The sequence below is a fragment of the Lutra lutra genome, chromosome 7 (genome assembly GCF_902655055.1).
Source record: "Lutra lutra chromosome 7, mLutLut1.2, whole genome shotgun sequence".
NCBI classification, from domain to species: Eukaryota; Metazoa; Chordata; class Mammalia; order Carnivora; family Mustelidae; genus Lutra; species Lutra lutra.
The window spans coordinates 47,441,774-47,499,922 of record NC_062284.1 but is presented as its reverse complement, the minus strand read 5'-3'; the positions used below and the strand labels follow the sequence as shown (position 1 = coordinate 47,499,922).

Genomic DNA, 58,149 nt, shown 5'->3' with positions numbered 1-58,149 from the left:
AGACCAGGAAGGCCCTGTCACTTGTCACTCCCCCGTGTTCCCATGCTCAGATCACACTGGATGGACAACCTCATTCCCAGTTGTGCACATCCTCACTACCCCTGCACCTTTGCTCGGGCCGTCTTTCATCTGGGAAGTCCATCCTCATCCTCCAGGCTCAGTTCACACCCACCATCTTCCCCTGAGCTCCTCCAGAGCTCCTGCTCTCCCCTAGGGGCCCCCACAGTGCCCTGCTGCACCTTCCCTCATTCTGTACTGAACACCCGGATCTGCAATTGTAATCGTGGGCATCTCCAGCTGGAGGGGCAGCTGGACGGTGGGGCACACAACCCTGATGGGACCTTTCCCCTTCTTCACACCTTGCTTGCAGAACCTCCCTTTTGTTCAACTGATCCCCTTCTACCTGGCCCTGGGAGCGAGGGTGCCTCAGCCCCGGGGAGATGGAGCCTGTTTGGTCTACACTCATCACTTACCTCACTCCCCTCCCCAGTGCTGTTGCTGAGGAGTGATCATGTGATCTAATTCTGGACAAAGAGATGGGAGGGAAAATGGGGGCAGGGGTGAAGCCCCACTCCCCCACCTCAATATGCCATTCCAGGCCAGTTTCCAGCTCTCCCAGCCCCCATCTTCTCATCTATGAAATGGAGATGTTAAGAACAGTAAGATGAGCGTCCTCCTTGGATCCTGGTGAAGGTGATAAGAGGCTAAGGTCCAGAACTGTCTCCCTGCCTCACACACAGCAAATAGTGGGAGCTGTTCTGACTGGTCAGCGGCTCACACGCTGCTATTCTGACACATGGGCTTTCCACTGGCTCCCCCAACACCCAGTGCCACCCTGAGCCCCATCGGGAGAGCCAGCCTCTGTGCCTCACCTCCCTGGCTCAGGGCACTGGCTTGATGCCCCCCACCTCATGCCCACCCTCAAGGCCCAGGACACCTCACTGTGTCTCTGGGTCAGTTCACCCCGATGCCTTTCTGTTGCCACAGCCCGTAGCACACGCTGTGTTTGCTCTAGGGGCCACGTCCCCTCAGCCTGGACTGCCCTTCCCTCCGCTCCTGCTCTACATTCCATTCCCTTCCCCGCAGCTTGGACCATTCCCCCATCCCGTCCTGAGACAGCTCAGGGATGCTCATTTCCATGGTGTGGTCCTTCAGCACTGTACGGGGATCCTAGGGCTGCTGTAACAAATAACCACATGCTTGGAGGCTTACAGCAACAGCTGTTTATTCTAGAGGCCAGAAGTCCAAAATCAAGGTGTCAGCATGGCCACACCCACCCCTTCCTTGTCTCTTCCCGCTCTGTTCGTCCCCACTCATCCCTCAGCATGTCCAGCCTCCCTCCAATCCCTCTGACCTGTCCTGGCTTGTACCTCTCTGTGCCTTGGTGTGTCTTTTCTGTCTCCATGAAGACACTTTCATTCTATGTAGGGCCTGCCCTAATCCCATATGATCTTACCTCAATCCTTAACCTTCATCACATCTACCCTATGTAACCTTCATTACATTTACCCTTACAAAGACCCCATTTTCAATGAATCTGGGGGACACGCTCTTCAACCCTCTGTAAGTGGCAAGATCCAGATCCAGAGAGGAAAGTGGAAGACAGAGCAGTGGCTGTCCCCACCCAGACACAGGGGTTTCTCCTTCTGGAGCCAGCTGTCACCTGTGAGCCAACATTTCAGCCCTTGTAACCACCCAGACCCTGGCAGTAGGTGGTCACTACTAGAATCTGCCGGCAGGTTACATCATGGCCCCGCTTCTGTCTCACCTACAGGCTATTGGTACATTCTGTCTGTCAAAGCGCACACTGTAAATAAAGCTGATTCCATCTGGGGACTGGCGGTACAGTAGAGAGAAGGGGGAAAGAATTAAACAAATAAAGGCAAAACCTTCGTCATCCACCAAACAATGCACAAAAACCAGGGCATTCCTCCGGACCATCGATAAATAATCCAGACCACGAAAATAATCTATTAGACAGCTTGTGTAATGGTAGCATGTGAAAGACTGTGGAACTTTCTAAAATTAATTTTCTTCATTTTGGTTTATTAAAATTGCACTCATCTATCTCCCCTGTTAAATATTTTATTTTTTCATATTAATGGCTGCAATTTCAGCTTGTGCCTGTTTCTGTCATTAACACTGTACAAACTTAATATCATTAGTAGTTTTTCCCTTAATTATGTGACTAGAGAAGAAAAACATCAAAGTTTCCGTGAAATTGGAATAGTATATCTAAATTGCCTCATGTTTATTTTAACATTAACAGTAAATGAAGCTAATGGGCTTTTATATTATTAAAAGCACTCATTTGTGTCCTGCCTGTTCTAATATATAACAAAGCTTTAAAAGATGTTAAATAATTAGTTATTTAATAGGGAAGGGTGGAATAGATCAAACGGAAGGAAAAGTTGAGGGTAACCAACACGCGCGTTTGAGGGGTCTGACCTTTTTTGGGCTTTCAAGAGGGATTCCCTCTCCCCAGGATCCCTACCCCACTGTAAAGTGAGAGCTCTAATTTATAACTACCCTGGAGAGTTAAAGCAACAAAATCTATTGCCCCAGCCCCGAAGAGGACACACGTATGTGGGGGGGCAATAATGTTTGCAATTATTTCTGGGCAATCTCCATTCATAATTCAATACCTGTACAGGGCCCGTGTGAGGCTGGAGCTCAGAGGTCATCCATGGGAGGGAGGACTGCTTTCTCCCTTACAGCCTCCTCACCTCCTAGCAGGATCTCCTTGCCTTCGGGGGCTGCTGATGCATGTAGGCCTTCAGCTCCCTTGGGAGCCCAGTGAGACCTCGGGAAGGACTCTGTCTGTGGGTCTGAAAGAGGTGCCAGACTGTTGTCACTCTCCCACTCAAAAACCTGCAATGGTTCCCATGGCCTGCACGCCAAGGCTGACCTCCTTCTTGGTACTTGAGGCCCTACCTCTCTGACACTAGCTTCTACTCTTCCCAACAACTGTACTCTGTTTCAGCAGCTGGCTTCCTCTCCAGGCCCAGCACAGGCCAAGTTGTCCCATCTCCTCGCCTGTGCTCATGCTGTTGCTGGTACCTAAAGCCACTTTCCCCCTTCCTGTTGCCTCTTCATATTTGAGTCACGCCTTATGGTTCAAATTCCAGATCCTCTATCAGGCCTCTCCTGGTCCCTCTGTATCTTGATTCCCTAGAGCAGGGGCTCTCAAACCTGAGCATGCTCGGAATCCTGGAGAGAGAGGGCTTGCTACCATATGAGCCACTGGGCACCACTCCTTCACAGGTCTAAGTTCCTAGTTGGTTCCATAGGTCTCAATTTCTAACAAGTTCCCAGGGGATGCTAACTGATGCTGCTGGTCCGGGAAGCACACTGGGAAAATTCTCAGAGCATAGACAGTCTCTCCAGACCATTAGGCACTGTTCTTGTACTCGCTGGAAAGGCTCTCTGATAGTGGTGTGTGGCCACTGTTTCCTCAAACAGACAGCAAGTTCCTTGAGGGCAGGGGCACTAGGATACTTCTCCATATCCCTCAAAACACCACCAGCTCAAGGATGGACTCGTGGTATATGGGACAATGATTCCCGATAAACTGACTGATTAGTTGCCATGGAGTTTCATTCAACCATTAGAGAAATCTCCATCATACACGGGAGGAAGCTAAGGCTTTTAGAAATGAGTTGCTGACGGTCACACAGATCTTAAGTGACAAATTTGAACCCAAGTTCACCTCCAGAGCTCAGGCCAATACTTCTTAGTTGAGAGATTTCGGACATGAGGATTTGGAGGACAAGGCACCTGTGTTGGGAGACCAGATGCTTCTGTCACTGCTGTGTAAGGAGCTTGGGCTTCCAAAACAATTCTATCTAGTTGGGGGTGGGGGGGGTGGGGAGGGATTGAGATAATCCCCCCTCCGTGGATTTAGTGATCCTTTAGCCTAGGGAAGACTCACATGGTAAATGAGCTGCCCTCCAGTCAATGGCTGCACTGTGACCTCGATGTTAGGTACAGTCTCAGAATCCTTAATTGATTGGCCCTTCTAATGCAAGATGATATATATTTGCCATTCACAATGTTCTCTGCTACACAGTTGAGAAAACAGGGATTCCAGAGAGGAAATGCAGCGTGGCCAACAGCCAATTAGTGACGTGTATTAGTTATCTCTTGGGCCTAACTAATTAGCCCCAAACTCAGCGGCTTAAAACAAAAACCATTTGTTGACTCATAGTTTCTGTGTGACATGAGCAGCTCATCTGCGCAGTTCTGGGTCACAGTCTCTCGTGAGGCTGCAGTCAGGACGTTGGCAGGAGCTGAGTGTCATCTAAATATCTTGACTAGAACTGGAAGATCTCCTTCCAAGGAAGCCCTTTCACTGAGCTGTTGGCTGAAGGTCTCACTGATTGAGTGCCCTCACAACATGGCGTCCCCCAGAGCAGCGATCCAAGAGCAAACGATGAGGAATTTACAGGGCCTTTTCCATCCTCGTCTCTGAAATCACACGTCATCACTTCCACTTTATTCTACTTGTAAGAAACAAGCCACTAAGTCCAGTCCACATCCAAGGAGAGGTGAATTAGTTTCCATCTCGTGGAGAAAGGAATATCAAAGAAGTTAGGGGCAACACATGCTGGAAAAGGGGCCAGAACTCAGTATCCAATTTTTTTCAGTTGTGAAACAAATCGTGCAAACATACATTAATTCTACACACACAGTGTGAAGGGTAATTATAAAATGAGCCCCTGAGCCGTCACCACCCAGATTACTAGACCAAGAACTTCATCAGCATCCCAGAATGCCTGTGTGCCCCTTGTGATTCCAACTGCTTTCCTCCCAACATGTAACCACTATTCTGACTTCTGTGATTTTTAATTCCTTGCCTTTCTTTATAATTTTACTACCAATTGTGAGTCGCTAAACAATGTAGTTGTTTTTCCTGGGTTTTTTGGAACTTCGTCTCAATTGAATCGTACTGAAAGTATCCTTTGGTGTCTTTCTTCTTTCACTCATCATTATGTGTTGAGTCTCACTCATGTTTTCATGTAACTGGATTTTATTCATTTTTTTGTTGTTGTACAGAAGACTTATCTTTAATAGTTCTTTTTGCCTTAAAGACTATGCTGTTTGACATAAATATAGCTAAACCTGCTTTCTTCTGATACTCGCATGACATGTTTTCTTCCATCCATCTGGATGGATCCTTGCACTTTAGATGTTTTCCTAGTAGTTTTAAATGCAGTCTGATAATCTCCAGTTTTTAACCTGGAACATTTGCTATGCTCACATTTGATATAATTTCTGAAATATCTGGATTTATTCTGCTACATTACTTTGTGCTTTCTATTTCCTCCACCTTACTGTGTTTCTTTTACTCTTTCTTGTATTTTTTGTATTAATGGAATGTTGCTGCTGTTGTTTTTTACCACTCAGAATTGCTCCTTCAATTAGTTCAAAAGCTATGTTCTCTGTTTTTATTCTTTTAATAGTTAACCTGGAAATTACAACAACTTGTATTCAAAAGTCATCAATAGCTAACATTAATTGGTACATTCTCCTGGACTATACAAACATGTTAGAATACTTTAAATCCATCTGACCCCTATATGTTGGTATTTCCATTTGTTAAATTCTATCTTTTTAAAAATCCCAAATAACACTATTAATTAGTTAAAGCTGTTAATTCTGTCCACCTATATAGCTGCTGGCTTCTATGCTTATCATCTGTTGATACATTTTATTCCTCATTCCAGGATAACTATCTTTCTCCCTTTAGTACAACCTTGCCATTCATTGCCTTTGGTAAGGCTCCGCTAAAGGAGATTTTTTTTCTTATTATTTTTTATCTAAAAAAGCTTAATTTTATTTTATCCTTGAAAGATACTTTTACTGACCACAGAATTCTAAGTTGATGGTTATTTTTTTTTAATCGATGATGTGCTAAAATATTCTCCTATCTTCTGGTTCCCATAGTTGCTGTTAAAAGTCAGATGCTAATCTACATTTTTCTTTTGAATAGATTGTAACCTGTTTTCCTTCTTCTCTGGCAATTTAAAAAATATTTTCCTTGTCCTTGGTGTTCTCCATTTTCATTTGGAGGAATCTACATGTGCAGTTTATTTATTTAAACTTCATTTATTTAACCTTTCATTAAGTGTCTCAAAATGATGGATCAATACCTTTCTCTAGGTCTGGAAATTCTTTGCCATTATTTCTTAAATTATTGTCTTGGCCCCATTCTCTTAAGCTTCTCCTTTTGGAACCCTGATTTGATGTAGTTTAGATCTTATCATTTTATCTCCCATATTTCTTAACTTCTCTTTCATAGCCCCCATCTCCTTTTTGTCTTTGCTGCATTCATCCAGTTCTCTGATTCTCCCTTCAGCTGTGTCTAATCTGCTATTACAAAGATTCACTGAATGTTCATTTCAATTAAGTTTTTCTTTTCTAAATGTAATATTCCCTTTTTATAATCTGTTAAATCTCTTTTTTTAAAACATTTTCCTGTTCCCTGCAGATATTATACTTGTCTTTTTACTCTTTTTAAGTAGTAAGCACCATTGTTTTATATTCTGTGTCTGATAAACCCAGTATCTGAAATCTTGCTGATCTGTTTCTGCTGTTGCTTCAGGTTCTCATTCCCAATGCCTTGCTTCCTTGTCTACTTGGTTATTCTTTTGTCTGAGTTGTTCATTTTCCTTAAAAAATTATTTTTTGGGGACGCCTGGGTGGCTCAGTTGGTTGGACTGCTTTCGGCTCAGGTCATGATCCCGGAGTCCTGGGATCGAGTCCCGCATCGGGCTCCCAGCTCCATGGGGAGTCTGCTTCTCCCTCTGACCTTCTCCTCGCTCATGCTCTCTCTCACTGCCTCTCTCTCAAATAAATAAATAAAATATTTAAGAAAATTATTTTTGGTCATTCTTTGAAAACTGGGATGAAAAGATCTGTGTTTACTTCTGCCAGGTAGCTTACTGGCATTACCAGTGGAAGACCACTTTACATTAAGTTCATGGTTACAGTCATTCTGACTATTCAGGTGATAAGTAACTCTTTTTCCCACCTGCCCTCCTCAGAACGAAGGCAACTTTTCTCGCAGTCCCTGGGTGTGGAAGGAATCAGGCAGTTTTTCTTCTCATTCACACATACAGTGAGGGTTTCCCTTTGGAGTTCCACCTTTATGAGGGAGGACATCCTATTAGACTCCCCATCTTTGCTGAGCCCTGGGTTTTAGATTCACTTCCCCAAACCCTTGGCAATGTCAAAACTGAAGCTCGAGTTTGCTGGTTGGGCAAATGCCCGTAAGGGACAAGTAGCATTCTTGTCTTGTCTGCAGCATTCTCAGAGCCCTAACTCTCAATTAGCTTTTGGCCTTACTATCTTGTCAGCTCTTCAATGTCTTTAAGAAGATTTATTTTTCACTTTTTTCAGCATTTCTAGTTGTTTCTACCCTGAGAGTTAACCTAAAGGACCCAAACTGCCATATTGCTGGAAATAGAGTGTGCTCTATGTTTCCTCCACAACCCTGGATTAGCATGTTTTCTCAATTGGGGAAACCAAAACAGGAAGTAGGATGATCCAATCCAGTGGGGGCTGGTGGGGGTGATGGGTGGTGGCTATTGGGCAAAAAGTCCTGCTCAGGATGGTGGGGGTTCCTAGCTCACTAAATGTAAGCCTTGCCCATACACCTGGGCAACTAGTCTGTGTTCTGCAGAGAGCACAGTCCTGATTCTCCTAACCTCCCACTGTTTTGTCAAGGTCCTTGGAGGCTTTTAAGCAGGATGATGATACAGTCAGATGTTACTCCAAGAAAAATCGCTGTGGCTGCTGTGTGGAGTTGGAGACAGTGCAAATTTAGATGGAGTAGTCCAGAGGCTGTTGCAGTGGTTATGGTGAGAGATGATGGGAGCTTGGACGGAGCTCAGGGAAGGGGAAGAAGTGGAAGAGGGACTGATATCAGGGAATCTCAAGCAGACTCCATGATGACTGTGCAGAGCCTGACGTGGGGCTCAACCTCGCAACCCCAAGATCACAACCTGAACTGAAACCGAGAGTCAGTCACTGAACCAACTGCACCACTCAGGCGCCCCAAGAGGTGCATGTCTTCCTAAGTCTCAACTGACATGAATGGCCAGGAGGCAAGTTGATCCCAACGAACCCATCCTGTGACCACACTGAGTTAACTGAGGGATGCAATGCCCCTTCCTTAAATGGGCACACCGGATTGATAACCACAAACACAGTGGGTGGCTGAAGCATCCCACCATCCCCAGGTATGCACAGGGCCCTTCTCCATTTTGATTCCCTCGCATCCACTCATCTTGCTTCCTGGCATAAATACCCATTCCAGGTAAAGATGATTACAAAGAGGGAGCAAGAGGAGGAAAAAATAAATAGAGAGATAATAAAGGTAGGATAAGAAAATTATAAAAAGTCGGGGTACCTGGGTGGCTCACTGGGTTAAAGCCTCTGCCTTTGGCTCAGGTCATGATCCCGGGGTGCTGGGATCGAGCCCCGCATTGGGCTCTCTGCTCGGTGGGGAGCCTGCTTCCCCCTCTCTCTCTGCCTGCCTCTCTGCCTACTTGTGGTCTTTGTCCGTCAAATAAATAAATAAAATCTTCAAAAAAAAAAAAAAGAAAAGAAAATTATAAAAAGTCAAAATTAGAATGAGACTAAGAGGATGAAAAATTTTAAAAACGAATATTAAAAGGAACACAAGAGTTGAAAATAGTGAGTTTAGGGGCGCCTGGGTGGCTCAGTGGGTTAAAGCCTCTGCCTTCGGCTCAGGTCATCATCCCAGGATCCTGGGATCGAGCCCCGCATCGGGCTCTTTGCTCCGCGGGGAGCCTGCTTTCTCCTCTCTCTCTGCCTGCCTCTCTGCCTACTTGTGATCTCTGTCTGTCAAATAAATAAATAAATAAATCTTAAAAAAAAAGAAAATAGTGAGTTTATGGATAATAATTTCAATTGGGTTTTAAAAACTAAGATATCAGAAGCTGGGAAATAAAAAGCTGTCTAAGTGAGGGGGATTCCCTTGGAGCAACTGCAAGAGTGGCTCCAATTCAAACAGTGAGAATGATAATAAATGAATTGCTCAAGTGCAAAAAATGGGAGGACTGGTAAAGGGAGTTCAAAGAGGAATATGGGGAAAGAAAAAAATGAGGTAGATGGCAAGAACCTAAAATGAGAGGAAGATGAAAGATGATTTAAGGATAATAATTAGGTTCAAAAAGATACATCCACCCTTATGTCTATGGCAGCGTTATCCAAAATAGCCAGGACACGGAAGCAGCCCACGTGTCCATCAGCTGATGAGTGGATAAAGAAGCTGTGCTCTCTAGACAATGGAATATTACTCAGCCATCACAAAGAACGAAATCTTGCCATTTGCCTCTCCATGGATGGAATAAGAGTATTAGGCTAAGCAAGCTAAGTCAGTGGGAGAAAGACTACCACCATAGGATTTCACTCCTATGTGGAACTTAAGAAACAAAGAAAAAACAGACTCAAATATGGAGGACAAACTGGTGGTTGCCAGAGGGTTGGTGGGCAGGGGAAGGGCGACATCGGTGAAAGGGACTAAGAGTAAGTACATTTACCACGAAGAGTACTGGGTGATGCATAGAATTGCTGATTCACTATATTTACACCTGAAACTAATATAACACTGTACATTAACGATACTTTAAATTTTAAAAAAGGATAAAATTGGGAAACCAAAAAGGAAAAATCCAATGAATGTAAGGCCTGAGAGCTCCTGGGGAGAATGAGGGGGGCCCCGCCCAGAAGGCTTCTACTCTTTCCGCCTCTCAACCCCCTCAGTTGCAGCACAAAGAGGGAGCATGTGATGGAGAGATGGTTGTGAGAAGGGTCGGGGAGCCCTAGTCTGAGAGGCGAGAGAGCTGGGTCCTGGCTGGGTCTGACTTCATCCCTGCAGGGTCCACACCAGCTCCTTCCCAGCCAGACCTCAGGCTCCTCAGCTATCCAGAGCGTAGAGTCAACTCGATATGTGTGGGGTTCCCTCTGCTCTGATGTTCTGGGTTGGAAGGGGCACCAGCAGGAAGCAGGAGACAGGATCTTTGCTTTATGGCTTCTTAGGGAGAGCACTGAATCTGGAATTTGAAGTTTGATTCTGGGTTTAATTCTCTAAGGCTCCAGAACACAGCAGAAAGCAGAAAATGAGAGGTGTTCAGCAGGCAGCAGGGCTGGGGCAGGGCGGGAGGGTGGCAAGGCGGGGAGTGCTGCCTTCTCCCAAGTGCCCAGGCCACGGCCATCCATGGAGGTCACCCCACCGTTAGGACATCCATCTGTGTGCCGCAGTATGAGCAGTGCCCCCAGGCAGGGCTGCTTCAGCTTCTCACTCTCTGTGTCCCTGGGCACTCAGCTCCTTGAAGGCAGGCCCTTGTCTTATGAAGGTCTGTATCCCACTCCCAGCACAGCCCTTGCTAACACACTATTCTGTGTCTGTATGAGGGATAAAGACAATAAAAACGATAATTCTACCTCTTGCCAATGCTCACTAGGTGCCCTCACTAATGAATGGGCCCATTTAATCCTCACGACAGCCCTAGAAGTAGGAGTATTTTCCCATTTGACAGATGGGTAAACTAAGACCGAGAGCACTGAAATAACTTGCCCCAGGTCACCCAGCTAGGAAGGGGACAACCCGGGGTTTAGACTCAGGTATGCTGGCTCCAAAGTGGTGAGATTCCTCATTCTGCTATGAGGTGAGTGGGAGGGAGCCACCCTGGACCTCAGAGCCCAGATGGTACAGGCATGATTTGGAGAGGAGGTTATGTTGAGCTCCACAGAAGGAGGCAGCCATAGTGTGGCCAGAGCATGGATGCGGCAACCTGACTACATTTGGAGAGCCGGGGCTCCCACGTGCTGGCTCAGCCCTCTGAGGTCCCCTCTTCATGGGAGCTGAAGCAAATGGAATCTTCTACAACAGAACAGAGCAGCCATTTCAGTACAAAACCCAGGGAAGAAACAGCCAAGGGACTGGTGTCCCTGGCAAAGGGAGATGGAAATTTCCCTGTGAGGAAGGAACTTTGAGCCTGGAGGACCGCAGAGCCTCCTAAGGGCCCATGCCCTCTTCCAGTGCATTCTTCTCAACATCTTCCTCCCCAGGGTCTTCTGAGACACGGTCTCCCCACAGCTCCCACCAACTTCGCTGGCTCCGGGCACTCAGGATGTGTCCAAGCTTGCGTCTGTGCCCCCTCTCCCCCATCCAGCCTCTTGCTGGGCCTCCCACTTGCTCCAAGCCGGGTCTGGATCCTTAAGACTCCCTCATCAGTGTGGTGAGGATCCCACAGCTCAGCCTCAAGTCCCAGGCCAGCGCAGCGGACAGGCAGACCTAGTTCCCTCTGTGTTTAAGGCAAACCTCTGGTGGAGGCCGCTGGTTCTGCCTATAATTATCTCCTCATAAACCCATGAGGACACTGCAGCCTCCCTACAAGGATGTGGACTTGACCCCACCTCCACACAGCCTCCAACAGATGAGCCAATGCTCCCCTGTACTTTCCTCTCCGCCTCCTGCGAATGTCACCATGTCCTCCTTCTGGGCTCCCCAGGTGATGAGCTGCGCGATGTCCCTGCCGCAGTTCCTGAGTGGGCCCCTCCCCTCCTCTCCCTGCTGAAAATATTTCTGGTCCTCTCTGCGACAACCTCTGACCTGATGGAGGCCTGTGAGCCCAAGCCGGCCCCAGCCTCTGGGAGACACAAGGAGGGAGGACAGGTGCCAGAAAGAAGCCAGAGAGAACTCCAGAACAGAGCCTGGTGAGGTAGGGAGGCCAAGAATATAGGAACTGAGGCCCTAGCCACACCACTGATCTATTCATTCAATAGTTCCTGGGGGACTGCTCCATGCTGGGGATGGGGCAAACACAGGGCAAGAACCAGGCAGATGTGGGACTTACCCCAAGGAGCATATGGTATAGTGACAGTTGGGTCGCTGAGCCATCACAAGCCCCATGGTCAGAGCCACTCCTCCTTCCCCAGCCTCTGTTCCTCGTTTCTAAAAGGGGCACACCACTACCCACACCTCCCAGGCAGGTGCGGTGCTCCAAGGAGACAGAGAACAAAAACTCTCCCACAGGGTGGCAGGTGCGGACAGCATTTTCCAAACTGAAGGCTGAGTCTCAAGAATGGGTTGCAAGGAATTTCGTGAGCTACAAACAATTCTTTTACAAAAAAAAAAATGAAATAAGAACATTATATGCATCATAAGGGTGTCATCTCAGTGACTTCTACCTTAGTTGTAAGGGTGTGTGTATATATATGCTGGGGCATGTGGGAAAATGTAGGATTTTTCCAAGAAGGTTGAAGGCCACTGACCTAGCCATTCAGAGTGGGGGTCTGGGATGGCAGGTGTCAAGTTCAAATCCCAGCTGCATCACTTATGACACTGTGTGACGGGAACACCCGTCTTCTCATCGGACCCTCACGGGAGATCAGCTGCTCAGAACAGCACCCAGGACCTCACAGCATCTCAGAATGTCAGTACCTGGTCTTTGTGCTAGTATGGTTTACACATCATAAGACCTCAAGTAAGGGCTAACGATCTCTGATTTAAAACAAGTAAAAAAAGGAGCTAGTGGGCGCCTGGGTGGCTCAGTGGGTTAAGCCGCTGCCTTCGGCTCAGGTCATGATCTCAGGGTCCTGGGATCGAGTCCCACATCGGGCTCTCTGCTCAGCAAGAAGCCTGCTTCCCTCTCTCTCTCTGCCTGCCTCTCCGTCTACTTGTGATCTACTTGTGATCTCTCTCTGTCAAATAAATAAATAAAATCTTAAAAAAAAAAAAGGAGCTAGTATTTTTGTTGCTGGCTTTTTCTCTGTCAATAACCTACATGTTTAGGCATTAGCACACCAGGAACCAACTTCATGTCCTCACAGCAGCTCTGTGAGGTGAATTCATATGTTATTCCCATTTTACAGCTGAGGGAACAAGGAGTGGGAGGTTCAGATTTTTTTTTTTTTTTTAAGATTTTATTTATTTGAGAGAGCAGGCACCAGTGAGAGAGAGAGCATGAGACGGGGGTTGAAACAGAGAGAGAAGCAGACCCCCGGCGGAGCAAGGAGCCCAATGCCAGGCTCGATCCCAGGACCCCGGGATCATGATCTGCGCTGAGGGCAGATGTTTAACCAAATGAGCCCCCCAGGCGCCCAGGGAGGTGCAGATTTAGTGAGCCTCTAGTCCGAACAAAGTCACACTCAGCGCCCAGCACCAGAGGCACTGCGGGCCCTGGTTCCCAGCCTCCTCCCACCCCAAGTCCCCCACAGTGGCTCCAGTTTTGAGGCCCCTGGGCCAGCCCTCTCTACTGGTCCTCCCTGTCTGGCTGCCCACTCTGCAGGTGCCCTGGGCCTGACCGCTCTTGCTATCACACTCCCGCTGTTTCTTATTTAAAACCCCTGCCCCTCAGGGTTCCCAGATAGAGGCCGCCCTGAGTGGGGGCAGCAGCCAGGGGGCCGGGGCCAGGCCTGGGCTGGGGCCTGCTGGCATCCACTCCCAGGAGAACGGGGCTCAGCTTCTGCCACGGTCTCCGGAACCACTGAGAAAGCCCTGGAAAGGTAGGTCTTCCCCCAACACCCCTCCCCACCACTGGAGCCCCCAACTAGAGAGCTGACCCCTCCTCGCCCAGAAGTTGTAAGCCTGTGCAGAGGCCGGACAGTAGGCCCAAGGTGCCTGTGTCACCAAAGCGGGGCTTGCAAGTGGCATCCCATCGCCATGTCAGCTGCCAACTCCCACCACATCGATCATCCAGTCCTTAAGACATATTAAAATGGATTTAAAAAGACATTTTGCATTTTCTCTCCTTAACACCCACATTATTGCCACACATCGGCTTTTGTTTTAATTAAAATCGGTTTTGAAATCCTCCATGAAACTTCAGTGGGATTGTTAAAGGCGGCAATTTCCTTATCGGCAGTACGTCCCCACAACATACTGTAATAGTTATTTTGCAACAAAGCACAAGTCTTATTAATTTAGCTCAATCAAATCAGCACCACGTTAATTTATGAGGCTGTAAAAATCTGGCAGTGCTGCTCTAGATCAAGGAACTTAGGGCAGGCAAGACACCAAGTGGGATGTTTATTTTGTACAATGGTCCCTAACTGCATTTCTGTGATTTAAAAGCTTTCCGAAGCGTGCGATGATAATATTACATGCATATAGAATTGTGTGTTTGCTATGCCTCATTACTCCCCACAGAGACCCAAAATCATTTGGTATTCAACTCCTACCTAAAATATTTCCTTTTACATACAAATATTTTTTCTGCTTTAAATGGCTTCCCTATGTTAAATTTTTTTTTTCCCAGGGCTGTGGGGCAAGATCATTTCCTACGTGGGATTCTATTTTGGTCCAGTATTGATCTCTAGTGGTGGTGACTAAGTAGGTATTCCGTTCCCCCCCCCCCCCCCCCCGCCAACCAACCCATTCTTTTCCTCTGGCCAATCCCTCTGAGGTGGTTTCAGTGGGGTTAATTTTGCCTTTTCTGTCCTTCTCCCTCCTCCCCTTCCAGATTCCTGGTTCTGGGTTTACTTTTACTAATGTCTTCTCTGGTGACTAGGAATGCTTCTTTCTTACTCTCTTAACAACAAAGCTTCACAATAATAATGATAATGATTTACCAGGAGAGGCAGCTTAGCAGCCAGCAGAGAATTTGAAAGGCAGGGTGGAGTGGGAACTGCAGCAGAGATGAGGCGGACATTGGGAGATGGAGGCTCAGAGAGAGCAAGTGACCGGCCTGAGGTCACACAGCAAGTTAGGAAGCGCACTAGACCACTTGGGATTCAACCTGGATCCTCCGCGCCCTAATTTTCCATCAGCTGAATGAGGACCATATAAATTAGAGGGAGGTCACTCGCATGGCAGGTGGGTACTCTGGGTATCAACATGCTTGCCCTTCCTCGGCAAGGCCGGGCCCAGTTTTTCAAGCACCTGACTGTGAATTGCAAAGACGGACTCTGCAGGTGTGAACAAGAAGCACCGGCATCTCAGACACGTGCACTGCCCTGCTGTTCTCAGTGAACAAGACACTCCCATCGACTCTGGGAGGGCACATGCTTGCTCTGGAGATATAGATGGGCCACTGAAATATGATGTAGGCATTAACCAGCGGGCTCAAGATGACCTGTCTCAAGACAGGCAGGCGTGAACCCCATTTAGTGATTGAGAAGCCCGAGAGTAGCAGAGAGTTTTGACAGCTGCCCTAGAGTCAGACGATCAATGGCAGAGGGAGATTCCAACCCAGGCCAAGGTCAGTGCCCTTTCTAGCACACTGGTGGTATCTGGCACCCTGGCCGGTTTGCAGGGGCCCCAGGGAGATGGTGGCTAATGTTTGGGGACAGCATTTGAGAGGCCCCTGAAGTCACCCCTTGCTCCCTTCCTGGCTGGAGCTAAGCCTTCAAAACAACTAGCCTCTAGGGTAAGCCTTGCCTTTTCCCCACACCTATGTATTTGCTTTAATTATATATCCTACACTGCCCAGTTCCTTCTGTGTCCCATTAGTGAGAATGAATTTCTAGTTAGTCTAGTCTAGCAACAGGAGAGCTCTCGGTGCTGGGCGGGGAGCTGTGCCTTGGGGTGGAGATTCTGATGTGTGACTCCCAGATGTCATCGCATCTTTAGTGACAACAAGTTGGGACTCGCTGCTCACTCACAGCATTGGTGGGCAGAGCCCTCGTTGGAAATTCACCCTTCTTGGGTGGAACCCAAACCAGCCTCTTCAGTAAAGCATTATGACTTCATTACGAACGGCCCAGCATCCTCTGTGGCCTGCCAGAGTCAGGAGGTTCCGGAGCCACCGAGAGAGGGAGGTGTCTCGGCGATGCTGGGTAGCAGCTCAGTGCCAGGTAAGTAAGTGGAGGTGGAGAGAGCTGTCTCTGGGGCTGGGTGGGGGGAGGCAGGGGTGAAGCTACTGGAGGTGAGAAGGCGTAGGGTGCTGCCGTGCGTGGCCTTGAGGCCTCCACTAAGAGGGCCAGAAAAGTCACAGCCAAGAAGCTTGGTTCTAGGCAAATGCAAACCTTTGGCTAAGTTCCAGCAAAAGACCATTGAAATGGAAAGGGGAGGCATGAGCAGAGTCTGCTGGATCTAGTTTCAGAAGTGGCTTCCCCACTGGGCACAGATCACTGCTGACTTCATTCAACAAGTATGTGGGGAAACCTGCTGTGTGCCCAGCACCGAGGTGGGCTCTGAAGAGAAGAGGAAGCAGAAAGCACTCCTGATGCCGCCCCTGTCTTCCCCAGGATGCCGTGGGCCACAAGTGTGCCGATCTGGGCCTGCCTGCCGGCCCGCCTACAGTCCATCCTCATTTCCTGCTGTGTTTGCTTTCTCCTTACTTTGGGAGCTGGGCCCAGGAGGAAATGAAAATGTTTGCAGAGGACACTGCTCTTCGGACCTGCCCATTCAGCCCCTGCAAACAAAGCCAGGCCCCATGGCTGAAGCAGTCTGAGAGGTATCAGTGACCACAGAAAAGAGGCAGCAAGCAACTTGGTTGCTTTCAAAATGGTTTCTGTCAGACAAGGCCACAGCTCGATCACAGAGTGTCTTTGTGTGAATTTGAAGACGGTGACCTCTTAGGGCAGACGCTGCCCTTCAGGACCTCAGATTGGCACATGGATCCCAGGATGGACCTCAGTTTTTACAGCTCCTGGGGCTCGGGACACTTGTGCAGTGAACAACTTGTACAACTGGAGCTGGTGGCTTTGCAGACCCCAACTGCATGATCAAGGCCACAAGGCCCTTTTCTGTATTAAGTATGAGAAGACACGGGCCTAGGCTCCCCCTACACCAAGGCATCACCCCAGATCTAAACCAAAACGCTCCCCAAGAGATGAAGGACGTTGTGCTCTAACACCCACCCTCCTTCCCACACAACAACCAGCTCGCTCAGGCACTAGCATCACACCCAGGACCTCCGCCATTACTGCAAACTTCCTTTCACGGAGGGACAGGTGGATGCAGCCAGGAGAAGGAGAGAGGGCCCTGAAACTGCTTCCCCCCCAGCCAGTGCTAGGCCTATCCCCTCTCCTCCGCGGTTCTTTAAGAAGGTTTTCTAAAGAAGAGGAACCTTCCGTGGTAGCAGATGGCGGATAAGTAGGAATGGTAAATAGTTTTAATTACTGCATAATGTAAGTGAGACAATAAAGGGGAGACAGTGGAAGCAAGCTGCTGCCGCTGAGGCCCTGGAACTGTTGTGGGGCCCAATTTGTCTGGCATGTGCTGTTCTCAGTCTTGGGAGGGCTTTAAAGAGAACGCCGAAAATATTAATTGCCCGCCTCACTGGCCCATCCATCTTCACAACCGAGTAACACGCTTTTTTAATTTCAGGGGAATCGTTTTCAAATGGGAATCATGCAAATGAGTATTTTAGCTATTCATTTGTTTTACTGCGAGCGCTTTGTGAGCAAATGGCCTACAGCTTGCAATGAATTAACAGACACGGGCACTGGAGACCGATTTTTAATACAAAGTCTTGACTCGGAGACGACCCCGACCAGCAGCACAGAAAATGTTGGCATAGCAACTTTGGGCATTTTCATGCAAATTGGCTTCTATATAGATGATACGAATGCAATGTTTTCCTTCAACTAATCATCATAAAATTAGTTTCACTATATTTAAATGCCTCCACTTAATGCATTATATCCATATGCATGAAATTGCCTCCACTAATGCAGTACATAAAATGCCAAAGATACAATGAATAGCCAAATTGCAAGCAGTTATGTTATCTCCCATAAAAACGGCTCCCCTCCCCCCTTCTTTTTTTGTGAGTGTGGGTGTTACTGAATGTGTGGGTGCCAAAGGCATCTATCACAAATTGCTATTAACACACAGACACACACACACGCACGCATGCACGCACCCGAACGCGTGCGTACACAGACACACACCCTCCCCACCCCCTGCCACAAAGTCCTCTTCGGTTAAGTAACGATAAGGTTGTAACCCAATGGAACAAAAGCCAGACGGCACCAGGGCCAGGCTGGTCGTGCTCACCTGGACTGGCCGCCCTCCCTCACACCACCTCATCTGCAGCCAGAAGAGATGGTGGGGCGCAGAGCACAGCTCTGCCTTGGAATTCACGCTACTGGGGGTGGTTTCATGCCGCACCCCTGTACCCAGTGAATGGGGAGACCCAAGAGAGAGACGCAGTTGAGCTAATCAGGGACCAAGAGGACAACCAGAACTCATCAAAGGTGGATCCACTGTGGGTGAGAAACAGCCCCTTGGAAGACTGGCCCTGGCAGCCGGGAGAAATGAGAACTCAGGCAGAACACGGTGAAAGTCGATAACTGAAGAAGGACCAGAGAGGAAGGAAGAAAGAGACGCCCATGGAAGCCCTATGTTCTGGACGCTGGGCCTGGAACTTCACATCCTCCATGCCATGTTATCCTTTCTCCAGGGGAAAGCCAAAATGATCGTCGTTGGTCTTACGGACTCTGAAATGAATCTGAAAGAAATTGGGGAAACACGTCCAAAGTCACATGACCAGCAGGTAACAGGGAGGATTTAAACCCAGGTCTCTCCTCTGGCCAAAGCCGGGCTTTCCTCCGTGCCAGGCTGCCCCCTGCAGGTGGCTTAGAGTAATGGCAGAAATGGGTTCCATCACCCTTTTGGCTCCAAGAGCTGTCCTCTCTCCAAGCAAGCTAGGGGCTCTGAGGGCAAAAGGAGACAGTGGTGTGGGGGCATGTGCCTTCAACACTGACACTTGATTCTCTTTGACTATCATGAGTCCTCACGATAGATCCCAAATCCCCCCAGGATGAGAAGATTCGTTTTTACGTAGACAGAGAGCTCCCCAACTTACTATTAGGATCTCTACCTCCTCCAATCCTGCCATGGGAGTCAGCATTCTTCTCAACCCCGGCCTTGGTGGGTTTGAAACCTGACTTCACTATGTGGTGCTATCCGCCACATTCAGGGTGGGGGTTATGAGAGAGAGAAGCAAGAGGCAAAACCCGAAAAATGCAAGCTCTTTTTTTCCACCTGGAGATGACGTTCCATCTCAGGAAGCCTCCAATTCTCATTCCTCGGGGCACTTGGTGCTTGGCTGAAGCCGGGGTGGCATTTCCTCATAAGAACGCATGAGGTCGCTGTGGAAACAGTACGGTCGTTTCCCAAAGAATTCAAAATAGAATTACCATATAATCTGGCACATTCCCTTCTGGGTGTGTACCTAAAAGAAGTGAAAGCAGGGACTCGACCAGATGTTTGCATAGCCATGCTCACAGAAGCATTACTCACTACAGACACAGGGTGGAAGCAGCCCAAATGTCCAGGAAGGGATGAATGGATAAGAAAATATGTACGGACAATGGAAGATCATTCAGTCTTACAGAAGGAAGAGAGTCTGACGCAGGCTACAACAGGGGGAACCTTAAAGACATTGTGCTAAGTGAAATAAATCAGCTACCAAAAAGACAAACCTGGTACGATGCCACTTACAGGAGGTACCTAAAATAGTCCAATTTGTAGAGACAGAAATCGCAATGGTGATGGAAGAAGGGGATGGAAGAAGGGAGGACGGGGTGTTAGTATTTAATAGCAACGGAGCTGGAGATTGGGAAGATGAGAAGAGTTCCGTGGATGGATGGTGGTTTAGTTGCAGGACAGTATGAATGTACTTAGTGCTACTGAGCTCCAGACTTCCAAATAGTTAAGGTAACAAAGCTTACATTATGCGTATTTTGCCACAATTAATAATTTTTTTAAAAAGAACGCATGAAGTAGGAAGACATTTCTCCCAAGACCCCAAGCATGCCACAGAGTTCAGGAGCCAAAGTCAGTCGGTAGCTTGAGGAATAGGTAAGAACAGCTCCTCCCGATTGCTCAGAACTGCCCACCTATGGTGAAGCATGTCTGTGTTCAATACAGGCCTGCTGAATTAAGTGGTAAAGTGAGGGAGACACCGAAGAATGACAGGATTAGCTGGGGGGGAAGCCATAACTCAGGAATCCCTCCAGTCTCATTCAGTTGGTCCATTTCCATCTCCTTCTTGTCTTTCTCCCTTTTGTCTTCTATCTTGTGTGGACAACCCCTTCCAGCATCTCCAACACACGAATACTCCTATTACATTTCCTTCCATTGATCTATTTTGTTCTTGTGTTCCCTCCACAAGTGTTTTTCTCACCACCTGGAATGGTTCATGGCCACTGTGACTTCAGAAACACTAAATCAAATTGGCTTGCTTTTTTGCAAATCAAATGATTTATGCGATGCCTTGTTATCCTTATCCTGAACATCGGTCCTGTGGTTCCACTTGTAACCACCAGGTGGCAGAAATGGGGAAACCCAACCTGTATCGTTAATGGCAAATACCACCTCCCGTGGCTGTAGAGAGATTTGCAGGCACCGTGCTTAGGTGGGGATTAACCAGGACTTGAAGGGGGTCACATCTGTATTAAAAAGCCAGCCCTTGGGCGCCTGGGTGGTTCAGTTGGTTAAGCGACTGCCTTTGGCTCAGGTCATGATCTCAGGGTCCTGGGATCGAGCCCCACATCGGGCTCTCTGCTCAGCGGGGAGCCTGCTTCCTCCTCTCTCTCTGCCTGCCTCTCTGCCTACTTGTGATCTCTGTCTGTCAAATAAATAAATAAACTCTTAAAAAAAAAAAATGAAAAGCCAGCCCTTTCAGTGACTGCAAGCATAAGTGCTCTGAGGGTGCCCCATAGCTCCTGCTGCTTCTCACGTTCCCTCTCACACCTTAACCCAGAAGAACCAGTACTGTGTTAGGTCTTTAGTATCACCTGCCTCTAGTGTAGGACTGCATGCTTCCACCTTCCTAGTACTGGATGGACCACTCTCTTCCATGCCCTACACCCCAAGGTCAGATGAAATATTCCATCTCATTCTGTTTCTACTAGGTTTTCCAGATATAGGTTTTAAATTGTTTTCTCTTGTTAAACCTCTCGTGGCTTTGTTCCTCACACATCTTAGCCTAATGCGACTTCCTGCGCTAGTTTCTACCATGCTTGCCCTTCCCCCTGCTGCCAGTGGGGAGAGCTGGATCTCTTGCTGCCATGGAAGCAAGTGATCCCTGACCTGTGAAGCTGTTGCCTTCCATTGGAGAACTTTTCTTTCGCAACTGAGAGTATCCTCCTAGTTGATAAGCAGTTAGGAACCAAAGAAATGATGACCACAAGGAATTAATGGGAATTCGTCAAGAAAAGGCATATAGATGCTCAGCTTACCTGGTCTCCCTCTGATAGGATGCTTTTAGATGTAATGCATTTTGATTTCTGTGAAACATTTTCTAAGTCTCCATCGTTGGCCTTGTGAACAAAATGGAGAGATGGGGCAAGATGAGAGCTTGGAGATGCAGATTCCAAGTTGGCTAATCCACCCCACACAAACAATATGGGGCAATCGATCGGAAGGAGGTCACTGGTGAAATGTCATCAGGCCTATCCTTATCTCTGCTCTGGTTTACATTTTACTACCTTGAATGAAGACTCTCAAAGCAGACTTTCCTCATTTCTAGGCACTGCAGAAACACTTGAGCGACAGAATACAGACTAGAAAAGTACTTATTAGTCTACAAAAAAAAAAAAATAGACTGGATGCAATAATGTGAAATTTAACAGACACACACACACACACACAAAATGTAGGGACGCCTGAGTGGCTCAGTCAGGGAAATGTCCGACTCTTGATTTCAGCTCAGGTCATGATCTCAGGGTCCTGGGATCGAGCCCCACATCGGGCTCTCTGCTGAGCAGGGAGCCTGTTTCCCTCTCTTTCTCTGCCTGTCTCTTTGCCTGTTGAATAAATAAATAAAATCTTAAAAAAAAAAAAAAAGAATGAATACGTGAGCAATTGGAGGGTTCAGGAGGCTTTCTTTGAAGATGGGAAGGTTTTCACAGGAAAGAGGGAACCAGGGCCTGACCGTGCTAGGGGCCCATAGTATCTTTAGTACCCTCAGCCCCCTTTCCTGTGAGCCCACCCACAAACCTATACATGACAGTCCATTCCTGTGATTCCAATTATAAATAATATTATAATAGTGAAAGGAGATATCCACTCCTGGGTCCAAAATCTTTCCCTCCCACTTGTGTGAACCTGGGCATATTAACTTCTCTGCACCTCTTTCCACAACTGCCAAACAGAAGCAAGATACTGCCTCCTTCATAGGGTTGTTGTGAGCATTAAAATGAATGGACTATGTTTATTTTAATGGCTCCAAAGGGCTCCAAGAAAACTGTGTAGAATGAGTGAACTTTCCCGGAACATGTCTCCTGCACCTACTGGTTTCTGATTGTAAATATCCCCTGTCCACTAAATTCCGTTCTCCAGGTACAGAGCCTCCTTTCCCTCAAGGGAGCCTCCTGACATCACTCAACCACGATTTTCCTTGTCTCTTCTGGTTCTGCACGCTGTTCTCCAGGTGCCCTGGGGAGCCACCTGTAGGGACCATCATCTGCAGGCACAGCCATCTGGGTCTAATCAATATCACAGTGCTGGGAGCTGGACCAGTTGGTGGGGGGATGGGGAGTCGGGAACCGCAGGCTTTCTGGGGGCTCCATGCACCCGAACTCTAGCCCTGGCTGCTAGAGAACTGGGCATTTTGGGGCCTCAAGGATGGTTCTCCAGACTGTCCCTCACACACGGCGATTCTCTGTAATAATCTGGCTCTCAGCTGCTCACTTCCAGGCACAGAGTGCAAGTTCAAGACATGAAGGGGGAAGAAGAACAGGCAAAAAGATCTAAAAGGACATCAGCCGATTCTGATCCATTAGTCCCAGCCAACAACTTCTGCTGTGTCCTAATGGCATCCTGAGGGCATCCTCAGTAACTACAAGAGAAAGACGGCTCCTTGGCAGAGGGGACACCAATGTGGCTGGCATTTTCACCCTCCAAAGACAACTCCAGGGGTATGGAGATAATGACATGCTGCCCCTTCCCATCATATTTGTCTAAGTGCTTCCTTAACTGGTGAGGAGATGTGGTTCTTTAACTCCATCAGGATACACTGATGGCCATATCAGAAAAATGCCCTCTGAGGCTCCTTGAACCTCTTGCTGGTTTTCTCAGAAGCAGAAATGCCCTAGTGCCCTAGCTGGGGGTCTATAACCCCTGGAGGACCAGGGGGGAAGCTTCTTTCCCTCGCTGGGCCTTATTATCTCCATCTATAAAATTAAGGATGTGGGTAGAGGAGCTCTGAGGTCCCTACCAGCAACAATGGCACAAATATTTATTTCAGTGTGACCTTACCCCCCAATAATCGGGACTAAAATATCAAAACAAGATCTAGGGTTAGTAAACAAAGCTTATTAAATGGAACCCTCCAACAATTATTTTTCCAATCTTAATCAAGAGACCCAAATAATCTGGCTTCTCAATTTGCAGTTTCCTTGAATTCCTGTGTTGATTAGTTCGGGTAGCCAGTTAATGGAGTCTGGCACACCAAACCCATTCATTTTGTTTCCTTAGAGGCAGGCTCCCATCTTGGAAATTGGAACCAGGAGGGAAGGGCTTTTGATGTACTGTCAACAGGAGAATCAGGAGTTCCCGCAGTGTCCTCACTGCCCTGGATCCCACAAGGACAATGACATTGAGAATGAGGATGAGGAAGGCTGGGACAGAGGTGCCCAGCCATCAAGGGGGTCAAGTAGAGTGGATGTCTGGTGAGACAAGGTAGCAACAAAGTCCACAGACAAGTCGGCTAAGAGCTGCAGTGTCCAATGGTATCCATTGCAGGAGAGCAGAGGGTCAGTAAGAGGCATTCTCCACTGGGTACCGAGAGTCAGAACCAGAGAGGAAGGAGAAATCCTAATTCCAGGGACCAGGTTAACTTGCTGGCAGATGTTAGAGGCAGGAGCACAGGCTCAGGACCAGCTCAGGCTCAGACTATGTCCATTCATTCAACAATATTTACTGAGGACCTACCACATGCCAACTACTGTTCTAGGCACTGTAGATACAGCCATGAAAGGAGACAGAAGAGCCTTGCCCCCATGGAAATAACTCCTGTGGAGGATTTCAAGTAACAGATAATCACATCACACAATGTCTAGGAGAGATCGACAAGAACCATTAAAAACAAGTGCAGAGAAAAGGAAAGGAGAGTGATGGGAGCTGCTATTTAGACAGGGCAGTCAGGGAAGCCTTCCCCGAGGAGGTGACAGGGAGTGAAGAAGAGTGAGCCATGTGCATACCAAATCACTTTCACCAAAAACTGCTCTTGTCATCATGCTAGGATATGAATGCTAGGATATCATTCAAGCTGTGAGTGCTATAGAAAATCCAGCTAATTCTGGCCTGAGCAGACAGCATGAATTTAACTCATTGGAAAGGGGGTGGGATAGGATCCCATGGTTGGAATGGAGGGTTCAAGGGGCCTTGGGGCCCAGTCTCCTCCTTTCTTTCTGCTCCACCATCCTTAGCATGTGGCTTTTGTCCTCAAGGTCACGGGGCAGCTGCTTACTTCCAGGCACAGAGTACAAGCTCAAGACATGAAGGGGGAAGAGGAACAGGCAAAAAGATCTAAAAGGACCTCAGCTGATTCCGTCCCCATTAGCCCCAGCCAACAACTTCTGCTGTGTCCTAATGGCCAGACCTGGGTCACAGGGCTACCTCTGCACCAGTCACTGGGAGGAAGAAGGGGACTGTAGGTGAGACCTGGACCCACCCATCAGTACCATCCATCCTGGGTCACTTTCTTAGGGCCTCCTTTCATGGAGGGGAGCTCTACAATGGTATTTACCCTGAGTCACCTGAAAAGCCCATCTCTCTTCTGATGAGTAACAGCCCTACTGTAGGGAATCAGGAAAACCAGCACTGGATTCTAGCTCTGCTACTTGCTGTGTGACCTCGGGCCAGTTTCTTCTAGTCTCTGGGTCTTGCTAGAGCAACCAGGAGACTGCTGTCTGCACTCATGGTCAAAGTCCCGAAGGCCACGCTCCTCTCTGCCACCATAAATTCTACCACACAGAGCTCCTAAGAACCCAGCTGGGTCCTAGAGAGGCACACCGAATGGTCACTTTACCGAAGAACACACAAGCGCTAAGAGGCAAACCCAGCCAGCAGGGCCAGCACAATGGTGAGGGGAGTGAGGCATTTGCCTACAGGCGTACAAGGAGCTGCCAAAAAATGGAGTCATCGAGATACGCAGTATTTTTTTAAAAGATTTTATTTATGTATTTGACAGACAGAGATCACAAGTAGGCAGAGAGGCAGGCAGAGAGAGAGAAGGAAGCAGGCTTCCCGCGGAGCAGAGAGCCCAATGTAGGGCTCAATCCCAGGACCCGGGGATCATGAACTGAGCCGAAGGCAGAGGCTTTAACCCACTAAGCCACCCAGCCACCCCAAGATACACAATATTTTAATGCAACATTTTCTAAATCAAAGTTAATCCAAAATCCATGATGAACAAAATAACAACTTTTAAAATAAAGACAAGATCAATGTGACTGATTTTCCCTTTTGCTTCAGACTTTGGCATGGCTCAGCATGGTATGGCCTGATTACTGACCCTGGTTTATTAGAAATGTTGAAAGTTTGTTTATCAACTTTTTGCATTGATTTCAGCTTTTAGGAGTCTATTCTGTTAAACTGTTATTTTATTACCAAGTATTTTGTCCCCCCCCCCGCCTTAAATTCTGCACCCAATGCAAATCCCTCCCTGGCCTCTCACCCTGTCCTTGCCAGCTTTAGGGAGCGTGAAGGGAGCCTGATGCTGGATGGGGGCCAGCCTGCCCAGCCAGGCATTCTGGGCATTCTAGACCTTCAGAGACTTCAGGGTCACAGAGTGGGCATGTCCAATTTTTAGCGCTTTGCATGAGGTGTTTGGATTAAAGGCCCTGATATTTCTTTAATAAGAAAAACAGGCTGTAGCCATTAAAAATTTGGTCCTACAAATAGCTCCTAGGAACTCCTCTCTGAGGTGCTGTAGTTATTTAATCATAGTAAATTTGGGCCAAATCCTCTCCCGGGGCTTCCAGCACCTGCTTCTCTACCCCTGAGGAATGTGTCTCTAGGACCATGCTATTTGCTCAAAATCCCTCTGCCTTTGGCTCCCCTGGCCCGCTGGCTCACAGGGAGATAAAACACCTTAGCCTCATTACTCAGATGGCTAATTGCGAACTGATTTAATTAAAGTATACAGATATTTCCCCAAGTTAGTTACATTTCATATCACTCCATTAGGAGTAATTGGCTGGAATGAGAAGCTATGGAAAGGGAGGCTGGCCAGGTGGGTTGGGAGCAGGGAGCGCCCCGGTCTGTGGAAGGCTTGCTGCCTATGGGGATGCTCCAAAGGCGTGCCTGGAGGGACAGGGTCACTGAGACACACCTCCACGCAGCAGCCTCCTGGGGACGTCCCCGGGTCATTTTAACCACAGGCACCAGACTGCTTACAGCCTGGGCCGGGAACCTGGGTTTCAAGCCCATTCCATACCTATGAGCTCTGTGACCTGGAGCAGTCCCCTCACTTTGTTGAGCCTCGGCTCCTTACCCTGTAAAATGGGAGGAGTAGTAATGCCTGCCTCGAATGGTTGGCACCAGATGAAATGGAACAGGCTTGGAAAGTCTTTAGCATAGTACCTACCACACAATTAATGCTTAACAAATAATATTATTATTTGGGCCCAGGAGTGTGGTTATGGAATGAAGCAGTATGGACAGGAGAGGAAGTATCTTTCTCAAAGAGTCAGAAACCTTGGGGTCTGGTCTCAGGTATGCCCCTCATTTCCTGTGCAGTCTTGGGCAGGTTGCTCTTTCCCTGGGCCTTAGTTTACTCTTCTGGTCAATTAAGAAAAGGAAGTAGAGACTAGATCCATTCTCCCCTTCTTCCTTACTAGCACAGTCCTGATCGGAGCAGCCATGACCAGCTAAAACATCCATGTTTCCCAACCTCCCTTCTAGATAGGGCCAACCCCATGAATTCTGGTCAATGAAGTGAAAGCCAAAGTTGTCCCCTTCTTGGGTGGGGTTCCCAAGAAGTCTCCTTTAAAAGGGGCCAACTCAGTTGGCCAGCACCCTTCCCCTTCTTCCTTCTTTCTCCCACCTAGAATGTGATCCTGATGGTTGGAGCTCTGGTAGCTATCTTGTGACCAAGAGGTAACCTGGAGTGTAGAAACCCCTTGCAGAGCCACCTGGCCAAGCAGAAAAATAAAAGATGCCAGAGACTCTGATGATATCTTGGAGTTGTTGCCCCAGCCATGGCCACCCTGGATTTCACGTACCTAAGAAAAAAATAGGTACGATCTTTTGTTTTATTTTGTTTGGTTGGTTTTTGTTAAGCCTTAGCCTTTTTGGGTCTTGATGACTTGCTGCCAAACATTATCCCTAACTGCTACAGGGTTCCCTGCTCTGTCTGAATACTAAAGCTTGATCTCTGAGCTAATTAGAACTGCCTCCCATCCTCTTTCTGCACCAGAAGGGATCCCTTGGCCCGCAGCAATGCCACCTCACCCCAATCCCAACTCCAACCCCAATCTGCCCACCCACTTTAGGATCCTCGCTACATAGCCAAGATCCCCACATTTCTAGCCTATACATCTCAAAATTTGAGGAAACAAGAAGTAGCCTCTTCTCACAGAGAGATCAGGTCCCCAGTCTACGGACTTTCAAGCCCCTATAGAGCCAGTCCATTTGCTCACTGCTATGGCAGGAGCAGCTAGCCTGGGGACAGGGGACAGCTCTGGTGTACTGGAAACTGCAACAATTCGCTGCTGAAATAATTGGGTGTTAAGCCCTGCTCTGTCCATTTCTGGTTATGTGACTGCTGGAGACTGAATGTAATTCCCTCAAATTCATATGCTGAAACCTAATGCCCCAAGGGTGGGGATTAGGAGGTGGAGACTTGCAGAGGTGATTAGGTCATGAGGGTGGGGCCCTCATGAAAGGGATTAGTGCCCTCATACAAGAGGCCTAGGAGAGCTCGCTGCTTCTGCCTTATGAGGTTACAATGAAAAGACTGCTGTCTATGAGGAAGCAGGTCTCACTAGACACTGAATCTGCCAGTGCCTTGAGCTTGGGTTTTTCAGCCTCCAAAACTGTAAGAAATGAATTTGTGTGGTTTCTAAGCTCCACAGACAAGGGTCTTTTGTTATAGTGATACAGCAGCCCAAATGGACTAAGATGGGGACCTTTGGAAAGTCTCTAAGTTTTTCTGGACCTTGGTTTTCTCCTCTATAAAGTGGGCATACTAATAGCATGCCATTCTCTAGGGGATGAGATGACGAAATGACACATGTGCAGGAGGCACTATAAATTACACAGTAATAGTATGCTGGTCAGAACTTATTATTGTCAGAGACCATTTTTCGAGCCAACCCACAAGTCTTTCCTGAGCCAACCCTGCAGGCATGGTGAGAGGTATATCCCCCAAAACGTACACACCACTGTCCTCCATTTTAGGAAATGGAGGAAAACGGACGTTCAGAGAGATTAAGTAATTTGTGTAAGTCTGCACAAAGAGTGGAGGTGCTGTGTTTTAAGTCCAGCTGTCTGAGTCCAAAAACTTCCACTGTCTCGCCACATAGAGGTGAAACACTCTGGCCAAACCCAGCCACACCTGAGTTTTAAAGATACAGTCTTCTGGGACCACAGACGCACTCATTTGCATACCTCTTGTCTCTGGCTGCTTCTGCACTCCAGTGGTACAGTTGAGGAGTTGTGTGGCTCACAAAACTCAAAATACTTCCCTACCTGGGCCTTTTCAGACAAAGTTCTCTGAAGACTTTTCTATATCGTCCTGTTTGCCCATCGTCTGGTCACTAGTGACCTGGGCCTGACGCTGCAGGCCCTGATGATGGAGAGGCAAGTCCCATGGGAGTCTGGTTACTTCCCAGGTTACCAGTGAGGCTGGCTGGTCCCACTTCATAGATGAGACCTTCCCAGGTCCCCGACAGATTTGTGGCAGAAATGGACCAAAATCCCATCTGACACCTTGCTCTGTCCCCGTACCCACCACCTGGGAGCTCTGCAGGCTCCATGAGAGGGCCCTGGGACCCACCTCACACAATGAGGACACAATAAGGAGAAATGGATAGAGGACGTGGAGGGAATCCATCTCCCTCTCCTGGTGTCTCTTTCCATCCCCTCTACCAATTCTTTCTTGTCAGAAAGTCAGGGCAAGGAGGGGTGGCTCAGTCACTTAAATGTCTGCCTTCAGCTCAGGTCGTGATCCCAAGGTCCTGGGATGGAGCCCCACATCTGGCTTCTTGCTCAGTGGGGAGCCTGCTTCTCCCTCTGTCTCCTGCTCCCTCTGCCCGTGTTCTCCCTCTCTGGTTTGCTCACTCTCTCTCAAGTAAATAAACAAAATGTTAAAAAAAAAAAAATCAAGTCAGTGCAAATTGCACCCTCTCTCCACTCCCTCCTCCAACCGCAGATGTCACCTCCACTCAAAAGACAAACTGGGTGTTGGCCCTGTGCTCTGCACGGACACCTAAGCCACCAGTCTGTGCCCTTCCTCAGCCTCCCAACCTGCTGCCTCTTCCAGATAGGGTCAGGGTCCTGGGCCATCCACCTTGCTCACCACACAAACCCCCAGAGCCCCTCTTGGCCCCTCTGCCCTCTCACCCCCGACCTCACTGGTGTGTTTACTTAAGGCTGAATTCTATATCTGGAAGTTCATTAATTTTTTTCTTGTGGGCGCCAAAACGCGGATCATTTGTGCTTATCCTCAACTAAATAAGTCAGGTCATAAGAGGTAATGCCATGGGTAGTGGAATGTAAACAAACACATTCTACCTCAATAAACATGCTAATTTCCAGCTATAATATTCACAAGTAAAAGATCCATCACGCCGACCCTATTTGGCAAAGGCAGCGGGCCTCATCCGTCAACGAGGGAGGCTCCCGCCAGTTCTCTGCGGGAGGGAAATAGTACAACTTAACTTGCTTAATGACGCCCTCGGGGGGAAACATGAGCCTCATAAATGAGTCTGGAAATGTGATAAAAGGATAATCTTGCATAAATGAGCCTATATCATCATTACCTGCACCGACCAAGGCCAGGCACAGGCTTTGAGTGATGGAGTCACATTTCATATAAATTAAGGCCGAGGAGTTGGTGCACCAGACCAGCGGGAGCTCTCTGTCCTTGCTGTGTCCCACTGCCCACCCTCGCCCGAGGCTGCCACACGGGAGGCATGGAGGGCCAAGTGCGGGTTTCGGTGCTGGCCAGGACTGGGGTGTTGGGGTGGGAAGGGCAAGGACTACTCAGGCCCTACAAGAACACAACTATACCCTTGACAGGTGGCGACATCACGGCGGGGCTTGGGCCTTCCTCCCACCTCACAGAAAAATTAAGGAATCCATTATTTTATTTGCTCAGTGGAGTGGACATCAAGGCCAAGGCAATGAGAAAGGCACTTGGAAAATCAAAATAAGACGAAGCCCTCATTTACAAGAATTCACTATGGGCTCAGTGAGCCTGCTCGGTCTGTGGTCAAGTGTGGAGGGTGCTCAGAGGATGGAAGGACCCAGGCGCCTGGGTAAGGCAGGGAAGGTCAGACCCACAGTACCTGAAGGATGGCGGGACACTCTCAGTGAGTGGTAAAGAGCCAGGCCCATCCTCCTCTCACTGCTCCTCCCCAGGGCCCACGGGGACACTGGCCCTGGCTCGTCAGACGTCTGCAGAACTCTGATGAGTTCCTCTGCTCTACCTGGGAGGCTTTTTAGCCAAAGACAGAAAGACAGGAGACAAATCCACAGAACACGTGCGCCATCTCGGAAAGGATCTGGGAGGGATCTTGACGCTCCTTCCCGATTCTCCCTTGCCCCTCTCCCCCTGCGAGCTGGTGGAGGTGACCTCCACCTGGTGACCCAGGTCCCCTCTACAAGCAGCTGAGGCACGCATCCCCCACTGCTGGGAGTGTTGGCAGCCACTGCGCACAGCCAGCCTCCTCTGCAGAGAATCGTCTTTGGCCAAAGCTCCCACCTCCTAGGAGGTGATCCCCGCCTGTCCCTCTGATGTCAGACGAGGTGACTCAGAGGTACAGAGGCTGCACTCCGTGACTGATGGCCTTGTCAGGGCTCCTGCCCTGAGGTGAGTTCCTGCTCTGATCCATCAGGCTGAGGCTGGACTCCAGCTGAGATTACATCCCTGTTGCCCCATCCTGTTCCCCTCCCTCCCTTCCCCCCAAGAACATGGCCCTCGCCCCTGAGGTGAGGATGGAAGGCTCTGCTTCTAGGTAGCCTGACTGAGGTGCTCATATTCCCTCAGAGGCAGACTTGAACGCAGCCCACCACAAGGCAGTGAAGGGGGGGCAATATCCTGGTTGTGATGAACATCCTGGGGGGCCCTCGGGAGGTCAGGGACCTTCTCTGGGCTTGGTCCTGCATCCTCCGGGTGGGTGAGGCAGGAGGGGGCTTCTAGGCAGAGGGAACAGCATGTCCTTTCATTCCCAAGCACTTTGTGGATCGCTTCACAGCAAATAGAAGCAAATAGATAGCAAATAGACAGCAAGCCTGTCCCACGAAAAGGGCCTGCTTTGGAAGCCCCCAGAACCACCACCAGGGAGGAGGGGTGGCCAGGCCCAGTAAACGCTTGTTGCAGGAATGGGTGAATATGCACAAGCGAGCGAATAAAATCATGCTGAAAGTTCCTCCGGTATTTTCTCCATCTGACATTTTCCCTGTGGTGCCTGTTCCCTCACTAAACTAGAAAATCCTTTACAACAGGGGCTGGGGCTGGACATCAGGAGCTACTCCATGAGGCCTAGCTCTGCTTTTCACACAGAGAGGATGCTCGGGAAATATTTATTCCATGGCCTTGAACCGTTGGCCTGAGAGGAGAAGGGGGTCATCAAGAGCAGAGGGTGTTCAGCTGTATAAAGACCTTCATTCATTCACCAAACAACTTTGTCATGAGTTAGGAAAATCCACGAATCAGAGATAGGGTAGAGGGGAAATTATTGTGCACCTACGGCATGCAGAAATTGTACTAGGTGCTTTCATAGGCTGCACTTAAATTTCACGATAACCTGGAATTATCACTGCCCATTTTACAGATGGTGAAACCAAGCGGGAGTAGATGTATCACTGACATCTAGGTGTACCCAAGTCCAGAGCCCATGGTCTTTCCCTCCTCTCTCCCTCCCTTCACCCCCACGGGAGGATATTCTAAAATCAAAGTTACAGAGGTCTGGAATGGGTTAACCAGATCTTTTCTGGAGGCAGAAGACCTGGAAAGACCTCTGGGTATCTCTTTCAGCAGAGAATCATCCGACTCAGGCTACCTGGGTCCGCGGAGCCCCGATGGGCAGCAGATCCGCCCCCCCACCTCCCAGGCCAAGGCCAGCTTTCCTGAGGTGCACACAAACACCTGTAACAGAGAGAAAGTCATCCTTCCAGGGATTGCATGATTCAGAACTGGCTTTAGGGTTAATTTTTTTGAAGGGGAAAAAAGAAAGGTATAAACACTGCTGAAAAACTGAGCTGACAAGCTCAGGGGAAACCCGAGCCACAGAAGTCTTAGTCAAAAGCACTGGCTGAGAAATTGCTGGGCACTGCCAAGCCCAGGGAAGGGAAGCTTGCACATTCCCCGGCTGCGTGTTTCAAATACTTTCCGCGGTTTCGCCAGTGGAGGGCCAGGAGAGAGGAATCTGTCATTACCAACTTGGGTCTGCAAAACAGCTTGGCTGGCAGGCAGCAGTGAAATCGCAGGAGGCAGGAGGTGGAAAACCTGACTCATGAGCTTCGGGGACTGGGGGGAATGTGCGGGAGGGAGCGGGTGAGACGCAACCGACCGCAGACCCGAAGGGCAGGCGAGGATCCTTTGACTCATAAAGCATTCTTGCCGGCTAACCACCGTGACTGCCCCTTCCCAGTGGGGTGAGAGCCGCGTGCAGTTTCCCAAACGTTCTTCACCAGCACAGACATTTGTGGAGCACCTACTACGTACCAGGCACTATGCTGAATATCCAACAGGACAACCCGTGGAAGTCAGCAGAGGGGGCACAATATGCCCACTTTCCAAATGAGAAAACAGAGTCAGAAAGGCCAAGGAATTACCCCATTCCCCACGCCAGATGGCCAAAGTATCAGTTCAGCTTTGGTGTGCTGAGGGTCTGCTGATTGTGGGGCACTGGGTCGAGGATGGGTACAAAGATGGAGGCAATAAGGCTTTTTCCGTGAAGGGCTCAAAACCTTCTAGATAAGAGCCATCTGGTGTTTTTTCAAGATACATTTCTATGTGCTACCAAAATTTTCTTATTACCCCATGTGTGGAAGGAGGGGCAAGGATGATCTGGAGACCTGACAACATGGGGGGCGGAGGGAAAGGGAAGCGATGGCAGAAAGAGCCCTAGGGGACGAGCCCTGAGGCTTGGCTTCTCAGTTCAGCCTGCTGCTAATGTGCTATGTGACCCAGAGGAAGTCACTTCGGTCCCTCTGGCTCTTGATTTCTAAAGAGGATGCTCTCCATGTCTGGCCAACCTCCCTCTTAAAAGTCCTGTTCACTACACACCATTGCCTTCATCCGAATGGCTTCTTATTGCCAGACTCCATCACTTGGCCTGAAGACCTTCTCGGGCTGCAGGAGGATGGGCACACCCAAGGTGGGACAGGCCAGAAGTGGGAGCACTCAGGCCCCCAGAAACAGCCCTCAACAAAACAGTGATAGGAGTGGGGGGTGTGAAGACTGGCCTTCCTGTCCCCTTGAACAGGACAGCTCTGAAGGTGCGTGTTCACAGCCTCCCCGGGCTCCCCAGTGGCATGGAGCCCCAGCTGCCCCCAGGGGTCCTCTGCCCATCAAGCACCCAGTGTTCTACCCCTTCCTTCCACCTCTCACATCCCTACTGCTGCTTCCTGAGACCACCTCCTAAATGAAGAACTTGCACTCAAATCCTGTTCCAGGCTCCACTCCTGGGAGGAGCCAAACTAAAACACGTTCCTTGATTGTAAAGGAGGACTCCAGCCCGGAAGAGTCGTACCCACCATCTGCAACGACTGCATTATGGTGCAGAAGGGGCAACTGAGGTCTCCAGGGAGAAGCTGCTGTCCCACTGGTGTGACTTTCACCCTCTTCCCCAGATCTCCAGAAAGCAGCCTGCTGAGCCTCACTGGCCCCACCTCCAGCCAGGGGCAAGACCTAGGAGTTGTGACCCAGGGTAGGCGAGAGCACAGAAGTGGGGGCACCGATGCGGGGCTTCTCCCAGGCAAATAAACCCCCATAGACCCCTACCCACAGCCTACGCTGCTCCTTAGGGTGCCCTGAGGGGAGGGGCCCCGTGGAGAAAACCAGAGAGGGGGTGGCAGTAACAGGACCCAAGGGCCATGGGCCCCTCCCTGCGCTCCTGGTCCTGGCTGCTGCCCACCTCCCCAGCCCCCCTTCCCCCTGCCTCCACTTTGTCCCATGTACTTGATGAAACCACACAGATGCCCTCTGCCCTCCTACCTTCAGCCCTCATATGTTCCCTTCAGCTAGAATGTGCTTCCCTCCCTTCCCACCAGCAAACTCCTCCTCTTCAAAGCAGACCAGCCTTCTCCAATTCTATGTAGCCTTCTTGAACATACGTCCTGTTCTGGCCACCAGGAGTCCCCTGCTCATTCCCTTCCATGGGGTCTGGAACGCCCTCCACCACCGCAACCAGAACGTGGTCTACGGGGAACCACTGCTGATGAGTCTGTGTTATGCCTCCCCAAAGGTCTCTGAGGGCAGGGCTCAGGCTCATTTTCTTTTTATGCTCAGATCCTCAGAGCACTAACAGCTCTGCAAATGCATACTGCATAACTAAGAGTAGGAAAATCACTCCAAGCTTGTGGAGACCCCAAAATCGCCCATTTCCCCCACCTACTAGGAGCCTGATGGGGTCACCAAAGGCCAGGGAGTTGGGACCACCAATCAGAGCCTAAGAGAGTCAATTAGGCCACCATGGCATAGATTCCATTCATAACTAGAGACACACAGTGAAGTCACCCTATAACAGGTCCCTTCTTGGGACAGTTCTATGCAAGTACAGTGGTTTTCAAAGCTTTTCAAAGCTTTTTCAAAGCTTTTCTAGCTGTGGAATTCAGACAAAACCCTTCCTGGAAGTCCAGCAGGTAAACCTGCCCTGAAGAGGGGGGTATTTGTGGATACAGTCTTCTCAACAACCCCTGATCCTCGGGGCAAATCACTCTGAGAGCACCCTGGGATGCCACAGAGCTGTTTAGAACCCACTGGCCACGTGGGGAGAGCTGGGTCTCACTCTGCCACTCCCAGGCTGTGCAGACCTGGGCCAGTCACTGCACCGGGCCTCAATTTTCTCAACCCCATGATGGAGAAGACAGTGTCTCCCTCACAGGGCTGCTGAGAGGCTCAAAGCTGATAACCAGGGTAGTTTTATACTCTTTATAGTCTTACATAAAATTTGCTGTTAGGGGGCCCTAACATGAGAAATCTCATGTCATTTTGAAACAGGCGTTCTTAGAGGCACTGGTCCCTGGTCTGGAGAACAGACACATGGCTGTGAGACTCATGGTTGCCTTTTTTTTCTTGGGGCTTTAGGCCCCCACATGCTCACGGGGCGCCTCTTTGCCCCAGACCTCATTACCCAGCCAGCTGGGGCCCTCGCACAGGCATTGTTTCTCGTCCCTGGGTATGGAGCTGGAACACGTGAGCACGGAAAATTCCTCCCCTCGCTGCCTCACCAGCCAAACCCCAGTCCCAGCCTGGGATGTGGACCCCTAAAGGGAAATGGAGGCAGAGTGTTCTGGCTCCAGGAATCAGCTGATGGAACCTTGTTAATTACTATGTAAATTACTTTAGTAGCCTGGATCCCCCCCAGGCAATTGTTCAGGGGTTTGAGACTCTAGACTGGGGAGACAGGGTCTCAGGTGAGGGGAAGGAGCAGACTCCTTGGCCCAAAGAGCTCCCACGTATGGTTTCCACGGGGTGGGAGTAGAAGCACAGATGGGGAACCGCAGGGGAGGATGACTATCGTCTGACCATGGCCCAGGAGGATCCTGAGAATGACACTGACAGGCCGGAATCAAGTCCATTCTTGAAGGCTGGCACTAAAAAGGCCCCCAGATGATCTCTGATCCACCCTCATGCCCTCTCTGCATCCACGGAGAAGAGAAGCCCAGAGCAGGTGAGTGACTGGTCCAAAGGCAAACCTCAAGGTGATGGCCAGGCAGAGGCTGGAATGACAGTTTCCCATCCCCAGCCCAGGGCTTCTCCAACTATGGATGAGCTGGACCTGGGTGTCTTGCCTGAAACATCAGAGTGAGACTTTCCCATTAAGTCTCAAAATAAATAAGGGAGGCATTTTCTCGATTTTAAGTTCTACATGTAGGTTTTTTTAAAGATACACTATGCCAAAGACATGATAGGTGGTTACATTTTCTTCCATAAATGTGCTCTTGTACCATGGAACGACGTATGTCCAAATGTCACAGCATTCTAGGAAGGGCACCACGACTTTAAGATTTTCTGACTGGAAGAAAACCCTCATTCCTGAAGCACTTCTTTTTTCATCTCAATTTTCCAGATAAGGGAAGAGACACAGAGAGATGCTAATGATTACTGCTGGACCAGCGCTCTTTCCACAGGGGCCCTTTGTTAGGAGTACGTGTAAACCAAGAGTGAGTAAGTGCCAGGAGTGCCAGGAAGGGAGGTGGGGAACGGGGCTCTTGCCAGAAGATGGATTTGACAAGCTCCCTGACCTCTCTCCTGTCTGCCTGCAGGCACACTGCTCCCTCCCGCAGCACGGGCTGAGTTTCAGACCATAGGTCTGCTAGCTAGACGAACACTGGGCAGGAGTGGTTCTTTCGTAACAAGGTTGGCTCTGTGGCTTCTTGCTACCTGTGTGACTTGGGGCCTGAGGCATCATCTCTTTGAGTCTTTCTTTCCTCATCTGAAAAAGGAGAATAAGAAATTTGCCTCACAGACGGGTTGAAAGCATGAAATGAGACGGTGCTGTGTATCTGGTATGGTGCCCGGCACGTGCCTTCTCCCTCTTTGTCTCCATCTCTCTCTCTCCCCAGAATGTCGATGTAAATATTTTTAAGTTAGGGCCAGGCACAGGGGACTGGGGTGTGTCGCTAGGTAAATGCAGCAGGCCATCAAAGCTCCCCCTGGCATCCAGTGCCTTCCGAGCACCCCCAAGAGCACTGTATTCAACCAGATGCCCTCAGCACCCAGCAAGGCCAAAAGCCTAAAGCCTCTCCTTCATGTGTCCTGCAGGCCCAGCTCTGCCCTATGCTTGGCACTGGCTGTCAGCTCCCCTTCTGCCCATCCCCAAGTCTCCCATCAGCACCCCCAACTCCAGAAGGTTTCCCACTGCCCCAGAACCTGGTTTCCTTGGTTCTCAATGCCTCCGTGGAGGACACAGGTGCTTCTGCCTCCCACCCCCCCCCCCCCCCCGTCCTCTTGACGGATGTTTCACTGATGCCTCAGCCTCGGGTTCTAGGTTCTGAGTACTTCCTGGAGTCTGCTGGAAGGAAAAGGTAGGCCCATCTGAGACTTATCTCTGGCCTTGGAAAGGCAGTAATAACACTGTCCCCACTTCGACCATGTGCGGGGAAATGCATGGGGACTATGAAGCTCTTCAGCAGCAGAGATGGTTACGTTTATGACAGGTATAAAGGTACACATATGGATGTCGGTGCATAGAATATGCCAGACTCTCCTGGAGGTGTCTGATGACCCCCTGCTGGGGCTACTGTCTCCTCCTCCCTTCTTCACCTCAGAGACCATTTCCTTGGAGAAACACTTTTCCCTCCACTTCTCAAAGGGGACGGTTATGGACTGTTCGCCTGCCTATCCCTGCACTTGGCTGAGCTCTAGGAAGAGAGGGCCACGTCTCATTTACTGGGCTCTGAACTAGTTTTGGCAGCATAGGTAAGAGAATCCAACCAAAGCTATTTAATCAAAAGGGGAATCTGCTGGAAGGCTATGAATGTGCTTTAGGAGGGGCCCAAGGAGATGCAGCTGGCCTCAGGAAGGGCCAAAATCTGAAATGGGTCACCCTCCACACTTCCCCTTCCTCTCTTACCCCTTTTTCTTCCTCCTTTCCATTAGGATTTTCTTCTTCTGTGTTGTTGTGGTTTTTTTCCTTAAGATTTATTTATTTGAGAGAGAGTGTGTTAGCAGAGGGAGAGGCAAAGAGAATCTCAAGCAGACTCCCTGCTGAGCCCACCTGGGGCTCGATCTTAGGATCCTGAGATCATGACAAGCCAAAATCAAGAGTCCCAGGCTTAATCAACTAAGCCACCCTGGTGCCTGTCCATTAGGATTCTTTTTTTTTTTTTTAAAGATTTTATTTATTTGACAGAGAGAAATAGCAAGAGAGGGAACACAAGTAGGGGGAGTGGGAGAGGGAGAAGCAGGCTTCCCGCTGAGCAAGGAGCCCAACGTGGGACTCAATGCCAGAACCCTGGGATCATGACCCGAGCCAAATGCAAACGTTTAATGACCCAGCCACCCAGGTGCCCCATTAGGATTTTTTTTTTTAAAGATTTTATTTATTTATTTGACAGAGAGAAATCACAAGTAGGCAGAGAGGCAGGCAGAGAGGGAGGAGGAAGCAGGCTCCCTGCTGAGCAGAAAGCCCGACGTGGGGCTCGAACCCAGGACCTGGGAACATGACCTGAGCCGAAGGCAGCGGCCTAACCCACTGAGCCACCCAGGCGCCCCTCCATTAGGATTTTTTTTTTTTTTTGAAAGATTTTATTTATTTATTTGACAGAGAGAGATCACAAGTAGATGGAGAGGCAGGCAGAGAGAGAGAGAGGGAAGCAGGATCTCTGCCGAGCAGAGAACCCGATGCGGGACTCGATCCCAGGACGCTGAGATCATGACCTGAGTCGAAGGCAGCGGCTTAACCCACTGAGCCACCCAGGCGCCCTCCATTAGGATTTTCTAATTAAAGTTTTTGGGTCAGCCCCTAAAGTGTTAGATATACCATTCCCCAAGTGAGAATCGGTTCACTGTGCACAATTTTAAAGTAAGTGGTCAAAAGCTGCTTGAATAAACCTAAGGCCCTCACCTTAAGCCCTACCCCACATAGAGGTGGTGAAATAGGGGAAGTCAGAAGTTTAGGAGCTGGTCTATGGGGTGTGTGTCCATACCACCAAACCCAAGAAATGATAATGGCTGCTAACCTTAAAAGAAATGATAATGGCTGCTAACCTTAAAAATCAAACTGCCAGTTTACCAGAAGACAATGGGTTTATTCGGGCATAGCAGAGAACTGCAATCAGAAATAGTTAACCGTGGCAATAGTACAGATACAGCTACAGACCAACGCGGAGGAACACCCTTTTATAGAGGCAGGGGCGGGGTGGGAAAGGTTGTAAACAAAAAGCCCATTGGAGTAGACTGGGAGTTGAAGTATAGCGGCTTCTCATTGGCTGAGTGGAGACAGTCTCTCTTTGGCAGGGCTCTGGGGAGGCAAAGAAAGCCTTTCTCCCTCCCGCTGGGGTAGTAAAATAGCATCCACCTGCATGCTCCCTGGCTTTCTGTTGGATTTTCAATCGGCTATGAGTGGTAGGACTTGCGAGTTCCGCCTGCCCGACCTCCTGCCTCCATTTTAGTGAGCTTCTCCTTAAGAATGTTCACGAAGCGGGGCACCTGGCTGGCTCGGTGGGTTAAAGCCTCTGCCTTCGGCTCGGATCATGATCCCAGGCTCCTGGGATCGAGCCCCGCATCGGGCTCTCTGTTCAGCGGGGAGCCTGCTTCCTCATTTCTCTCTGCCTGCCTCTCTGCCTGCTTGTGATCTCTCTCTCTGTGTCAAATAAATGAATAAAATAAAATCTTTAAAAAAAAAAAATGTCCACAAAGCGAACAGTGATGGAGCGCAGATGGCGTGCCAGGCCCCTTGCTAAGCACTATGCGTGACATCTGAGGGAGGTTCTATTAAGTATCCCCCATTTTACAGATGAGAACACTGAGGCACGGGAAGGTTAAGTTACTTGTCTGGGAAGTTTTGGAGTGTAGATTCAAGCCACTGCCCGACTCCCAAGCCTCACGTTATAACGCTTCCTGTGTCAGCCCGTGGCTGTGGCACACGTCATCCTTGTGTGTGTTGTGCACTACTAGGACAGTGTTGATGTAGGTGTGCACTTGCCTGGGTCCTCGGGGCTGTTACACGCTCCTACGTGTGTGCCGGAGACCACGAAGAGGGAGGCCACGTCACACTTGAGCACACTTTTGGGTCTGGCTCCTTCACCTCCCATGCACTGCTGGTGAAACTTTACCCAGCCGCTGCTCTTCGATGACCATTTTTCTAAATGAAAAATTCAGCGAGCGGAGGAAAGGTTGCCGAGCACTGGGGAGTCCTGCACGCTTGGCGGCTTCGGCAGATGAAGCCCTAGGGAGAGGGGCAGGGCCCACAGCTCTCACTATACCCGTGTCAGGGTGTTCCTGGAGTGAACCGCAGCCACAGCACAGGAAGCAGTAAGGGGCTCCGAAAGACCCCGGACTCGGTGGCAGCTCCCTTCCCTTGGCCTTCACCACCCATCAGGCAGGCTTCCCCCAGCCTTGTTCCTAGGCGCCTCCTCCATACTAATTAGTGCCAGAGCTGTCTTCTAAACGCCCTCTCCATCCTGATCACAGCCCTGCTCCACAGACCTCCATGGCTCCCTTCTACCCTAAACATAAAATCCCAAGCCTGTGCTTTGCTTTCCTCCAGCACCCAGGCCCAACGTGCCTTTACAGAAAATCCTTCGAGGTAGGTGCCAGGGCCGGCACTAGGTGAGGGGAGAGATGCCCTCACGCTGGTGGTCCAGCCTGTCCCCGCCTTCCCGCATATGCTCAGCTGTCCTCGTCTCAGGAGGGGGATAGCCATGGCCCCTCAGAACCGAACTACAGGTGCTGCAGGAAATTCAACTCAGATTCGGCAATAGTTCTGAGCGCCAGCTCAGTGCTGTATCCTTCCGCCTCCCTCCTGTCACTCAGCCTCACAGCACCTGTTCTGAAAGCACCTCACTGTCCCAGAGTCTGATGTGCTGAAGTCACAGAGCCAGGGAATAGTGGAAAAAGAGCGTGACAACGACCATGGACTGAGGACCTACTGTGTGGCAAGCCTCATAGTAGGGCCTCTTTCTCTTACTTTGTTAACCCTTGGGTCAACCCAAAGAGCTCAGTCCCAATTTTCACTGATTCCATATTTACTTATTCACCTGCTCAATGAAATGTCTTGAACCCCCCAATCAATACTCTTTGTCTTTCAGGATCGTTTATAGACATGCACAATGTGGCAAAAAATTTGAGTGCCCCTATTCTCACGTTCCCAGATGAAGTTCAACAAGGTGACACTCTGCCTTATCATCTCACACTGCAAACAAGTGGCCTTTCTGCGGTCTATTTAGAGCCACACTTTTCACATTTTTGTGTTTTTTTGTTGGGGATTTCACTATTTAAGTTGGCCCCAAATTTAGTGTTGAAGTTCTGTCAAGTGTTCTAGGTGCAAAAAGGCTACCGTGTGCCTTCCAGAGAAAATCGGCATATCAGATGAGCATCCTTTTGTTAATGAATCCATCATTTATATTAAATAAGGTGTCTAAACAGTAACCCACATAAAACAAGGCTACGCATTGATCAACTGATGTAAATGCAACCAGAGGCTTGCAGAAAACTAACGCTGTATTTTCCCTAGAATAAGGGTTCAGTTTTTGCTGGTTCAGTGTTCCCAGCTGCTTTCAAGAACACAGCTACCACAAATAATGACTATCTTTGTCCTTTGCCAGTGAATAGTGAAACTATTGGCTCAGAGAGGCTAAGTCACCCATCTGAGCTTCCACAGCTAGTGAGGGGCAGGCCATTCTGAGAGGAGTCACACTTCAGTGCCCCCCTCCACCTGGTTCCTTCATGAGGTGTGGGGCTGGGACATGCTGGTGGCCTGGGACATTAAGTGCGGGGTGGGGGCCAAGGGGAGGCCGATTTCGTACTAAGTAACATTATCTAATGTTCTTTTTCATTTATGTCCCAAGTCTCATGATTAGATACAAGTGAAAGCCTGGGTCTGGTGCGAGTCAGTCCTTAACACCTCTCAAATCCTCTGCTAATTCCCCCTTTTAATAAAGAAAACAACTGTCAGGTGCAGAGCAGGTAGCAAGGAGGAGGGTCTGCCTAGAATTTAAGTAACAATTATCTTTATACTTGCCTTCAAATAGAATACTTGCCATCAATAATGGCTTTTTAAATATTTTATGTATTCATTTGAGAGAGGTGGGGAGAGAGAGCGTACAAGCAGGCATGAGGGGCACAGGGAGAGGGAGAAGCAGGCTCCCCACTGAGCAGAGAGCCCGAAGTGAGACTAGATCCCAGGACCCTGGGATCATGACCTGAGCCAAAGATAGAGGCTTAACTGACTAAGCCAATCCAGGCTCCCATAAATAATGGCTCTTGTTAGTAGTTTTTAATTTTCAACAAAGTGATAGAAAGTTTCTTTTCAAGTAGATTCAGTTAAGTAAAGATGTGAATCAAGAGGGGGCGCCTTGGCGCCTGGGTGGCTCAGTGGGTTAAGCCTCTGCCTTTGGCTCAGGTCGTGATCTCAGGGTCCTGGGATTGAGCCCCGCATCAGGCGCTCTGCTCAGCTAGGAGCCGGTTTCCTGCCCACCACCCCTCCCCCGCCTGCCTCTCTGCCTAGTTGTGATCTCTCTCTGTCAAATAAATAAATAAAATCTTAAAAAAAAAAAAAGAAAAAAGAAAAAGATGTGAATCAAGAAAAATGTTGAGTAAATAAGTTCAAGAAAAATCCCGAAGGTGGCCTGCAGTGGTTTCTGAATGAAGCAGAAACCAAGAAGGTAAATATGAATTATTATTGTTTTGGGGTGCTGGCAACATTCTGTTTCTTGATCTTGATGCCAAATACACAACGTGCATGAAGACTTTTAATGGTGTTTAAACCATAGGGGCTTCAACCAGCAACATATTTATTATTTTACAGTTCTGGAGGTGAGAAGTCCAAAACAGGGCAGTAGGGCTGTGTCCTTCTGGAGGCCAGAAGAGAATCTGTTTCCCAGTCTCTTCCAGCTCCCAGAGGCTGCCTGCACTCCTGGGCTTGGGGCCTCGTCTCCTATCTTCAGAGTCAATACCAAATCTCTCTCCTGCCTCCTTCTTTCCTTTATAAAGAGGCCTGTGATTCTACTGGGCCCACCTGCAAAATGCCGGCGACTCTCCCCGTCTCAAAATCTTTTATCACATTTGCAAAGTCTCCTTTGGCCATGAAAGGTAACATAGTCACAGACTCTGCAATTAGGATGTGCATGTCTGTTGGGGTCTTTCTTCCTCCTACCTCCTGGTTAGTGTGGTTAATGTGAGTGCATGGAAGCGCAGGCAGGGAGAGTGAGAGCATGTGCCCAGAAGCATGTATGTGCCCAGAAGCATGGGTGTGCATGGGGAGGGGCGTATACAGACCCTGCAGGGCTGGGTACCAATAGCTACGGCTCCTCCAGGCTCACAGCATTCCAGCACAGCCAAGAAGCAGCTGCCATCCACCCTCGTCCCCAAGAAGCCTCTCTCTGAGGCCCAGCTGTAGCCAGTGAGGTGGCCACTTCCCTCCCAGCGGGGACCAGGGGAGAGGCGAGAGCTGGGGAATCCCACGATGGAGAAGGGTGGTGCTGGCATGCTCTCCCATCCATGTCTTCCCAGGGATGGCCTAGGTGGGGAAGTGGCCCCGGACCCCCCTCAGCAATCACCCCCATTCAACTGTTCTTTAAGGAGCTCCTCCTCCCATAGACCTAGGACAGGGTCATGGTGTGTATTTACAGCAAGTTATCTGGTCACATTTCTGGGCACCATCGCTGTCCCCAGCCTAGTCTGGCTGAGATTGAGGGTTTTGCAAACTGCAAACCCACCTGCCTTCATAACTGCACCATTTATTTTCAAAACCAAGGTGCCCCTTGGAAATAGTTTGTTAGTCATTGCAAAACACAGTAGCAGCAAGCTATCATTGATGGGCTGCCTACCTTCCTCGTCAGGGTGCTACACCCTTCACACACATTATGCCCCTTAACCCTCGCACGGACCCCACGAGGGAGGCATTTTACGGGTCAGGAATCCAAAGCTCACAAAGGTTAAGAGGCTTGCCCAAGATTCTGAAGCAAGTGATCATGGGCGCTGGGATCTGGGGGCAGGCCCCAGAGGTCACCCATACTGCCTTGTTTCTGGGAAGGGCATGCCTGGGGACCCATTCCTTGGCTTAGGCTTGGCCTTCCTCGAAGTTCTCCTCCAAAGCTCCCCATGCCCTGGGGAGGGGAGGAAAATAGCCCAGGTCTGGAACTATGCTTCCGTCCGTTTAGTCCCAGAACTCTTGCTGACAGGCATCCCAGGCCATGGGCCCAGGGCCTTGGAGAGGGAGCCAACCTGAAGGACTGGTCTCCAGCCATCCTTCAAGGATAGGAACTAAATCTCAGGCTAGAGGTTTTTACACCTAATTTCCCTTCCTCAAAAACAAAGAAATCAACACATAAACTATAATTGCCGAAGTGTCTAAAATGCTCCTGTCCGATCGCTCCCACAAAAACCTCACAATGAGGGTTATGTCAAAAAGACACAGGAGCCAACTGAAAGAGCTCCAAAAGGGCAGAGCTGGGACAGTTTAAGCAACAAAATAAAAAAGTATCAGATTATAACCCAAAGTATAAAATACATATCCACGGGACCATAATGCTATAAATCAATGCTTGGATGAATAAATAAATGCGGGAGACAAGACAAACCGCTGGTGTGAAAGAATTCCAAATAACTTAAGCAGATGCTCTGTGCTCAGGGAAGAAGGGCACAAGGCCCCTAGCCTTAAGTGGGGGTTATACCTAGTGGCTTCCCCCCAGAGGGCATGGTGGAGAAACGGCGAGAAGAGTAGCATACCGTGGAGACAGCTGATGGGATCAAGGCCAACATGAACAGCGTATGCTGATAAGTATGATGAGAAAGGCACTTGACCTCTGGTCTTCCTCCCCAAAACTCATAACCCTGGTCTAAGCTTGAGAAAAACAGCAAAGTCCAGTAGAGGCGTACCTGACCAGTAATCCCCCAAACTGTCAAGGTCGTCGAAAACAAGAAGGCTGAAAAGCTGTCACTGCCAAGAAGAGCCTAAGGAGACTTCACAACTAAATTTAGTGCGACAGCCTGGAGGAGATCCTGGAAAAGAAAAAAGAAGGCCAAAATGAAGGAAATGTGAATGAAGCAGGGACTTCAGTTAATACGAATGCACCAATATTGGTTCATTAATGATAACAGATGTACCACACAAGTGTATGATGTCAGTATGGGGGGGCGCTGGGCAAGGAGGTACATGGAAGCTCTCTGTACCATCTTTGCAATTTTTCAGCCAATATAAAGCTATTCTCATGTTGAAAATTTATTTTTAAGAAAAATTAAATTGTTATTTAATATATACATTAAATTGTTAGCAACTTAATGGTATTTATTATCTGAGCATTAAAGTAACAAAAAGAATTTTGGTACATACTTTAATCAATTTCTTAGGCACATCTGTTTCTAATATCATGTTACTGGTACTTTTCTAAAGAATATGTGTTTTTTTTTTTTTTTAAATATGGTCTCCTACACAGGCAGCAACCTCTTCGACCTCAGCCGCAGCAAATTCTTCCTAGAAACATTGCCAAAGGCAAGGGAAGCAAGGGCAAAAATGAAATATTGGGACTTCATCAAGATCAAAAGCTTTTGCACAGCAAAGGAAACAGTCAATAAAACCAAAAGACAACTGACAAAATGGGAGAAGATAATTGCAAATGACGTATCAGATAAAGGGCTAATATCCAAAATCTATAAAGAACTCATCAAACTCAACACCCAAAGAACAAATAATCCAATCAAGAAATGGGCAGAGGACATGAACAGACATTTCTGCAAAGAAGACATCCAGATGGCCAACAGACACACGAAAAACTGCTCCACATCACTCGGCATCAGGGAAATACAAATCAAAAACACAATGAGATACGACCTCACACCAGTCAGAATGGCTAAAATTAACAAGTCAGGAAACGACAGCTGCTGGTGAGGATGCGGAGAAAGGGGAACCCTCCTACACTGTTGGTGGGAATGCAAGCTGGTGCAACCACTCTGGAAAACAGCATGGAGGTTCCCCAAAAAGTTGAAAATAAAGCTACCCTATGACCCAGTGACTGCACTACTGGGTATTTACCCTAAAGATACAAATGTAGTGATCCGAAGGGGCACGTGCACCTGAATGTTTATAGCAGCAATATCCACAATAGCCAAACTATGGAAAGAACCTACATGTCCATCAACAGATGAATGGATAAAGAAGATATGGTATAGATATACAATGGAATACTATACAGCCATCAAAAGAAATGAAATCTTGCCATTTGCAACGACCTGGATGGAACTAGAGGATATTATGCTGAGCCAAGTAAGTCAATCAGAGAAAGACAATTATCATATGCTCTCCCTGATATGAGGAATTTGAGAGGAAAAATGGGGAGTTGCGGGTTAGGAAAGGAAAAAAATGAAACAAGATGGAATTGGGAGTGAGACAAACCATAAGAAACTCTTAATCTCATAAAACAAACTGAGGGTTGCTGGGCAGTAGGGGGTAGGGATAGGGTGGTTGGGTTATGGACATTGGGGAAGGTATGTGCTATGTTGAGTGCTGTGAAGTGTGTAAGCCTGATGATTCGCAGACCTGTACCCCTGGGGCAAATAATACATTATATGTTAACTTTTTAAAAATCTATTCATAAAAAAAAAATATATATATATATATATATATATATATATATATATATATATATATGGTCTCCTTTTTCCCCCTCTCAAAGAATTGCTATAATCATCTTTAAGATTATTTTTTTGGATTAATAAGATGGGAATTGCTGATATGCTTTATAGACTCTTCTCTGTAGATCACAATTTTTTTTAATTTTAAATTTTAGTTAACATAGAGTGTAATATTGGTTTCTGAGGTAGAAGTCAGTGATTCATCACTTACGTACAACACCCACTGCTCATCACAAATGCCCTCCTTAATGCCCATCAGCCATCTAGCTCGACCCCCACCCACCTCCCCTCCAGCAACCCTCAGTGGCTTGTATACCTTTCTCCTTTTTTTCTTTTCCCCCTTTCTATATGTTCATCTGTTTCCTTTCTTAAATTCCACATATGAGTGATATTATATGGTATTTTCTTTCTTTCTCTTTCTTATTTTTCACTTAGCATAATACACTCTAGCTCCATCCATATTGTTGCAAATGGCAAGAGTTCATTCTTTTTTATGGCTGCATAATATTCCACTACGTACACACATACCACGTCTTTTTTATCCATTCATCAGTCAATGGACATTTGGGCTCTTTCTATAGTTTGGCTATTGTTGAAATCACAATATTTTTAATAAGAATATAGTTTCAATAAGAATATAGTTTCTCGGGGCGCCTGGGTGGCTCAGTGGGTTAAAGCCTCTGCCTTCGGCTCAGGTCATGATCCCAGAATCCTGGGATCGAGCCCCGCATCGGGATCTCTGCTTGGTGGAGAGCCTGCTTCCTCCTCTCTCTCTCCCTGCCTCTCTGCCTGCTTGTGATCTCTCTCTACCAGATAAATAAATAAAATCTTTAAAAAAAAAAAAAAAGAATATAGTTTCTCTGCAGATACCTAGGAAGCTCTGAGCAAATTTTGTCAACTGAAGGATATTTTCACTTCTAATTTCTTTAGATAGGAATGGCTAACTATTTCAGCCCAAATATTTTCACAAGTAGTATCCTTTTAACCTCCATTTAAAATATCTTTCTTTAACAAATATGATGAGAAGATAAAACTCACCACATAACTTGACCTTGTAATTCTTTTTAATATTTTGCCAATCGCAGATGCCGCAAAATGTCAGCCCTTCCGTCTTCCCTGCAGTTCAAGCACAAAATATAAATTTGCCCAATTAAAAATAGGCACTCCATCAAAACATTCTTCCCACAAGTCAAAGAAAAACTACTGAATTTCTAAATTAAATCTTGGCCACCATTTAAGTTCCCATCAGCTAATTTATTCAACAACTCCCTTGCTTTTGAGGGATAAATGTAAATGTTTTCTAGTGTGAAATCACTGAAATTTGCTCAAGGCTTTGTTTATAATACCTAAAATTTGATACAAGTTTTAAAAGTTACAGAGTTTTTTGGCACACTTGTGGAACATTGTGATTAAAGACTTTTTTTTTAGTTTCTTCTGAACACAATTTAGAGGACTCACAAAATTCCACTGTAAACACTTAAAATGATTTACAAGGTAATTCTCCAAAGGCTCAAACATTAAAAAATCTGACTGAGGGCAAACAGCAAAAACGAAAACAAAACATCTTGCTTGCAGTACTGTACCAAATCATACTGGATGACTGAGATAAAAGGAAAAATCAATAATCCTGATCCTGTCTATTCAAAATGGTGATATTTGTTCACATGGATTTTTACATTAATTCTGATTTTTAAAATACTATTTGTCGGGGCACCTGGGTGGCTCAGTGGATTAAGCCTCTGCCTTCAGCTCAGGTCATGATCTCAGGGTCCTGGGATTGAGCCCCGAAGCAGGCTCTCTGCTTAGCAGGGAGCCTGCTTCCCCCTCTCTCTCTCTGCCTGCTGTTCTACCTACTTGTAACCTCTCTCTCTCTGTCAAATAAATAAATAGAATCTTTTTTAAAATGTACTATTTGTCTTGACTACTATATTTTTTTGGTGACACCCCCCTTGAACTTTGCCCCAGAGGTGGATACCTTCCTCCCCTACCCCCTAGTTCTGGCCCGGCTACCATATTGAAATATGTTTTCTATTAAATATCATCTTTGCCACAAAAAATGTTGTAATTACTCTCCATGCATGTGTGTACATAAAAATAAGTACAATATCTATTTCAATTGATATACCATTGCAGCTTGCTTTATCCCTATTTTCAAATATGTGCACCAGCACCAATTCCAAGTTCATTTCTGCTCCATGAATTTCCTAATTGGATGTGAATATTGTTTTTACCATGCTGCTGTGTTCTACTAAAATTTATGTCCATGTTTGCCAGCACAAATAACCCTCTCTTCCATATTAAACTTTGTAAACAAATGTGGAAGACTATTGACAACAATGTGAGATGTTTTGCCTTCACCAGAATGAACTCACAAAAACTTCCTCTGATTCCATTATTGACATAAGCTGAATTTCTTTATAAAGCACTCGGTGACCTTGACTTAAAACTGCTGAAGGCCAGTATGTTTGGTTGCAAGGAGCAGAGGGCCCATCCAACTAGCTCCAACTGGGAACTCTGTGATGGGAATGGTTCTACCAGGAAAGATTCTGGGCCCCTGGTGGCATCAAGGACTGGCTGCATTAGCATTGGGTGGGCCTGCCTCCATATTTCTTTCATTCAAGGAAAGAAATGAAACTAATTTGTTTTAAATTCCAGAGCATCATTCCTAATGGAGCCAGCATCCAAGTCTCTCCTTTCCCACTGAATCCAGTGCAGGGTAAACTTGATAGAGCCACCAGGAAGCTCATATACAGTTCAGAGTGATGACCCCCTTGTTCCCAAAGCCAATGGCAAGAAGCAGCAGCCCTTAGATAGAAAACACAGTTGTTGGAATCATAAAGCAGGAGGGTTCACATCCCAACCCTGCAGGAACTCCTGCTCTGCGGGGACAGGGAGGGAGGGGACATTTATTAACCATCTATTGTGGCTGAGACACATCAGCTGTTATGGCTTATTAAATACTTGCAAAGAAGAGGCTTATTCCTTTTATCCATCAGGAAACAGGTTTCCTGATTCATTTAGAAACTAAATGAATTGTGTGAAATTTAGGAATGGGCAAAACTACCCAGAATGGAAAAAAAAAAAAAAAAAAAAAAACTACCCAGAATGGGCAAAACTACCCAATGGTGACAGAAGTCCAGAGAATCGTGACCTCTGGGGGCAGGGGTGGTACTGACCACAAAGAGGACACAGGAGACCTTCTAGGGTGCTGGGAATGTTCTAGATCTTGGATAGAGTGGAAGTTCGATTTGTAAAACGTCACTGAGCTGCACATTTAAGATTGGAATGTACGGTACATTTCATCATATGTATATTAAACCTCACATAAAAATAAAAGAGGTCAGTACATAAAATTCTGAGGCCAGTCTTCACAGGCCATATGCATGCAATGAATGGTGGTTTGCCTGTCATTCTCCCAAGGGGTGAGCGGATGGGGGAGCTTGGTCAAAGCTGGGTCCTCACTGCCTTGGGGCTCAGTAAGTTGGAGATTCAAACTAGTTTACATGTCTGAAGCAAACAGAAAGTAGAATTTTAAAAAGGAGAGAACAGGGGCGACTGGGTGGCTCAGTGGGTTAAAGCCTCTGCCTTTGGCTCAGGTCATGATCCCAGGGTCCTGGGATCGAGCCCCGCATCGGGCTCTCTGCTCCGTGGCGAGCCTGCTTCCCTCCTTCTTCTCTCTGCCTGCCTCTCTGCCTACTTGTGATCTCTGTCTGTCAAATAAATAATAAATAAAAATCTTTAAAAAAAAAAAAAGAAGAGAGCAGCAAGAGAAAGAAAATCTCTCACACCTTCAAAGGAAGGATTTTATTCTTGTTCTAGGAGATCTGAATCAAGCACTGAGCTGAAGCCTCAAAACAGTGACAAGGGAACGAGAGGCTAGAGATTAGATCCCGGGGACCCGTTCCTCTCTGGTTCATGGGTCCTCGTGCTCCCCACATGTGTTTCTGATCCAGGGAGTCATTTTACCTACTCAAACTGAAGTTACATTCAATTCCTGTCAAAGACATTCCTAAACGGGTGTGGGGGGCAGAAGGCCCGGACAGGGACGGAGAGGAGAGGAAAAGAGGATACCACACCATAAACTGTTTTTAGAGACTGCACATTCCTCAGATGTAAATTAAACAGTAACACAGAGTCAGAGCCGCTGAACCTTCTGTTCAGTGCCAGGCATTCGGCACCCCTGATTTCATCGTATCCTCCTGGCAGTTCTGTAGGCTATCATTATTATTCCACTCTTACCAGAGAGTAGATTAAGGCCCAGAGAAGTTCAGTGACGTACCCAGAGCCACACAGCAAAGACATGAGCTGCCCACATTCCTCCCTGCCTGCTCCCCCACCACTGAGTCATTCTCCCCAGTGCAGTGCGAATGATCTTTTCATCCTGCCTCCCTGTTTCAAAAGTTTCAATGTGTTCCCAGTGCTATTACCGACAGACCACATCCTCGCCCTGGGATCCGGCCCCTACCTCTGTCCTGTCACTTGGCCACTTGCCTCTGCCACCTGGCGCCACAAAGATTTGTGCTTTCTCTTACCACGGTACTCTCAGCCTGTGGTGTCCCCTCTGCCCAGAATGTCCTACTCTGCCCCCTTCCCCTGGGAGACAACACATCATTCCAGGCTCGGTGTCATCTTCTGGGGGAAGCCTTCCTTTGGCTCTCACAGTCTCATGCTCTATCCACCCTCGGAGAATCCTGCATACTTTCCTCACGTCGCTTACCACAGTTTGTGAGTAGACATTTGTGTGACTCTAAGTTAAATGTCTCCCTCTCCCACTAGGACATAAGCTCCCCAGATCTGCTTGGCTGTCCTGTATCCACAGAGCCTACTAGTGCTTCTCAAACTTTGCGGGATCTCCGAAATTTGATGAGTGGCTGGCATGAGGATGGATGGATGATGGATGGGGCAGAGAAAGTATTCCAACCCAAATCCATCTGGCCACAGCACCCCGCTCTCTCTACTCCATTTCACCAGGTCTGCAGTCCTTGGATCTTCATTAAGACCAAAGAAAACCAACATGGCTCATGCCACAAGAGATCTCAAAGACTTCTGGCCACCAGTCCAGGGAAAGGAAATAACTTGCCAAGGTCACACAACAGAGTGGCCCTAGAAAGACTCGAACCCAAGCCTCCTTATTACTAAAAAGAAGAATAGGGGTGCTCAGATTCCTCAAGAACGATTTGCAAATGTGGTATTTTGAGACCTTGCATGTTTGGAACTATTCTTTTGCCTTTCTGTGTATGTCCACCTGGACCTAAAAATCCATAGTTTGTACTTTTTCCCTTGAGTTCCTTGAAAATGTCCCATTGTTGTCTTTCTTCATATGTTTCTATGAAGAAGTCTGATGCCATGCTGATTTCCTTTCCATCGTAAGGAATTGGTCTTTTCAAATTCAAGGCCCAGAGGATTTGTTTCTTTACCCCCAAAGTCTAATGTCTTGATGCTGAGCGTTCCAGGTCTATTATCCCAGGTACAGTTAGAACACAGGAATTCAGATCTTATTTTATTTCCAGAGAGTGTTATTGTATTATCGTTTTAATTTTTTGTTCTGTCTTTTTTTCTTTCTTTCTTTCTTCAGGGACTCTAATTACATACAAGTTGACACTTCTCTGCCTGCCTTCTCCAGACAACAGTTTCTCTTTGGTGTTATTAAATCTCTTTGCTTCATGAACTTGGCATTCTTAGCTGTTTTCATTCCTCCCCTATTATATTGTTTGGTCAAATCTATTCCGCCCTGGGCACCTTGCAATTTGTTTCATTTCTGAGATTATGTTCTTTCCTATTTCTTTCCTGAATTTAGTAAACACTCATTTTGCATCTACCATTTCTGTTTCGCCCACTTCCTGTCTGAGTTTTCAAATTCATGATTTGAGGTGGGTTTTTTTTTTCCTCCTATCTGCAAATATTTGTTTAAGGAACTTTAATTCAAGTCAGGGTGTTCTGCAAACATTTTTGCTCTCCTTCACCACTGGTTTTGGAGGGAATTTTATCGGCTGAAAATATTTTGACTCTCATTCCCTGTCTTATCATAGGTTTGTGTAGATGTTGGCTTCCATGTTCTATTTTAAATATCTGATGTTTTTCTCGACCAGGACTTACAGGTGGTTCTGTGTAGACAAGGGTCAAGTACTTGAGAGGGTCTCTCAGTTTTAGTTCAAGAGTGTCCTCTTCTGTTTCTACAGTAAGGTGAAGTGGTTTTCACAGGTTTCCTTTGTTTCTATAGAACCTTTCATTTCTATCTCTCCCTTCCTTATTTTCCTTCACCATCAACCATCCAGAAGATTCCTCTCTCTCCAAGTCATCTCTCTCCCACAAAAATGACTCCTCATAAGATTGCCACCCTTGGTCTCACATTCTCAAGCCCCTTTATTCAATTCCCCAATAGACAGGACACTGATCCTTCAGTATTACACCACTCAGGACGAAACTCTTATTTTCCAGGGGTGGCTTAGTTTAAGCTCCACCACCATTAGACCTTGCTGCGATCTCCTCTTTTCCTTGTGGTATCCAGCTGACTCCACCCTACCAAAGCCTCTGTCACTGGCTCTGTTGGTTTCCAAATGCTTTTTCTGCATTGCTGGATTATATGCTCCTGTGGTCTTTCTTCTTTGGATCGTTAATAGAGTGGATTACACTGACTTATCTTCAGTGCCTTGCACTCCTAAGACCACTCATTTTTTTTATGTATTGCTGGATTCAATCTGTGAATATTTTCTCAAGGATTTTTGCATTTGTGTTCATGAGGGATACTGACCTGTAGTTTTCTTTTCCTGTACTATCCGTCTGGTTTGGGCATCGGGATTCAATTAGACTCATAAAATTAATTGGAAAGTGTTCCCTTCTATTTTCTGGAAGAGATTATATGTCAAAAGATTGGTTTCTTTAAACACTTGGTAGAATTTGCCAGTGAAATCTTTTGGGTATGGAGTTCTCTTTTTCAGATGGTTTTTAACTATAAATTCAGTTTCTTTAATATAGGACTATCCAAGTCATTTATTTCTTCTTGGATGAGTTTTTAATGGTTCGTGACTTTCAAGGATTTAGTTCGTTTTATCTAAGTTGTCCATTTATTTTGTAATGTTGTTCATATCATTATTCCCTTATTAGTCTTTTAATGTGTGTGAGGTCTGTTACGATCATTCATTTCTCATTCCTGATACTGGTAATAATGTGTCTTCTTTTTTTTTTTTTTTTTTTTTTTGTCTTCTCTCCTTTTTTCTTAGTCAATCTAGGACTTTGTCAATTCTATTCATTTTTTTTTTTTTCAAAGAATCAGATATTTTTTTTTGAAAGATTTTATTTATTCATTTTACAGACAGATCACAAGTAGGCAGAGAGGCAGGCAGAGAGAGAGGAGGAAGCAGGCTCCCTGGTGAGCAGAGAGCCCGATGTGGGGCTCGATCCCAGGACCCTGGGACCATGACCTGAGCCGAAGGCAGCGGCTTTAACCCACTGAGCCACCCCGGCGCCCCTCAAAGAATCAGATATTTTTTAAAGATTTTATTATTTGAGAGAGACTGAGAGTATGAGTGGGAGGAGGGGCAGAGGGAGAAGCAGACTCCCTGTGGAGCAGGGAGACCGATGCGGGACTTGATCACAGGACCCTGGGGTTATGACCTGAGCCAGATGCAGACAGTTAACTGACTGAGCCACCTGAGGGGCCCCAAAGATTCAGCTTTTTATTTCATTGTTTTTCTCTATTGTTTTCTTATTTTCAATTTCATTTAATTTTGCTTTTGTCATTATTATTTTCTTCCTTCTGCTTGCTTTGGGTTTATATTTCTCTTGTTCTAGTTTCTGAAGGTGAAAGCTTAGATTGTTGATTTGAGATCTTTCCTCTTTCCTAATACAACCACTTAATGCTATCAATTTCCCTGTAAGCATTGTTCAAGCTGCATCTCACAATTTTGGTATGTTTTCCTTTTATTCAGCTCAAAATATTTTCTAATTTCCATAACACTTTCCTTTGACCCATGAGTTATTTAAAAGTGTGTTTTTTAAGTTCAAAGTGTTTAGAGATTTTCCAGTTATTGCTCTGCTATAAATTTCTAGTTTGATTTTGCTGTGATCAAATAACATACTTTGTATGATTTCAATTACTTTAAAGTTGTTAAGACTTGTTTTATGACTCAAAATGTGGTCTTCTTTGATGTAGATTCTTTGCACACTTGGAAGAATTTGTTTTCAACTGGTTTTTGACTGAATGGTCTATCACCATTAATTAGTTCCAGCTGGTTTATGGCTCGGCTCATATACATGCTTGCTATTTTCTGTTTACCTGTTCTGTTAATTACTGAGCAAGGAACAGTGAAGTCTCCACTATAACTGTGGGGTTTTCCACTTCTCCTTTCAGTTTACTCCAGTTTTGCCTCATGTATTTTGAAGTCCTGTTATTGGGTGCGTACACACTTGGGATTGCTATGCACTCTTGATGAATTAGCCCTTTTATTGTTATGCCATGCATCCCTTTATCCCTAGTAATTTTCTTTGCTCTTTATTCTACTTTGTCCAACATTAATATAGTCACTCCAGCTTTCTTTTGATTGGTGTCGCATCATGTATCTAAATCTTTTTTTAACTGTTTTATGGAGATATAATTCATGTATCATAATGTATCATAAATTCACCTACTCAGTGGTTAGTATATGTCTTAGTCTTTTAACCTATCTATATCATTGTATCAATATAATTGTAGGTAGCGTATAGTTGTATCTTGTTTTCTTAAATCCATTTTGACCATTTCCTTTAATTGGTATGTTTAGTCTATTAAGATTTAATGTAATAATTGTTATCTTTGAATTTAGAGCTGTCATTGTATTATTTGTTTTCTGTTTGCTCTCTCTGGTCTTTGTTCCTCTGTCTCCCCTATCCTTCTCTGTTTGGATCATATAAACATTTTTAGCATTCCATTTTAATTTATCTTGTTGTATTTTTTACTGTATCTCTTTGATAATTTTCTTGTGATTGCAACTTACATACTTAACTTTTCACTGTCTACTCTGAACATATACTTACCTTATATGGAATGTAGAAATATCACCACCATGTAAGTCTCTTTACCCTCCTTTCTTTATATTATAGCCGTCTTATATAATAGATCTACACTGAAAATGTCATCAGAAAAGTCAAATTTTTGCTTTCAACCATCAATCATATTTTAGAGAACTCAAGAGAAAGTGAAGTCATTTACCCAGATATTTACTAATTCTGTTGTTTGTCCTTTATCTCTGATGTTCCAAGTTTCCTATGGTATTACCTCCCTTCCATCTAAAGAATTTATTTTAGTATTTATTTTAGAACAGGTGTGCTGACAACAAAGTCTCTTAGATTTTTTTCATCTGAGGATATTTTATTTCACCTATTCCTAAGGATAATTTCAGTGGATACAGAACTCTGGGTTAGTGGTTCTTTTCTTTCAGCACTTCCAAAATGTTATTTCCTTTTAGTCTTCATGGTTTCTGATGAGATATCAACGGTCATTCAAATATATGTTCTCCTATAAATAAAGCACATTTTTCTCTGACTACTTTCCAGATTTTCTTCTTTGTCTTCAGTTTGAAAACATTTGATTACATTCATGATCAAACATTTGTTCTTGGGAGGTGATGTTTTTGAGCTGATCCTGTTTGAGGTTTGCTGAGTTTCTTGAACCTATCAATTTGGTAAGTTTTTAGCCATTATTTTTTTATTATTTCCTGAACGCCACTCTTTCTCCACTCCTTCCAGGACTCAAATGACATGAATGTTTGACATTTTAGTATTGTCCCACAGGCCCCTGAGATTCTGTTCGATTTTTTTTTTTTTATTTTTTTCTCTCTGTTGTTCAGATTGAATAATCTCTACTGATGTATCTTTAAGTTCACTAACGCTTTCCTCTGTTGTCTCTATTCTGCTATTGAGCCCATCCATTATTTTTAAATTTTGGTTATTATTTTCTCCAGTTCTATATTTTCCATTTGACTCTTCTTTAAATCTTCTTGTTTTTATTGAGACTTTCTATTTTTTTTTAAAGATTTATTTATTTATTTATTTGACAGACAGAGATCACAAGTAGGCAGAGAGGCAGGCAGAGAAAGAGGGAGAAGCAGGCTCCCTGCCAAGCAGAGAGCCCGATGTGGGGCTCGATCCTAGAACCCTGGGATCATGACCTGAGCCGAAGGCAGAGGCTTAATCCACTGAGCGACCCAGATGCCCCGAGACTTTCTACTTTTTCATTCATTTCAAGAGTGTTCACACTCACTTCTTATATTTATAGTAGAAGCTTTAAAATCTTGTTCTGCTCATTTCGCTATCTATATTTTCTCGGGGTTGACAGAGATTGATTGTCTTTTTGCTGTGAGCTGGGATTTTTCTAGTTCTTCATAACCCAAGTCACTTTAGATTGCATCCTGGACATTTTGAATATCATGTTAGGTGACTCTGGGTCTTCTTTAAATACTCAAGAGAATGTCGATTTTTAAAAATATGCATATTAGCAGACAAATGATAGAAACGAGGTTCAACCACAAGCTTCAACCCACTTTTTGTAGGCTTTGGTTCCAGTATCAGTTCAATTTTCAAAGCCTTTTGTGGTGCTATTCAAATGTATCCTACATGTGCCACACCAGTCTGAAAACTGGGTGGTGGTCTGCCCCATTGTTCAGTTCTCAAAATCTTTCATATTCTGTTTAGCATCAGATTGATGCATGCACATTTTGGAAGTGACCCCAGAGGTTTACAAAGTTACAGAATTACTCTCTGGCGCTCTCTCCTCTCCACAATCACTCTAAAACTTCCTAGCTCCCTGGGGCCTCCCCTCCTAGCTCCCAGCCAGAAATCTGGGGCTTTAGCTTCCCAGCTCTGCTATGCCCTTCTTATGACTGTATCCGTGTGTGGGATTAGACAGTGGGGGACAAAGGGAGAAAACAGCAACAGGAATTTGCTCAAGTTCTTGTGTTCACAGGTCATTTAACAGAGAGGAGGTTTTCTTTCCCTCAGGATTTTAGGTATCTCCTTGCTGATGCTACCCTCACCATTGCCACGTACCACCACTGCAAGACTGACTAGGGGCTGGCATGGGTGAGATGGAAAAAAGAAACAGGAAACTTCCTTCTCCCTCTGATCCTTAGGAGCCCTTTTCCTACTCTTCAGGCCAGAAAGAAAATTCTGTTTGTTCTCTTGAAGCTCTTTCTGCCTGTACATGGTACACACGTCTAGATTTCAGGCTGTCTTTAGGTCCAGGCCAGCCAATTCTGGAAGGAAAAAATGGGAAACTCAACCCAATTCAGTTGTACTTCAAATCCTTGTTTCCTTCACCAATGTACTGACTACCATTTACTTTTCAATGGTCCACACATTCTGTCCCGGGATTATAAGTGCATTCAGGAGGAGACAAAGCAGATCGTGTTTATTCCATCTTTCCCAGAACCAACCCTTCATCTATCAGGCTTCACTTTCAATTGTATTTGTCATTTTTAGAAATTCTATGTGGTTTTTTTTTTTTTCAGATTCATTTGATCAGTTTTGATACTCTCTCGCATTCTTTTAT

The 58,149-nt window shown here is 47.0% G+C and overlaps 1 long non-coding RNA gene across 1 annotated transcript; it reads right to left on the bottom strand.

The window, feature by feature from the left end:
• Window positions 1-37,274: 37,274 nt before the first annotated feature.
• Window positions 37,275-47,745, bottom strand: LOC125105172 (uncharacterized). The gene is made up of 3 exons (XR_007128823.1): window positions 47,664-47,745; window positions 44,874-44,996; window positions 37,275-37,341 (listed from the first exon to the last, which is right to left on the bottom strand). It is a non-coding gene; the product is annotated as an uncharacterized LOC125105172 (long non-coding RNA).
• Window positions 47,746-58,149: the final 10,404 nt, after the last annotated feature.